Raw genomic sequence first — 72089 nt, 5'->3', positions numbered from 1 at the left:
ATATTCAATCTCGAATGAATTTTTCATTCCGAGATATCATTTTGTTTTCTTCACATTACTGAGAGTGCTTTTGATAATTCGGCAGCTGTACCAAAAGCTGTGATGAATAACCTCAAATTTACGTATCGAATGATAAACAAGCGGACTTTGTTACTATAAAAGAGTTGGTCAGCAAATTTTTGTTGCATACACAGCTTTTTTCATGAATCCCAGAACCTTCAGATTTCTATGGGTTCATTTGAGTGTTGAACTAGTTCTGTGAGCTACTTCTATGTTCAGTTGTTTTCCAAATTCCATTCAACATCTTATAGTATTTCACTCATCCATAATGTACATTTCTGAATGGATGAGTCCGTGAACAAACAAAATTGTTGATAATTGGGATGATATCAATTCATATGAGATCCAAGAGCGTCCAATGCATCCCTGAAACCTCAATGTTTGGTGTGGATGTTGAGCTGGTGGCTTTATCGGTCCATATTTCTTCGATAACGACGTTAGCCAGGCAAACACTGTCAACGGCGAGCACTATCGGTCGACGAATACCTACTCTTTTGGCCTGAATTAGATGATCTGGATACCAACAGCGCTACGTACCACAAAACTCATTCCACATTGGATATTCTGTACAAGGACTTGGGGGCATGGTCATCTCACGTAGAGGTGAGGTGAACTTGTTACCGAGATCGTGCGATTTGACCCCGTTAGACTTTTTCTTGCAGGGTCGCAGATGTATGCGAATAAGCTACAAACCACAGTGGTTATTCTGATTTATTTTCTTACAAGCAAGTATGTCGACTTGCCGCACACTTGACTACACTTGACCTGCCTCAAACCTAACAATTTCAATTTTTTCTATTGTATGCTTTCATAAATACATGTAATTTAGTGAATAATAAACTACTACCAAAACTAAAAAACTACTTCCAAACTATGAAAGTGGCAGTGTTACCAACCCATGTCACCAACAACCATGGAGTATGTAAAGTATGTAAAATTCAGTATGATTTATGCTCCAGAGTCATGAAAAATTGGACGTTTCGGTTGCCCTTCACTCAGAGAAGCCATGCCGGGAATTTTAACGATGTTATATTTCACACAAAATGTTTTCAATAGGTCTTTTCAATAGGTCTTTCAAACGAATGAAAAAATTTGATGGTATCTCACACACACTCTGTTTAATTTAAATTTAAAAATAGTAAGGGCTTAATGAAAGACCCTACATAAGCCATTCTGTTACATACAGACCTGAGTGAACTGACTGTATTCTACGACTTTTTCACTATTGATTCTCATAAGTTTCCACAAGCTTTCAGTAATTTTTGAGATAAGAATACATATGTATTCAATTTAACATTTAAACTGTTGTAACGAAACCATTCGTATTCACAGGAATGGGCTCATTCAGGCTAATTTAGTTTTTTATTGAAAATTATATATTATAAAAGTAAATCATCTGCCAAGTATTCCACAAAATTTTTCGGTTCATATGTCAATTAACAACTGAGCAAGAGCAATTGAAAATGTGAGATCGTCCGCAGTACATCTTGACGTTACACCAGGCAAACGAGCTTCGAGCGGTGACAACCGGGACTGTACTTGGAGATTATGAATCGCTGCTATCGTCAATTCAATTTGATTTTCTTCAAAGTAATGTATATATCAATTCTGGGTAACTGGCATTTTTGAGACAAAAATTCTATAATAAATAAAGAGTACCTTGGGATTCCAAGAAAGACATGATTTCGGATTTTTCTCTATGACGTTAATACATCTTCGCTCAATATTGTTTTTCGAATTCCAGTTTTCAACTAATATTCCAGACAAAGTAGAATCTGATGATGTATCAACAGAAGTCATGTCTGACGTAGGTACTCAAACTCTAACAGTTCTCGGGGGAACTCAGTAGTAATTTTTTTCAATACTTTCTGTATTTTCTAGTTCTTTCGAACGATTTCTTTTCGGTGGTATACAATATTCATGGTCTGTTTAGCTTTTGATCTTCGAAAAACTTGAATTCCAACATCAAAGGTCTCTTCCTGTATACCTGCTTAATCAGACATGGTTTGATTTTCAGAGATATCTTCGTTACAAGTATTCAACAAAATTAGTGTTTTCTTTTTTTGATCAAACGGTGGAGCTTTAGATGTATGGGTCGTCGGTCTATCAATCTGGCAATCAAATATATGCGGAATTACGCCTGGTTTCAATATAATTTTTCCCACTTTCATAGTAGTGCTCAGAGTAAACTATATTTTTTTTTAATAATCATTATCATCCATACTTACATTAAAATGATCTTCGCAACATAAATGCGTCCCCTTGGCAGATACAAAGTCGGCCCCCCGCTTAGCGTGCTGCCATATCTTTCGTAAGAGTGAAATAAAAATTTTGTCTAGTGCAGTTACTGAAGAATTCTTACATTTAGGTGCGATGCAATACTTGTAATGTCATTTTTTACCATTATTCATATTCACGCAGTTGACACACTGCAGTAAACAACACACAACTTGCTTTCTACCGCTTCACCACCGTATTTCGCTTATCCGCCAGCACTCCCTTGTCGCTGAGTCGACTGATGTGACGTCAAGCTTGACCACGCCCCGTTTCGGTGAACGCCACATTCAAAATCAATTTGAGGGGGAAGATAAAGAGTGAAAATTCAAATTTTTTACGGATGTACTATTTGAAACATAAACTTTCAAATTATGAAATAAAAAAGTTTGTTAAATGAGCCCATTATTTGTTGTGCTATAAATGTCTTTTTTTTGTCGGTTGGAGCGCCATTCTTGTTATGCATTCAATATTTTATTTTGTGCTACCAGTAATAAGCAATAGGCAATTTGCATTCAGTCCATGGGGTATTGTTGGCTGCATACTCAAAAAGTCAGCATTGGCAAAATAACTACGTTTGACGTGGATCAGAGAATTCCACTAGAAGGACTTTAAAAACTCTATTTATCCTTTTTTTAATATCGTTTATTATACTGAGGTTTGAGTGGGAACAAGTTGTTGCCAATAGGTTTTTCTGGTTCCAACATAAAAAACTGTTTGGAAACTGCGCAAGACATGATGCTTACAAAAAAAATCTCAAACAGTTCGAAATAGTCTCAGACTCTTGGTTAAACCAGAACGCATTTTGAGGAGACCACTGTGCCACCTATAGTACCTATATATGAAGAGATGAAGACGAGACAATACTGTTGATCATGTCCATTTTGTTATGTAGCGTATCCTTGTAGTCAGTTCAAATGTTATCTAACCCCAATCATCAACTATTTGAATCAAAAAAATAAAATAAATAAAAAAAAAAAAAGAGCAAGAACGATTCGGGACGGTTCAAAACAGTTTAGGATCATTTCGCAGTCGAAACCAGAACGGTGGCTTCATCAATCCGAACTTATCCTGAATAAATGAGAACGCACTATATCACCTATGTATGATCCGGACGTCCTAGAACATGAATTTCGTAGAACCAGAACAAACCTATTGAAACTTTTCCGATCATTACATTTCGTAACGGCTAACGTTATTTTGAATGTCTTTGGGAGTAATCCAGTAACATAACGTAGCTTATATTTCCTATGGTGTGCTTGCATTTATACAGGCTGATTCACGGTGGATGGCACATTAGACGTTTCTGGTGAACCAGACAACGGATCACTTTGAAAATTTATTGGAGGGCATACTCAGACATTCTCTAGCCAACTAAAATATTTTCGACAATACGGTGTTGCCGCTTCTATTAGAAAGCAGTAGCAACTTTGATTTTTCAAATGGAACACTCTGTATATAATATTATTTTTGGAATTTCCAACAATTGCCCGACAACTTTTCTTGATATTTCCCTATACCTATCTGTTACCGTTTTCGAAATAAAATTTAATTTCAATTTTTTTCTTCGAAAATCATGACTTCTAAAAATGCCGATATCTTTTAGTTAAGAAGTACTATGATATCGAAATTTGGTTTGGAGTTAGGTGATACTTGGATACTTCCCACACGTCAGCCTAATCTCCGTTACTTCAATACAGGGTGGTAAAAAAATACAGTTTTTTCGTTTGCTTGAAAAAGTTGCTGAAATTTGATTATTTTAAATGGAACACCCTGTATATTATTGAAAATTCGGAAAGCTGCTGAAATTTGCTTTCTTTCTATGTATATCATACCTATACCTAACTAGTCAAGTTTCGGACTTATGAACATTTATTTGTGAAAATGTCCCTTCAGAATGGTATTTCCATTCGGTAAGTATTTGGTAAGCAGGCCATGATTACTATTTGACAGTAGCGTTGTGACATTCTCCTAATAATATCGACATTTTCGTCACATCAGAAGTTGCAAATACCTTCAAAACGATGGAACAAAACTATTCAAACGAAGTTCTTATGAATTTGTTTATTATTTTTGGACAGTGTGACAAAATCTTGATCCAAAATTATAGAGATCAGAGAAAGGCAATAGACAATCTGGCACCAATAAGGGAAGTTTTTGACGAATTTGTGACCAAATGCTTGAACAACTACCAGGTGGGTCAGAACACGACAATTGACGAAATGCTACCGGCATTCCGCGGACGATGCAAATTTCGTCAATATATATCCAACAAGCCGTCAAAGTACGGCATAAAAATTTGCGCTTTAGTAGATTCTACAATGGTTTATGTCTTAAACTTGGAAATCTACAGTTTCAATGATAAAGCAGAAAGTGTAGTCAAAAGATTAGCTGATCACATTTTGAACACAGATAGAAACATAGCAATGGATAATTATTTTACTTCTATTCCGTTAGCGTTAGATTTGCTAGAAAAAAGAACAACTCTATTTGGAACTGTAAGAAAAAACAAAAAGGAAATTTCTCCAATTTTTTGTTCAAACGAAGGAACGTCGGTCATGCAGTAGTATGTTTGCATTTCTAAAAAAGGGAGTTTTTATGTCGTATGTACCCAAAAAAATAAAAATGTGCTATTTTTTTCAACTCAACATTCTGGCGACAAAGTTGATGAAGACACTCTTGGCAAATGTAAACCAGAAATAATAACATTTTATAACGCAACAAAAGGTGACGTTGATGTTGTGGATGAAATGATATCCCAGTATACTGTTTCCAGAAACTCCTGCAGATGGCCATTGACAGGTTTTTATTGTTTATTGAATATTTGTGGAATCAATAGCCAGATTATCTAGACAGGTAACACAGAAAACAAAGTCGTGCGTCGAATGTTTCTGAGAGAATTAGCTTTGCAACTTATGCAGCCACAGGCACAAAGTAGACTATCTAGCCCAAATTCACCTCCAAAGTTGCGGGAATCAATAAGGCATCTTGCAGGCGTTCACGAAGTTCCGGTACCAACTGTTAGTGTCAGCGGCATGTGCTCATTGTGTCCACGTCGTAAGAACAGAACAACCAAAAAAATATGTTCTAAGTGCTCTGTTTACTTATGCAATGAACATTCCATAGTGATATGTCAAAGATGTATTCAGAGCCAAGAACTCCCAACAACCCCCTAGCGGTGTGTTATTAGGCTAAAATGATTTACATTTATAATGTTTTATTAATATATTATTAAGTGACACTTGCTTGCTGAATTATTTTGGCTAAAATACCCATACAATCGGTGAAATCCTCAATGTGAGCAAAATATTCACGCGCGACAAACTACGTTTGACTGTAGGTAGCGACAAATGACGGGTTAAAAAGATTAGCTATAAAAACAATTAAATTAAGCAAAAAAACTGAAATCACAATGAGATAAAATACAAGCAACAACCAAAAAATTTTAAAATATTGAACTAATAACACGAGATAAAAATTGAAAGTTGAAAGCTAAGTTACTTAACGATATTTCGATTGTTAGTATCCTCAATCATCTTCGGGTGAATCAATTTGAATTGATAAAAAGGGTTTCTTGTGTTCTTGTGCCTCGTAAACTGTAAAAAATAAAAAGTGGAAAAACGGAATGTTACTCTTTCATTTTAACGTTTATTGGTCCCCATAAAAATATAATGTTTTTAGAGAAACAATAACAAAATATGATTACAAGATGCAATATTTTCGTTGATTATCTATACCTTTTCAGAAACACTGAGGAAATGGCCAAACGCCATAGCTGGTGACAGGGTGTGCACAAAACCTTACATCATAGAACCCATGTGCCCTGAGGAACAGCCACTCCATATGGACAAAAACTCTCTAGTAATGATACCAATAATTGGAATACTTCGCGATCCTGTATATTATCCGGACCCTATGCTTTTTGACCCAGAAAGATTCAGCGATGAAAATAGACGAAATATTCATCCTTTCACCTACTTGCCATTTGGCTCAGGACCACGGAGTTGTATAGGATCTAGATTCGCTTTTTTAAAACTAAGGTTTTATTTATTCATCTTTTATACTATTTTGAAATAGTTTCAGTAGAAAAAACACCAATTCCATTGAAAATTTCCAAGAAATCTTTCAATTTAGTTGTTGAAGGAGGCGTCGTGTTGGGCTTGAAACGACTGAAAAAGTGATTCATCAAAACAATTATAAATGTCTACAAGGACAATCTACACGGACATCCAGATATACAACTGAATATTTGCGTTTTTGATTTTCCACAAAACTTTGAACTACTAAGGAAAATGTGAAATGAAGCCTGCCTCTGAAAGAAGAACTATGGACACCACCAATAAACTAAAGTTCATGGTCCATTCTGAAATAAACAAAGGAGAAAAAACTGAAATGGAAAAGGCTGTTCGAAAGGTTTTCAGTCAAAATAACAATCAGTACCATCTCATAGATGACTAGTTGTTGCCCATGGCTTGACCCGCATAGGATGTGGTTAGTCACATCAAGTTTCATGACAGATTTTTCAATAACCTAGGAATTTCAGGTTTCCAACTTCAAAACCGACGGAATTCAACCTCTATTTATTTCCTTGAAGGTGTAATTCCTGGTTCCCTTCCCTGATGCTTATTTATGCTATACAAAAAACCTATTTGCATATTTTAGGATTCACGGCTATATCGTTAATATAAGAGCGGGCAACAACTACTAATTTATATTTCCACATGAAAATACAGTAACTAAAAAAATATGCCAACTGCACTGTTTAATTAATATCTTCGAGGATCGAATTATGTTACCTATGAATAAATTCGCAAAACTAAGAAAGATTTCAATGAGTACATTTTAAATCTCGAGGCAGACGTAGTAAATATTCCCAAACATTTTTGGATTTTATCATCAATTAAAAAGCACTTGGACAGCAAGATTCTCCACAAAATGCAATTGAATAATCATGAAGCAAAAAATGGTCATTTATTTTCAAATTTTCAACAGCTTTTGTGTTGACAAACAAAACACATTTTCTCAGGACCAATATAAGTTAATGTTTAAGTAAATGTTTGCATCAACCATTTGGATTCCACAATATAATATATATCCATTGATTAGAACGTATTCATAATATATTTTTCAAACTCATTGCTTTTAAACAAGGTATTCGAATCACTGACAACGATGATATTCTGCGAATCAGACGAGACCTCCAGTTTGTGTCGTTGGAGTATAGGCCTAAGCGTAACATATCAGATATTTTATTTTTTCAAAAAGAATAACGAATAAAATAAATTGCACATCGTTATTATTAATGATTTGCTTTATTGTTCGGAATAGAACAATAAGTGCCCAAGAATTATTCATATTACCCTGTTCCCATTACCCAACATTGAAAACGCGGTGAGCGTTTTTGTACCTTTGTTGCTGATAGATGTCATTAATTATTTCGTCCGTAGTTTTATGTTCTTGGTTTTACCGATGTTTATACATGTGATCATTGTGTGATTAATAAAACATAGTTCAATGTTTTTAGGTTTATGTTAAAACCTTGTTGCAACTCGATACCGACATAACATTGGCGACGAGTAAATTGGAACTGTGTCATCCTCGTCGGATTGCAGTTTTGGGACACGTCGTTCCTTATGTGGCGTCTCTTGAACCGTTTCAAAACTACGTCGACAGGCTTGAGGCGTTTTTCGACTTAAATGACACTGGTGAGTCGGATAAAGTTAACTCCCTTGTGGTGCTTATCAGTCCCGAAATGTACCGGGTCCTCAAGAACTTATTATCGCCTGCGAAAACTAAGGACAAGACGTTTGACCAATTCTGATCTACTCTGAGAAATCATTACGCACCAGAAGGCATTGAAGTAGCCCAACGTTATAAATTTCATTGTCGAAACCAGGGGATAAATGAATCGATTCGTGACTTTGTGGTCGCAATTAAGAAATTGTCCACGACATGTAATTATGGCAATTTTCTCAATGAAGCCCTTCGAGACCAGTTAGTTTTTGGAATCCGAGACTCCGTGGTTGAAAAAAGGTTGCTGTCTGAAAAAACCTGACCTTTGAATCAGCAGTAAAAATCGTTTTGGAGATGGATCTCGTATTGGAACAAGCCAGGGTGATGGATGGGGAGCCGGGATTCGATGACGTCAATCAACTTCGTCCAGGAATCCACTCGCATCAACATGCTCTTGAAGCCGCAAAACCAAGAAGGTTTTCTGCTCAGTCGAAAGATGTTACTTCAGGGACATCGTCAACATCAGATAAGAAATATGATTCAAAACGTGAGAAACGTTTTTCTAAATGCAAAAATTGTGGTAAGTTCCACAGTAGTGATAAGAATGCATGTCCAGTTAGAGATTGGGAATGTTTCAACTGTAACAAGAAAGGTCATGTTGCAAAATTCTTTACAAAGCCAAAAAACACTAATTGTATACAGGCCGCAAACATGGTGGAAATTGATAATTGTGAGTCACTTCGTTTGCCTCTTGTACAAAAATTCCTTGTTAATAACATAGAGATTGATTTCGAAGTAGATTTTTCAGGGATCTTAAAATCGAGAAAAGTAACCTGCAGCTCAAAGTTGCTAATAGCAAGTCGTTATCGGTGTTTGGCAAGGTTTATGTTTCATTTTGTATTGAATTAAAAAAATTCGACAAAATACCCTTGATCATTACAGGTAAAGAATTGAGTCGCCCCTTGTTGTGTCGCGATTGGCTCTCTTCATTCAACCAGATTGGAGGTCTTCTGTACTTATCAACCCGAATCAATCGTTGGAACCATTGACTGTAGACCTTGTTGAACCTGGACCGGAGGTGGTAGGCTTTAGTAATAGTTTTGGAAAAAGTTCAGGCGTTCTTTCTATTGGATGCAATTGGATGAGAGATTATAAAGTTCGTTTCTCCAAAGTTTTCGATGAATCGAATAACGAGCCTATTGAAAATTTTGAAGCGTCTGTTGTGTTGAAAGAAGGTGCAGTACCCATCTTTTATAGACCCTATAATTTGCCTTATGCGCAAGGAGCAGCAGTGGCTGAGGAACTAGCATCACTTGAAAGTGAAGGTATTATCAGTATGATAGCACATACTGATGTGCGCCAAAGATGTGTGTCAAGAAGCCAAACGGTAAAATTTGCTTGTTCGTGGATTTTAAAGTAACCTTGAACAAATATGTTGATTTGGATCTCTATCTCCCTAAGTCAAAAGACATTTTTCAGTCATTGGTGGGAATCAAAGTTTTTTGTGAGTTGGACTTGTCAAATGCTTATTTGCAGTTGAAGTTGAATGAAAACTGCAAACATTTTTTTACTATCAATACCCATTTAGGTTTGTATAGATTTCACCGTTTAATGTTTGGGTTGTCAAGTGCCCCAACATTGTTTCAGTCTACAATTGATTCTATACTGAGTCAAATTCCCAATACTAGAGCGTTCCTAGATAATATTATTATTGGGACGAAAGGTTTTCAGTGGAGCAAGTGCTCAACCGTTTGAATAAGTACAATGTCAAGTTAAACGTAGATAAATGTGAATGGTTCAAGACTTCAATCGAATTGCATGGTTTCTGTCTGGATGGCAAGGTTTGCGTCTTTCCCCTCCCAAAATTTCAGCTATCCAAAACGCGCCGGTACCAAAAAATATATCCGAGCTAAAATCTTTCATTGGATTGATGAATTTTTATCACTAGTTTGTCAATACGTCAGTTGATTTACTGGGACCATTGTATGAATTGGGAAAAAAAGATGTACCATGGTTCTGGTCTCAGGAATGTGATAAGGCTTTTGACAAGGCTAAGTCGTCGATTTGTGAGAAATGTTTTCTATTATCGTATGATACTGAGAAACCCCTGATATTGACCACCGATAGTAGTAGTTACGGTGTTGGAGCAACGTTGGCTCACCTTATAAACGGTGTGGAGCAGCCAATTGCATTCGCCTCCACAACACTGAAGGAAACTATTCTTAAACTGACCGTGAAGCCTTTTCGTTGGTGTTTGGTGTCAAACACTTCCACAAATTTTTGGCAGGATGTCACTTTACTTTGGTAACAGACCACCAACCACTTCGCTCTATTTTTGGAGAGCGAAAGGGTATTCTGTTTGTTGCCAACGCTCGTCTTCAGCGTTGGGCTATCATCTTGTCATCCTACAATTATCAGATCAGGTACAAAAAGGGTTCAGAAATTTCATATGCCGACGCCTTGTCCCGCCTACCTCTTAAAGGTTCAACAAACGTGCCTGAGTGTTTTTTTATTTCCGACGATTTTGAGAATGAATTTGTTACGTTCAGAGAAGTCTCGCAGGCTACCTCTCAGGATGATGTTCTCTCCAAAATGTGCCAGTGGGTCAGAGAGGGTTGGCCTTCCGAAGTAGAAAGCCAATATTCAGCTTTTTTCAAAAACAAATTGTGTCTGTCAGTCAAAGAAGGTTGTTTATTATTTGGTGCTAGGGTTGTCATTCCTTTGTCGCTACAATCAGCTATTTCAAACCTATTGTACAAGGAATATATTGGTATTGTAAGGACGAAATTACTTGCCAGATCATATGTCTGGTGGTCTGGTATGGACCGAGACATAGAACAAAAAGTGACGACGTGTGTAACGTGTCGAGTCACTCAGAACGATTCGATTCCACGTATCTATGATCCCTTGCCAAGTAGCCAACGACCACGGAGACGACTGCATTTGGATTTCCTAGACGCATTTAAGTGTAAAATCCGTCTGTTGGTCGATGAGTTCAGCAACTGGCTTGAAGCTTGGATTTGACCCAAACGTCAGCCCCAATGGTATGCGAAAAATTGCAAGAATGCCTTTCTAGGTTTGGTCTTCCTCAATATGTGATGTCCGATAATGGGCCCCCATTTGCATCCAATGAACTGAAGTCATTTTTCAAAAAACATAACATCGAACATGTGCTAAGTCCACCGTACCATCCTGCTTCCAATGGGGGAAGCAGAACGTAGTGTACAAACTATAAAAAAAATACTATTGAGATCAGTAGTAGCCAAAAGTTCAGCGACTGATTTACCGGGAAAGTTATAGGATTGCTTATTATCTTACAGATATACTCCCTCATCGGTTACAAAGAAATCCCCTTCAGACATGATATTGGGATTTAAAGCTCGAAACCCTTTCAGTATGTTGTCTCCGGCTGATGAGGTGTTATCAAGGGATGAGTTAAGCGAAATTCAGACTAGAAGTTTGACAGTTAGAAATTTCAAAATCAATGACAAGGTTCTTGTCAAAAATCATAAGAAAGGTATATTGAAATGGATTAGAGCTCGGATGATGGAGCAAATAAGTTCGGTCGTATACCTTGTGAAGTTAGAAAATGAATCCATCAGAAAGGTGCACCTGAACCAGTTACGTAAAAGTAAACTTCCTGATGCCAGCCATCCTTCGGCAAGGCAATGGTACCCTGAGCCAGTTCAAGGCTCTCTAGAAGTCCTAGTAGATTCAGAAAGCGTTCATGAATCGCCTGATGCACCTTCCCTTTCAGGATCAAATTCTCCACAACAGTCAATGGTACAAAGAGCTAGAGGACTGAGATCTCCTTCGGTACGGAGACCTCCAGTTCGGTTCTCACCTTCAAGGTACCAATGATTTTACTATTTAAATGGAGTTCAGTCATGCCTGAAAAATCTGTTTAGCCTTAATACATTTCTCACCATGAGTATATATGCTAAACAAAATTGTAATCATTCATTTCACGTTTTTTATATTTTTTTTTATGATATACCAATATCAGTATTACTGTCTGAGGTTGTTATATTATTGTAAAGTCTAACACTGCTATTGTCTTTGTAGTTACTATGAGTATATGTATTACTGTTTGATTACTCTGTACTATTGTAGTTCTAATTATTTCATATGCTGCATTATTTTAATGTGTAATTATTCCGTATTTTGTTTCCTTGCATTGACTAATATTTTTTTTTTGCCAAACTCATGAACCAATATTCTCAAAAAGGAGGGAGAATTGTTATGATGACAACATTGGAAACGCGGTGAGCGTTTTTGTACCTTTGTTGCTGACAGATGTCAATGATTATTTCGTCCGTAGTTTTCATGTTCTTGGTTTTACCGATGTTTTTACATGTGATCATTGTGTGATCAATAAAACATCGTTCAATATGTTTTTAGGTTTATGTTAAAACCTTGTTTCAACTCGATACCGACATAACATATGTCAATGCATTAAATAATACTCTTGCAAAACACTTCGATATTTTTAATACATTGTTGCTTACGGTCAAAAAATATTGAAAACCTACTTCAATTAGTTATATTTCATTCATATATTCAGTCAATAACTGTTAATCAGTTTTTTTGTTTGTGTATTAAATTCTACTCTATCCTTTATTTTAGGCACTATGTTCATGTGTATTGTAGGTTCCTTTTAATTTAATATTAACTCAATTATGTGAATACTGTAGTAGATTTTTCTGTTTGTATTTCGAATACATAAATCAATAAATGAATTATTTTCATTCATTCAAGTATTGAAAAAAATGGGCCTTACAAGGCGCACGTATCTCAAATTATTTTACCATTTTGGTACATTATTATCGCACTTAGATTTAAATATACCTCGCAACCTTTCCATATCACACATGACATTTCATGTCAATGTACCAAATGAATCCCTCTGCAACTCCTACTTTGCCATAATCTATATTAACAATATAGATATTTCTTTCTTAGTATAAATGAACTCAAGGGTCACCTTTGTAAAATTATGCTGAATATTCATTATAATTTACTCCAAATACATTGATTCCACCTACGACTTGTTCTCGGACAAATGAATAAAATAAATAAAATAAAAGTATGAATTGAATGTATTTTCTAATGATATCAATCACACTATGAGGTTATAGCTATTCATTTCTGAAGATTGTTGACCCTACTTCCAATATTTGAATAACATCGAGTGTGTTGGGACTCGCAGAAAAATAAATATTTGTTTGTTATCATTCGTTTGATAAAATCCCCAATTCATATTATGATAAGAGGAAAAATATTCTTTGCAAAATAAACTGTTGTCCTTCATGAAATGTTGAGGTATTGCATGCAAACACATCGTTGGTATATATATGGAAAATTACGCATAAGAAACTCTTGGAAATTCAACGATACATTAATGAAATATTCAAAGCTTCTCGATTTCTCAATAGGTAATATACTCATTGAATGAAATAACTAGCTCTAGTCACAGGTATTGTAAAAAGTTAAATGTAGTACACGCTTCAGAAAACGTGCATGACATAAAATGATTCTTTATCATTGATAAATCGGCAAGTTACTTTTCTATTTCATCTTTAAAGGTGAACTGAAAACTGAGAATTTCCTCGGCAAATGATTCAGATGTCTTTTTTATATATTTCAACAAAATCTAGTGCTTTATTCAATAGATCAGTATAATTTGAAGTTAACAAGGTGACAATGAAATTGAAAACAATTTCATTCATTGGAAGGAAACGAGATTTCAGTTCTTTTTTTTAATTTTCAAATTCGATAACTTTTCGAATTTTCAAAAGTATTAAGGCAATTGAAAGATCGGTGGCTTTAGACTGAGGTACTTTAGAGGCTAAATCGATAGTTTATAAAATTTTGCAGTGAAAACCCAATAACATAATAAAATTGTAGTATTCAATCTTCTTTTTAGGTGAAATAGCTTCATTTTTTAAATCTAATTTGTAATTTAACAGAATCGTTTTCTTTATCGCTTCTCAGGCTTCAACGAACCGAACTTATGAAGCAAAAATAGCATCGTAATATCCTGTCCATCTAGTAGGGTTCAATGTTTCTACTGTTATCGAAGTTGAAGAATCCCCTTCTTCATCAGGTATAAAACTTGACGAGATACTCAACCTTTTAATACCATGGTCAAAAAAATTATAAATTTGATGAACCGTTTTTAAAAATGTGGCATATTAATAACTTCTCTTGTATTTTTGTCATTTATCAACTTATTAATTTGGTTTTCTTCTTTCTGGACCATGCAATAAGTTCGCACATTTGATTTGGTTTTGAAATATATTGATAGTCTGGAACATTGAAGAAAGGTTAGAGACATCTCTCTGCCATAGATACTTCCATGGGAAGTGTTCAAGTGACTTGGCACATTGGCGGTACCTATTAGAAATACGCGACGGACTGTACACCTGGATATCTACTGTTCAAGAACTTTGTCATTTGGAGAATGGCGTTTTTTGTGGAATAAACTTCCTGAGAAGCTTTTTCCAAATGGATTTATTCTCCAGCGATTCAAATCCAATGTGAATCACTACTTTCGCACAGGCACCGCTTCAAGAGCGCCTTAAGGATTTTCCTGTGGTGCTTGTGTTTTGTCCTTAAAAAAAGGCAGGTTGATATCTAACACACACACACGTCTAATCACAATTGACTTTACTTTGCCTTTATTTGCAGGTTCAATGAAAATGAAACTATTGAAAATCAAATACATAAATGACCCATTGTCACAACAATCAAACGAAAAATGCATAAAACAGCCCTCCGTACTTGAAAAACACAAATCAGCGATTCCCCTGACACCATGCGTGGCTAAATCGCCGGGGCCATAAAAAAAGTACTTTCATCTAAGTTCCACGACAAAATATAAAAAAATCATGCGTTGAATTTTCATTATTTATTTGAATTTGTGTATGGTCTTAGGTTGTTTGGAACTTAGATCGTTACGCCACTGTTTCAATGTAATATGTACCAGAAGTGACAGAGATTTACTAATCACGTATCTTGTTGCAAGAATTTTCTAAACATTTTCGAATTTAGGAACCATAACAAACGTTAAAATTCGTAGAAATATTTGAGAATTGACGAACCCATCGATTACCTGCAAAAAAGGTTGGAGTCTACATTATTCTCGGGGTAGGTTCTGACACCGTTGGTTCTGACGATATTATACCAAATAACCATAAATATAATATTCTTTGGCTGCAGTATCCATCCACCATCCCTCACTGATGGACTCTAACCCCTCCCTCAGTTCTGAAAGTGCAGCGTTCGAGTGAGGACGAGCAAGATTCGAAATGTGTATAATGGCCAAATTAGAACTCTACATTTATTTGATGTCCTTCTTGATATATGGGTGAGTACGAGGATGAATTGACTCACCACATTTGCATTTTCCCTAAAATAAGATTATGTATTTCATATCAAAGGAGCTAACCTTGTTTAGGCCTGATTGACACAAAATAACGTTATTTTCATTTCATTTCAAGAATGCAAAAAGGCCAACCATTTTGATTTTTTGTGAATTGATTTACAAATTATGTACGATATTTGATTGATTTCATCCTTTCATGAAATATTGATTGAATTTGTGAGATAATGGCTTTAATTTTAGAACCAGGGGTGATTTGTTTGAAGGTGGTTGACAATGTTTCGTGGTGCATTTCATCAGTTCGGACTTCCATTGTCTAATATGATATAATTTGATTTGAAATCTCTAATTTTTTATAGATTCTTTCAGGGATTTCGAATCAATTCATATCATATTAGACAATGAAAGTCCGAACTAATGAAATGCAGGGGTGTATTATTTTTCAGACTATAAATTGATGATATCAGTTCTGGCTTTATTATAGGATGAAAGGATGATTCAGTAATTTTTAAATTCCACTTTTCGACTCGATATATCTAATCGATGTTTCATACCATCTCACTGCCAATGCTGGCGATAAATTGATAGTTTCAAGTGATATTGCTGCAATGACTCAAAATACTATGTCTTATATTTGAAAGTTCCCTAGAAATATTTTTAAATATATTTTTTAATTGAAAAATAGAAGGGAAATGAATTTTTATATGTTAAGTGTTCCAGCTCTTCAAATCAATTCCTTAACTTGAGCAATTTTCATGTATAGGTACTAAAATTGAATCACTTGTGAAGCTACTGGCGATGCTTTGGGTACGCCGGAATTTGATCACAAATTCTCATTTTACGAGATCGGTGGCAATACTGATTCATCTTTCTTATATATTCCTTTGTTTTGCAGATACGCTACTCTCCAATCATTACTGTTGCTTTCTATGGTAGTTACTTTTGGATGTTTCTGTTACTGTTTCGTAAAACGAATACTTCACTGGCAATGGCTTGGTGTCAGGCAAACTTTTCCCATATATATTTCGGGAAACAACCGGGAATTCCAAATTGAGAAACAAAATTATTCGGACCTAATTATCAGAAGCTACAGCCAATGTAGGGACGCAAGGTGAGTTTTTTTTATGTAACAGTAACCCTGAAACTAGTTCATCTCGAATATACTCGTTCAATTCATATATAATCGTTATTATGAAATAATAACAGTTGACAAAGTGATAAACTTGAATGTTTAGTACGACTGGTCAAATCCAATAATAGAATACTCACAACCTGTGCGTACCTAGGATGAAAATTAGCACTCGCCAAGAAGTACAATTTCCGACGAGTGGCAATAAACCGCCCAGTCCGTACCAACGTTGCCAAGTGTACCCAGTTCGTATTTCGTGGGAAATTCAAAATGTAACTAAGGAACTACGCTAATAAAAATGACTTCATAAAAATAAGAGTTTACCCCCAAACAAAAAACATACATATCGAAATGGTAATAATCAACGATATTGGTGGTCGGTCACTTATAGGTTGAACTGATTTGTAAAAAACTACATTTTCAGGGGCGTGTAATAGGTTTTTTGAATTGTTTCAGTTCTTGTGGGGAGGCCCGTTGAATTGTTTTTTTTCTGAACGCGTTTTTTTTATTGATGTGAACTTAATTTGTGGATCAATGTATCTTTCGGAAGATTTATTTTTGAGTTTGAATTCATTATCCTTTTCTATCAATTTAGCTAAGTTATTTTTCTGATTGATTCGGCCGTTACTTCATGAAGATCCATAGTAATTTCAAAAACATGTTTTGCTAGCACAGTACCTTTCTCAAGTGTATGAATTCATACATGTTGAGATTATATTTTTTCAAATGAAGTTTGTGTAGATCAAATCGTGAGGTGTAGTTTTTAAAATTAGCTAAGTTATTTATTATGGATAAATGCTGATGTATTTTATTGATTGTGTCGTTATCAAACTGATGGAAATCTAATCCTAATCCTAATCCTAATTTCATTATTAATTATTTTGTTTGGTCTATCCTGCGTCCTATGTTTGATTCTTGATGTTTTTTTCCCATAGCTGATAACCATTCAGATATTGAAATGTCTCTATTAGTCGAATTAAAATGTTTTTTGATTTTGTAGATTTTTTTATCGTCATATGGATATGTTTGCACATAATGTTTCTTTCTGTATAGAACTTGCACTCGCATGAAAATATATGATTACACACCTCACAGAACAAACATAATTGTTCACAGCATTCCGATTCTAATATCTGGTGAACATTATATGAACTATTTCCCTATTATTAATTGCCTCCTTGTGATTTTGAGATATCAGTCTTGTTTGTTTGGTATGTTCACCTTTGCTCAAAGTAATAATTCGTTCGCTCTTGTCTCTCACATATTTCAATACCATGTTCAAACCCTTGTTAAGGCGTTTTACTGTCTTTCTTTCCAAGTAGAAATACGTAATTACAGTAAGTCCATTTATTCAAATTATGACTGTAGGTATTGGAAAAATACTCTTCAAAATGTCTTGTGACTTCATTGTTGCACATATAACTCAAAGCATTATCCAAAGCTGAAAATGAGTTTTATTCAAAAGTTTTTTGTTGCAATATTTTGCAGTATTTTGTAAATTCATGAACGCTTGTCCTTAGTGGAAAATTTATTCAAATTTCTCTGCCAAGATCTGTCAACATGCCAGTAGCAAAATAAGTGTTGTGGATGAGGCGGACCCATCACCCCATTCCATGCATTAAAAAACACCTCAGCCATATCTCACATGAAAAATTTACAATGAGTAACTCCTGAAATAAAATATCTATAAATACCAATCGCCACCAAGACAAATTAATGTAAGATTGTACATAAACTATGATGTCCTTGATTGCTGAAAAAAATACACTCTGCTCTATGGTATCTTTTCTATTTGTGTAAATTTCAGCTTCTGGAAAACCATGGTGATATTCATCTAAGACCATATTGATTGTCATTTCAAATTCATAGTCATTTAGGCGATGGTAATTGCAGATGAAAACTGTTTGTCTTTGTCTTTTCTTGAAATACTATGGTCCTTTTCTTGCTCTTTATACAACAAAATATGATTTTCTTTGAGATTTTCACATTTCTTCACCCAAAGAGCCACAGAAAAGGCATCATTCGAATTTCGCTTTCCATCTTTCAATTCAAGACCATAGCTTATTTTTATATTCCTCAGATCCTCATTAGTTAACAAATCTACTCTTTTCAAATGTTCACCAATATTATCACGAGTGGATTTTAAGATTCTGTGAAGAAAATTGGTTAGGTTAATGCTCTGGAAGAAGGTGAATAATTCAAAATTGATAAGTGAATATTTAGATGCTATTTTACATCTAAATCACAGAATTCTGCAGAAATTGGAATGAGAATTGTTAACTAATAAGTCTCTGATAATAACATAAGTATAAAATATGATCACCATTTGTTATCTTTGTAGCAACATTTTGTTTTTCTGTTTTTGGCAATCTAATATGTTGTATATCTAGCTTATGACCATAATGTACTTTTTGCCACTCTGCCAGAATTTTGTTGTTTTCTTTAACAAATTTGATTCCGCTTGTGCAAGAACTATATATCTTACAAGATCCCTGGCTCTTCAACAATATATGTCTTCGATCACTGTTGTTATTGAGGATATAACCTACGACAGAGTGTATAAAAATTCAATTAGCCCTTTTTGAAATATAAACGGTTTGATTGTTTTATTCTATCTCACCCTTTATCAAATTACACTTATATGGGGTTGATATTTATTTTGATTTTTGAAATGTAGCTACCCTTTCTCAGAAGTACCATATCCATGTAGCATCTCTGTACCCAATATCTATACCTTTACGCTCAATAATCAAATTAGTACTAACTTGTTGTACTCCTATTGCACTTGTAATACAATATTTCACCAATAGTACTAGGATTCCTACTTTTCGAAACATAAGAGCAATTGTTAATTGTTTTAATATTTGATTTTCAAATTTCAAAATCTGAAATAAATAAAAATAATTCTCAAAATAGTGTTATTCTGATTTTAGAATTAACAAACCATTTATATTTTTGATAACATGGCACCCTGTTTCAAACTTCAGCAGATGAACTCTCTGCAAATGGTACACTAAATTCGTATGGGTTTTGAATGCAGCATCACAATCTGCTTCAAGGCAACGGCTACTAAAAGTTGCAAGGCATCCCTTCTGAGATGAATAAGATACAGGCTCTGGATTTTTTTTGGTGCACTTCTCGTTTATGTCTGTTATGAGATGATTGTGTGGCACATACTTTCTCACATATACTACATATAACTACAAATACTTATACATATACTACATATACTACATATAACTGGCATTTTCTGAATTCAAATTTCTTTATAGGTAGGTAAAAAAAAGAAACCACAGTATAAAAAAAAGCAAGTTCTGGCACATAACCTGATATTTAAAGTATACTTTGTAATTTCCCACTAAATACAAACTGGGTATACCTACTTGGCAACTTTGGTATGGACTGGGCGGTATAGCCTTTCGTCAATATCCGTACACTGTAGGTACTGCCGATAAATTTACTACGAAATTATTAATGAAAGTAGGCGCTCTGAGTTTTACTACGGGTGTCGTATTACGATAAAAAAGTTCCAATACACAATTAATGATGTTTTGGGAATTGTGACTTCCATAGAATTTTGAAGAAAGTAGGTTTCAGATGGAGGACTGAAAATAATAGAAACATTTCATTAGAGAAAATATACATCAGAGCATTGAGGTTCAAGTATTTACAAAACTCAAAATTTTCGTAGGCAACAACAACCAATTGTGTTTCTTGATGAAACACACCTTCATAGTGGATATAGTTATTTTAAAATATTGCGAAGGGACCAAGAGTCAGTTTTATCCATGCAGGAGGTGACGGGAGCTTTATACCTAATTGTCGCCTCATATTCAAATCAGGCACAACATCAGGGGTTTATCATTCAGAAATGAATTCTAAAAATTATAGTGAATGAATACAAGAAAAGTTCATTCCAAATTTACTTGTGAATTCGCTAGTCGTGACGGATAATGCTCCACACCATAATATTCAAATGTATGCTTCCAGATTCATTTTTACAAAGTATCATTCATCTAGAGACACAATTTCCTTATCATTTCTATAACTTATGTGCCATATTATTGCATAGACAACCAGCTCAAAACAATGTTTTCAAAAATCAACATTTCTTACCCTTGTGTCAATTTTCCTTTGGATTATTTATTTTCTCTTTTCACAAGGGTAGGAATTTATTATACTTTGAAATTTGCCAATAGAAATTTGAAAACAAATGTTGAAAAAAAATCAAAAACTCATCATTCTCAATAACCTTTAAAATATATTAGCATAAGTTTTTGACCAGAATTGTATAATCTTACTATATAAAATATATGTTTATTCCACCACCTTGTCTTATTTTTCATCAATTCCTAAACAGTTCACAAACATATGGGATATTTATTGTGAGCTCCTCGTAGCAATGATGAAGTCAGATCAGGGTCACATATTTTTTGATCGAACCTTATGCAAAGGTGCACGATAGCTCTCAGCCTACACCCTCCTGCCCCGCCACATGCCAGCAAAAAATTAAGTCTCGACCAGAAACATCAAAGAGGCCTACGGGAGTGAATTTACTTGTGTTTACTTCTCTACGGTGGCACAGGTAATCTGGGCCAACACAGGTAGTAAAAGCAACCCAGGCGAATGGTACCAAACATTCCTATAAATTAGGAAACTGATTTCGTAAATAATTCCACGATGAACAATAACGTTAATAACTATTGTTGACATAGCTTCATAGTTTCAAAATTATTTAAATTCTTGAATAACACAGTTACTCAAGAAGTAGCTGTGAATTTAGTTTTCGATGAGTTTATGCAATGTTTTCTACTTGTATCCAAAAACAAATACCTTTTCCAGTCACCAGAACTTCAATAGTATTCTTGATGTGCGTTTCATCGATCAAGAATAGAAGAGCTTTGGGAAATTGTATTTTATTTCATCTCATGAAGACGCTTACTTGGTTGGTGAAACGCGCGTGAGAAGACTATTGAAGATCTGGTGATTGGAAAAGATGCTTGTTTTAATATTTATTGTACGCTTGAGCATTCATTTCTACCTCAAAATTACCATTGCCAAATCACAAGTAATTTCATACAAGTTACTATTTCAAAACTGAGAAGTTTTATAAGAATATTCTAACCCCCTTCGGATCTACAATTCTTGATGGCACTCACAACATTTCTATAGGAAGTGATTATTTGTTCACAAACTTTTTTCATAATGAAATATTTCATTTCCAGATACATTGGTGTATGCCAATTCTCAAAGCCCACTCTCATGATAAGAGATCCAAAGCTAATAGAACTGGTCACTGTCAAAGACAGCGGTAAATTTAAGAACCACCAGTGTTCAATTCCTGAAGTGGACTCGTTATGGGCAATGGGTTGTCCTTTCTCGACAGGTAAGACTGTAAACTTTAGAAATAATTCACTAGAAATCAGATTGCAGTATAAGACAGGGCTATTTACATTCGAATCAATGCATAGGGGTCTCGTAAACGGTAAGAGATAGTCCCTTTCAAGGGCCTATCAGAAAATCATTATAGAATTGTTATGCAGTGAGATTTGAAGCACTCTCAACTCCAATATTTTCAATACAGTTCTGTACAGCAATTTTTCGATTGTTAATATTAACGTTTTTTTGATATTTTCTCAATCATGATCATCAAATAAATTATGATTTTTGTATTGTGACCCTGATCATCGTCATGGACGCAATCCTTACTCCCTCTAAATAATGCAACGAATTTTCGAAAACTTTAACAAGTATCTGAAATGTGATATTACAAACCTCTAATATTTCCAGTAAGGTTTTCCAATGTTTGAAGGTGGTTGACAATGTTTCATGGTGTATTTAATCAGTTCGGACTCCAATTGTCTAATATAATATAAATTGATTTGAAATCCCTGAAAAAAAATTAAGAAGATCAACTGAAGAAATAAAATACAAGCTACAACCAGAAAAATACAAAATTAAAATATTATTAAAAGCTGAAAATTGAAAATATTATTAACAAAACATGAAAAATCAAAATTAAAAGATTCCAAACCAAGTTACGTCACAACGTTTCGATTGTTAGTATCCACAATCGTCTTCGGGTGATAACTCTTTCTTGTGGAGCTCTTGCTGTCTTCTAGCTAAAGCCTGTTCTATCATCACTCTGGAGTAACCATTCCATTGAAGGTCATTTTTGATGAGAAGCCGCCACAACCAGTACTTGTACTTCCCTACATCAGAGGATTATCGAAAAGGATGAGAAGGATTGGGTTCAAGTATAACATCAGGACCTGCTTCAGATCTGGGAACACTATCCGTAGCAGCCTCACAAAAAGCAGGCCACCAAACGCGGACTGCGATTCCAAGAACTGCATTTACCGGATACGATTCGAGTGCGGAGAATCATACATCGGTGAAACTAAGAGGAAATTGAAAGTTCGCATTGCTGAGCACAAGAAACATACACATCGAGGAGAAATCAGCAAATCCGGAATAGCAGAGCATGTTTGGTCTCATCAACATAATATCAAGTGGGCTCAAGCTGAAATCATCCACAAAGGGGAACACTGGTTTAGGAGAAAATTCAAAGAAGCCGCGTGTATGTTTTCCAACAATGCATTTAGTCAAGCCAGCGTAGAGATACGTAACATATGGAAAACTCTAATCAAGCGAAAAACGACCAACTCCGCCAAACGGTCATCTCCCGCTAAAACCAGTGAAGCGAAAAGAGAGAAGAGGGGATAGGTGAATGCACTCGAATGACCTATAAATAGTCAGATCTCGGGGGAATGTGTCCAGTTATCACCCGAAGACGATTGTGGATACTAACAATCGAGACGTCGTGACGTAACTTGGTTTGGAATCTTTTAATTTTCATTTTTCATTTTATGTTAATATTATTTTTAATTTTCAGCCTTTATCAATATTTCAATTTTTTATTTTTTTGGTTGTAGCTTGTATGTTATTTCTTTGTAATTTCAGTTTTTTGTTTAATAAAATTGTTATTTTCGGTTAATATTTTTAATTATTTTTTCCAGTGATTTCAAATCAATTCATATTATATTAGACAATATAAGTCTGAGCTGATGGAATACACGAGGTTTTCCAATGTACTACAACTTCCAGAAGTTCAGAAAAAACATAAATTTGTATATCCTGTCCCCAATTCAGTTCTCAAGGTATTCAAATGGGAATCAATCAGTAAATCGAGTTATTGTTTACTAGATAAAGAAATGTTAATGACCTCAAACTGAGCTAATAGAGAGCTCATATTATAATTATTCATTGGTTACAGTAGCTATGGGAATGAACACTGATTCAATAAGTTCTCTGAACCGATAAAAGAAATGATTTTTGAGTTTTCCAATAACCAGCCCAACACAAAACTAACAAGTTGCTTTGTCTGATGTGAATTTCAGTAAAGGATTGAAACAGATTACTACCAGCAATAATGGGAAATGTTCCTCAATTTGGGTTATAACAGTAAATGCAAGTTTGAACAAAATAAAGTTGAGTTTAATTCATGAGTTTTCTAATTCACTTCGAAAAGTATTCAAATTGATGTTTCAAATATTGGGTTTTCATTTTCAAAAGGATTTGTTTCTAATTCACATATTGGCAACAGCGCCTATATCAAGTTGAAATAATTTATACGTACCTAGATATTCTACATTTAAAAAAAGAAAATTATCTTTTCAAATCAACAATTAAGGCAAAATATAAGTTATAGTTCAATACCACCTCCACAAGCCACATGAACAACAGTTGTTTTGTTATTTATTCATATAGAGAAAGATAGGTTAGGTGCACAAATTGTCATATGTCACAGAATGTCTCCGAACTCGGAACATAAGTAAACAGAACAACACGCCTCTGAAATATGTCATCTTTGTTTGTCTCATACAGGTAACAGATTCATTGTCCTTTATTAGCTATAACTGATGTTGCTAAATGGTGAAATAGAAACGAATCCCTTTAAATGTTGAATGCATTGTTTCATTTTTTTTTCAAGTATTTAAATAAATTTTTAAAGAAAAAGGTTGAAATAATAAGTTTAAATGCGTTGTTTTAGAGCTCTTTTATGGAAACTACTTGATTTTCGTCAGGAGAAACAATCCCCATTATGATGGCAGTTAATGGATACCTGATTATCAAAAAATACAGACAAGCATTATCGGATTCTAAATGACTGGGAGGAAAATCACATAAGTCAAATTGAAAAAAACTTTTGAGCTCGCATAAAGTAACATTGAAATTGAATAGGGATGGGTTTCTTTCTAGGAGATATTATTTTAAAAAAAAGGTTGTGGCTTTCTACTTCTCTATCTTTATGAGAAAAATGTGAGAACCTTGCGAAGGAAGAAAGAACACATCTAATTTCGAAAAATATGCTAATATGGTAATTTATGTATTAAAGACACAAACTGGATGAGAAAGTCCTCTCGAAACAGCCAGTTCCATATAAACATGGATTATAGGGAAACAAATACTTTTATATGAACACTGGATTAAACAAAAGATGTTTCCCTATTCGGTTTGTTCTCCAAACATTCTGTATGGAATTGAATCAGGTATCATTCACAGGATTGCATAATTGTATAGGTTCATAACTATTCACATTTAGTCAGTGGGCATACTTGAAGACTTGCTATAAATCAAATCATCTAAAGGAACAATTCGTTCAGGCCAGTCTCAACTCCCTACACTGTAGGTTATTGGACTGACACCTATCAGACACCACGAAGGTACCGCGAAAGTACAGCCTAGTTCGAGGAATGGTACCCTGAAGAAATTTGGTTTTCAATTATCGGAAATTGACTTTATGTTGATGATAGACACTACCTCTCACTGACGAGTGGCCAAACAGCCCGAAACCGGTCTGCAAAAGTGTTCCAATAATTGAAAATCTATTGCGGCAGTTGTACCGCCAACATCATATGCAGGAATAACTTCAGTGAAGAATCCTGCACTGACACCTGTCGGATATAATCCAACGCTCTTCGTGGTATTAGGTAGGGGAGTAGTTGTTTTCTGATAGGTGTCATTTCATTAACCTACAGTGTAGGGAGTTGAGACTGGCCTGAACGAATTGTTCCTTCAGATAATTTGGTCCATTACTAGTCAGAAATGGGATGAAAATAAAGGAATCTTTTTGAAAAGAAAATGTAAATAGTACAAAAATTGTTTCACAAATTGCCCGAAAACTATTAATCGACTATTTATCAACATAGAACAAATTGAATTCGAAACTGGAAATATTGAAGAAATGTAAACAACTTTTTGTCGTCCACAAGACGAAAAACGAAACAATCAAAAGTAGACAGTGTAAATTTCATCGGTCTTATTTTTCTGTTTTTTTTTATGGTGTCTACAAGTTTTCGTGCCCAACTTTTCGTCTGACATAACCAAAGGATTTGTTTCAAGGTGGTTGACAATGTTTCGTAATGCATTTCATCAGTTCGGACTTCCATTGCCTAATATGATATGAATTGATTTGAAAGCCCTGAAAGAATATCTAAAAAATTGAAAATATTAGCTGAAAAAACAATTTTATTAAGCAAAAAACTAAAATTACAATGAAATAACATACAAGCAACAACCAAAATAAAAACAAAAAAAGAACTATTAACACGAGCTGAAAAATGAAATTAAAAAAAAATTATCAACAAAAACTGAAAATTGAAATTGAAAGATTCCAAACCAATGATCGGTAGGCCGTGAGTTTGATTCCCGCCCCGACCAGATATTTTTCTCGAGAGAATTTATCTGGTTGAAGCTGGGATGATTCTGCAACCGTGTTAGGAATCACACGTTAAAAGGTAAGACCTCGTTAGTCCTTAGCTCGCACAAGTTTCTCAACTTCTGAGAGTTGTCGTTCGTATGGGGGCGACAGCTGATTAACAGAACAGGAACATACAGGTTTTGATTGTTAGTATACACAATCGTCTTATCACCGGAAGACGATTGTGGATACTAACAATCGAAACGTCGTGAAGTAACTTGGTTTGGAATCTTTCAATATCATATTTAATTTTCATTTCATGTTAATAATTTTTATTTTTTTTTTAAATATTTCAGATCGTGTTAATAGTCCAATTTTTTTGTTTATTTTTTGGTTGTTGCTTGTATGTCATTTCATTGTTATTTAAGTTTTTTCTTAATAAAATTGTTTTTTCAGCTAATTACCAAAGGACCTGTTGTGGACGAAACGTCGGGCATGGAAACATCATTTTGAAAAGCATGCGGTCATCGTGCGGCCGTGGTATTCACATACTTGTCAACTAATTTCACTTCAAGATAATTTCAGATTTATTTGAAAATAATACCATTCGGTTCATGTTTGATCTTAGAATTTACAGGCAGAAAGTATCACCTGTTTCGTTAAACCCATAAGTAGTGACTTGTTGATCTATAATATAAACTTTTGATGTTACAGATGAGGACAGGTCTCATATGAGATCAATTCTCACTCCATTCTTTACCAACAATTCATTGAAAATAATGTTCAGAGTGATGTCAGAAAGTTCTGAAAATTTCGTGAACCATTTTCTGAACAAAAATCAGGATTTGATCGAATTGGAAATGTTTGATACTGTCACTCGTTATGTGAACGATGTGATGGCAACATCAGTATTTGGTACTGAAGTAGACTCTCTGAAAAAACCAGATAACGAAATGTACTTCATGGGGAGGAAAGCAACAGACTCCACTGGAATTCTGAGAAAGATAAAACTCTATTGTTACTCCACATTACCCACTATTTTCAAGGTGAGTTGGATATGACTTGAATATTACATTACCCAGTTGAGCCTTTTGAACATTTATCGCGGTTGGTAATTTTAATTATCATTTCTGATTCATGAAGGGATTGAGATATAGTGTCAGAGTCATATTTATAGGTAAATTACCAATTTCTTGTGTAGTTTTACTACGACTTCGTTTTGTGTGAAATGAATGTATCTTAAAATTATAAGTGTGATCATCAAGCAATCATTCGTACAAAGTACTACATAGGTGAAAAGTAACATTTGAAATTTCATCTCATGGTTTAGATTTACTCAGAGAAGGCATAATTTCACCTAGTACTCCAATTATCAGAACAACCATTTTGACAGAGTGGTCTGGATAGAGTTTGCGGAGTTCAAGGAGTGAATATCGATATTTTATCCGTTGCTCCTCTTTTCCCGACAATATTCGTCTCGCAAGGAGCTAAAAATTCCACGACAAATATCGTCTTGCTCTGGTTGTCGAGAAGGACTACATCAGGCTTATTAGCTTGTTATGTCGATAGATATGCGACGAGACCGCATATTCTGGACATGCTGATAGCAAGTGCGGCAGGTTCTACACCTTGTGTCAGGAACCTCTATACCCATTACTCGACTGTGGTAGACTAATGTGTTGAAGACACCATCCTGTCAAGCCATGATGAACCCTCAGTTTCCGACTTCAGCCCACTCGACCTGAGGAAAGCGAAAGTCAGGCGCATTGATGAGCTAGGGTCTTCAATGTTATTGAAGAAGACCCCATGCATTGGCTTATCCTTATTTTTCTGCAGAAGTGAAGTGATCTCTGCGACTTCTATATGACAATATTGCTGAATGGGTTCCAACTCGGTGACAGAGTTGTGAACAACTCGTTCAGTGTCGAAAACTAAACCGAGTTCATCAGCTGCTCGGGCAGTTGCCCTAAAGAGGAATCTGTTTAAAAATCTGTTTAAAATCTCTTTTTCCGTTAATCAGCTGCCGCCCCCATACGAACGACAACTCTCAGAAGTTGAGAAACTTGTGCGAGCTAAGGACTAACGAGTTCTTACCTTTCAACGTGTGATTCCTAACACGGTTGCAGAATCATTCCAGCTTCAACCAGATACATTCTCTCTAGAAAAATATCTGGTCGAGGCGAGAATCGAACACACGACCTTCCGATCGTGAGTCGGACGCACTACCACCGCGGCCAATTCCATGCTCCAATTCCTGATCTCTCATGGTCGCGAACCATGCAAAGAAGAGGATCCGAACTCCTGACAACTTTACAAGCTCCATCCATTACCATACTGTAATGTAGACACTCCAAACTCAAAAGTCCACGACCTCCCTATTGTCGGGGGAAGTACCTACAACCGTGGAACGAACGTTTTGGGATGCAAACTCCTGTAAAGATGCATAATTTTTCGGGTCTTTACGTCGAGTTGATACAGCTCCTCCCGAGTCCACTTCACTACTCCAAACGTGTAAAGTAAGATTGGAACGGCAAGCATATTTGTTGCAGCAACTTTGTTCTTCCCCGACAGTTTCGATGACCAGATCTGTCAAAGTTAGTGCTGATACTTGCCATAGAGAGAGTTCTTCACTGTTGTTACCTCTTGTGAGTGGCGCTGTTCCACCCCAAGGTAAGTATACGTCTCTCCGGCATCCAAATGGTGTAGGATGCTTCCATCTACGAGCTGCAGATCCTCTCCGTAGTCCCTGCACCGTACTCTTTTGAGATGGACCATTGCACATTTGTCTATCCCGAATTTCATACCGATAGCATGCGTGTACTCTTTCACCGCCCTTGAAAGCTGATGGAGATCCTTTTCTTCAGAGGCACAAAGTTTAAGAGCATCTATATAAAACAAATAGGTGACCTTGTGCCTCCGGTTTCCGGAGGTGCCACAGTTATACCCTCGAGTATTTCTGAGCGCAACGGATAATGGAAATAGTGAGATGCAGAAGAGAAGGAAACTGAGAGAATCGCCCTAAAATATATCCCTTCTGAAAGAGACCCACCCTGTTTGGACTCTGGCTTGACCAGATGTTATGGTGAAGCGAGTTCATCAGAGTGGTATAAATTGTTCAATGCATATCACTATTTTGTCGGGTATCGCAAGGCATCTGAGCAAATGCAAGATAAGCTCATACGATATTGTATCAAATGCCTTACGGTAATCGATCCAGAACATCCAGGCCTGTATCGATTATTATTTTGATCAAATGCAGTGTAATCAATGACCGCCAGTGAAAAAACTTACATCATTGGTAATGCAATGCAATACAGTATGAATGTGATGGAATTAGCCGATACTTGCTGAAAATTGATAATGATTTCTGGAAAAAAATCATTGCGGGATTTTCACTCAAAAGTTTCACAAAAAAAACATACTTAATACGTGTTTTGCTTTACAAAAGCTGCTTCAGCTAAGTATAGTCACGCCTGAAGAAGTTATTGTATAGCGAAATACGTGTTGAGTTTTCTTGAAACTGTTCAGTGAAAATCTCCCAATAAAGTGTTTTTTGAATAAAATAATAATTGAAAGGGTTATATTTTTAGGAATGATTAATCTTTGGGAAAGAAAGTTTTTGGCTTTCCACTAATCCATCTTGAATTGATTGCTTTCTTCCTTTCTTTGCAAGATTCCCACATTTATTCGTATCAAGTTGGAGCAGTAGAAAGTCAAACACTTTCTTTCCCAAAACACAATATAAATGAAAAGAAAGCATTAAAAAAATATGAATATTCTTTAAAAATATATTTTAAGAATCATATACGAGTATAAAAAGTGATAACTAGATTTTCATCTGACAAACTGAAAAATTAGGATAAGTCAAAGGACGATAACGCAAGCGCTAAACGTGATGGCGAGCCCGACCCCATGCGCACAAACTCATTTTCAATGTAACCCCTACTACAGCTCTACAGATCTTGTAAGTCATACAAATGCTCTGTACAGAGGCGTACCATTACTTGTTGTCCAATTCTGTTGGCGTTTGGCGTTGTCTGAATAATTTGTGTTGTTTCTGAAAAAATTTCAGTCAAGAGTATATCTTTTTATGACATTCAAATGAACTGTACTGGTACCTATAATACTGAATAAAATATAAAAAGAAATTACAAAGAAGTCATGTTTCATTTGCTACCCTGAATACCCTCATAGGTACGACACTGGCCGGCAAGAGACTTATCGTAATACAATAGTAATTAAATTGGGAGAGTCTATACCTGCGTGATCCATTGCCATCACCTTTGGCGCTTGCTGTAGTTATATTGAGAGAAATTACTTAGGTAACCATTTTTACTATTATAATATCAGGCTTGCGCAATACGATTCACAATGCAGCACATCAAATTCAGGAAATGACATTCAACAGTCCGTTCTTCTATATTATAATATAATGACGTACCACAATATTCACAAAACAGACAAATCAAATACATAACCTGTTCAAAAGCATAAAAAAGAAATTTTGATATGCAAAACAGATGAAGAATTATAGATGGATTGGAATCTTCACAACTATGAAGCCAATTTATTGCTAGTACATTTATATACAATGATCGTATAATCTAAATCAAACACTTCTGTAGTGGTGACAAATATGTTCATTTGAATAAATTGTTGATCTATTATTGTCATTATAATGAGTGAATTTTTTGGCTGGTACCTGGAGAACGCGTGAATCCTGTCTTGTGTCATTGTCAAACTTGTTCAGTATGGTCTATAATTCAACCATGAATCGACTTACGAATGAACAACGCTTGCAAATTATTGAATTTTATTATCAAAATTCATGCTCGGCGAAGAAAGTGTATCGTGCACTTCTTCCAATTTATGGGTTTCGTCGGCCTACTGAGGGAGCTATTCGGAAGCTTGTGACTAAATTTCGAACCCAGTTTACATTATTGGACATTAAACTACCAACTCGCATACGTAGAGTGAGAACCGAAAAAAATATCGCGGCTGTATTCGCCAGTGTTCGTGAAATGTCGATTCGCCGCCGTTTGCAGCAATTGGGCCACTGTTACTCCACTACGTGGAAAATTTTGCGAAAGGATTTGGGTGTGAAACCTTATAAGATACAGCTGGTACAAGAATCGAAGCCACACGACCTCCCACAACGTCTAACATTTGGTGAATGGGCGCTGGCAAAATTGGGGGAAGGTCCACATTTTTATCGGAAAATTGTGTTCAGCGACGATGATCATTTCTGGTTGAATGGATACGTTAATACGCAAAATTGCCGCATCTGTAGTGAAAACCAGTCACAAGCGTTGCAAGAGCTACCGGTGCATCTCGAAAAAGTCACGGTTTGGTGTGGATTAGGGGTCGGTGGCATCATCGGGCAGTATTTATTCAAAGACGACAATGGCCGGAACGTTACTTAGAATGGCAAGCGCTACCATGTGATGATTGACAACTTTTTGTTGCCCAAAATGGAAGAATTGGATATGCCTGACTTGTGGTTCAAACAAGACGGTGCCACATGCTACACGGCACGCGAAACAATGGCCCAATTAAGAGCCGATTTTGGTGAATAGTTTATCTCACATTTAGGCCTCGTCAAGTGGCCGCCTGAATCGTTTGATTTAACGCCTTCGGATTATTTCTGACGTTCTGGAAGCCAATATTGAAGCATTTATACGTGAAATACCCGTCGATATGTTAGAGAGAGTGTGCTAAAATTAGACCTTGCCCATGGGCCATCTAAAGCGGAGCCGCAGACAACATTTGCATGAAATCATCTTCAAATATTAAATTATATTGATCGTTCTATCGATTCCGATAAAGATTTTATCAATTTTTTTCAAATTTTCTGTGTTGTTTTGAAAATCAAATCCTATACTTGAAAAATCACCGGATGTATATTTCATCAAATGAACATCAAAATGGAACTGGGTTTCAAAACTGAAATAAAACGTGTAGCAGGTTGTTTATATTTCCATTTATGATTTCTGAAACGGTCTTCAATGTCATCATTTGTCATTTCAGATTTTGATTTTTTTCAGTTTTTGGAGATGTCACTCATAAGCAGAGAAGTGACACGATTTTTCGATCGCATGATTGGCAACGTTATTCGTGAGAGATTCGTCAATCGAAACATACGTTACGATATGATCCAACTGGCAATGGAAGCAATAGAGAAAAATGAGCGAACCGAAGAAGAATCATTCGAAAAAGTCACTATAGGTAAGTACATGAGTTCAGATACAAATATACTCGTTTCGAAGAATTGAAAATGATATTCCGAATGGAATTGATTTTATTAGAGTGAAGTGAACAATTTTTATGCTCTACTAACAGACTGAGAATTGAAAAGAATTGCCATAAAGGTTTCTCAAAAACATGGATGCATTTCATTCTTGGGCTAATGATAATAATGGAGAAGCTTGATGAAATTACTAAAATCCATATCCGTATAAGATTACATGCTGGACTCTGCAAAACTGGACCTCATATATTGCTTCTTTTCGATGAATCCATCTGCCAGGATATCTACCGTTTAGCCACTGTACAACTGAAAGATAGTGAAGTGGTTGATGAAGTAGATGAGGTCGTTTTGCAAAATCAGCTGCAACATTTAGATTTTCCAAAACATTTGGTAGAAGTGAGTGGGTCTATTCGATCCTCCACCGCAACATGCAAGATTTTATTGTGTCTCACACCTATTCATATCCGACCAAATAAACCCCGCTTTTTGACGAAGCCGATTAGTTTATATGGTGACTGATCTTTCAGGTCAGATAGTGATAGTGTGGTTCTACGTAACTTCGAAAACCTGATTCGGGCAAGCACAAAGTATATGCTCTGCTGTTCCATCATTTTCTAAACAGAGGCGACACACACTGTCTTTCGAACGTCCGAGTATCTGCATATGATGATTCAGACGACTGTGACCTGTGAAGAGGTCTGTTAGACATCGTAGTTCAACCCTACTGTAGTCCAACAACTATTTGGTTTCAAGCTTCGAAGTGTGAATGAACGCCTTGGAGTGAGCCAATCCTGGAAGATTTTGCCAGAAGTTTTTAAATCTTCTCGCCATCCAGGTGTTCAATGTTTGTTTGGCAAAGCTTAAAGCAATGCCAAAGACACGTTCTGGTCTGATGGAGCTACTTGCAGCACCCTCCTTCAAAAAGAAGTCAGCAGCGTCATTGCTTTCCAGGCCAGTGTGGCCAGGAATCCAGAACACAGAAAATTTGTTATGTCTTCCTATTGAGCAAAGTCGTTTTTGGCAATTTGCTTTATAAGGCAGTTCGTATTTGACAGGTGGAGGCTAATGTCAGAGGTCATTCCCAGATTGCTGTGACTTCCAGTGTCAGCCAGTGCACGAGTCTATATGAAGTCCTTCTAGCCTCTCTCTTCCGAAAAATGTAGAGAGGAGGTGGTTCTAGAAAAATTTCCATGGCCGCTGATGATGTGGTATATACTGATGGCACCACAGATAGCCAGGCAAGCCTGTCTCTGTAAGCCAGAGAGCTTCGCCTAAGCCGTTTTCTGTAATGCCATCGTCCACCAGGCAATTGTACCATGAGTGACCAAGTTGTTATTAAGCGGTTCTTTATTTTCGCAAGCATATTTGAGTTGTTAGATTTCCTGAATAAATGAAAGTCCAATACAAATATTTCCAATAATACCTGTTCAAACGTTTCCTTTCTCTGGACACTGTGTACAACCTTTCTTCAGAATTTCACAGTTCGCTTCATTGGTGAACATGCCCATGTTTGTCAACATGCGCATTGAGAAAAAATGTACACTAATCAGGGAAGGAAATATTGTTCAAAATACTTTAGTTTTTTCATTCATAAAATCCATAATTGTTTCACAAAATTCAATTTTTTATCGAAATCGTCGTCATAAAGAATTTTCGTTTCACACTGAGTAGCATTTATTCAACCTCACTGATTTCCTTGCTTGGCGTGCCACAATGTGAAGGGACGGTTTATGCTGTAAAGGTGCCCAAAACTTCAATATATCGCTGCTTCATCGAAACATGTTGAATATTTCTTTTTTTTTGTTACAAAACTAGTTTCAGTAAGCTTCTCATTGAACGTTATTAAAAATGATACTGAAGGCTTCATTGAACCTTTTCAGTAATTTGTAGATGTCCATCGATTTTTGGGAGAGTGTAAGGTAGTGGGTATTTCCATAAAAAAATGTAGATTGAATGTTTCATCGAGATGGATAGTGTAAACTTTGTAATCAAACCACTTTTTCATAACCCTTAAATCATTTTGAGGGCTTTTGCGCTATTACCTCATGAATAATATTTGAGCCAAAATCATCCCAGTGAAAACATGTCGAAAATTAAACATCTCGCCAAAAAAATGTCAATACAAAAATATGCCAATAAAGCGCTTAATTATAGAATGAAGATAGTGTACAATTTTAATATTATATTTGAAAAATTATACTCTGAATCAATCTCAATTCTTACTACTTCTGCATCGACTTTTCAGCTCAAACTAAGTAACCAATGCAGATGGTATTCAAATAAAAACAAATAACTCGAATAAATATAATATAATAATATTATTATATAAAGAACATGGCAATTTCACGTGAATAATCCAAAATACTTTAATTTCTTCTTAATCTTCAACGTTATTATCAAAAAGCTCGTCATGATAACGATATTGGTTTTTGGAACATTACCATTGTTTCCCGCAATCATACGTCCAAACTCAGCGCTTGCTCCTCAATCAAGATGCTGATAGAATTTCGAACTTCAGTAAGATTATTGAAACCATTGTGCCATTCCTCGAGTTTATTGTTCATGTTGGTAATGGTAATAGTTTCATGAACCATCCAAAAACAATAAAGACGTACCTTTTTTCCTACGATTTGATGACCTTATCTAAGTACGGTCTAATTACGTTACCAAACAGCCTGAAGCTTTAGATTTATCGATGAGAAACGATGATTAATAATAGTACCAAATACTCCAACAACATCGTCGACTGGAACAAATGCGATGACATATAACTTACGAAGATTTAACGCATGCTTGTGACCGGTAGATAGATGTCATTAAATCACCTCAATAATAACAAAATCCATAATATTTAGACCTATGTTAACCCTAATTCAACCAACAAAAAACGTCACCTTCACGATGATAACTGAATACAAATTTCTCGGAAACCAGGTTATATCCATTCTTTGATTTTTGAAAAATGTTAACGGCATGTCTTGAATAATGATAGAAATTGAACGAAACAATCAGTTTTTGTATATTTTATTTGCCGAAATCTTTTTGTCACGAGAATTTTTCGTCCTAAGATTTTTTTTTACCAAGACCTTACTACTGGGATATTATTGGCTGAGGTATTTGTACGTGAAGTGTTTTCACGTGATAGTTTCTATATTCTTTTTTTTTACAATCATTCGTGATGGAATCGATTCAGATATCATTCACAAGATTCCTGCACAATATAATTAATGAAAGAAGTAAAATGTCACACGAAACACTGTCATCCTCCCTGCTAGACATCCGATATTTCCCGTTAGACACTCGCCTTATCGGCTCTTCAGTAGCGAATACGGATAACATTATAAGAAGAAACACTCAATTCGTTCATAATCACGACTTTCTGTTGCGGAATGGGTAGAAACCACCCATGTCATCGATGACAACATTCATTCCCTTATTTGATTAAATCCCAGCTATAGGAATCTTGTTTAAATTGAAAGGCTATTTTTAGGAGAGATTGATTTTTGGGAAAGAAGTTTTCAGCCTTCTTCTCCATCTTGATACAAAAAATGTGGAAATCCTCCAAAGAAATGAAGGAAGCAATTAATTTGAAAAAATCAACATTACAGAGACTTGTAGATCATGCAAAAAGTAACTTTCGGACACAATTTGGAAGAAAAAGCCTTTTCGAAACAGCTATTTTATAATAAACATTGAATTACACTAAAGAAAAATACTAAAAAACAAATATTTTTATATGAACGCTGAATTATACGAAAACACTTTTCTCTATTCCGTTTGTATCAGGATAGAGAAGTAGAAGGCCAAACACTTTCTTTCCCAAAAATGAATCTCTCCTGAAATTATACCCTTTCAATTGAAATTACTTTCATTTTGAGTATCCAAGTTCAAAAATTAGAAAGTGCTTTATTGCTGATTTGCATATTTTCTGAGTGCTCCCTCCAGAAATCCTTCCGTTAACCGTGTTTTTAGGTGATCTCATTATTGCGATATTGAAAACGGTAAGACCTACAAGGTCGGTTACATATTTCCTATTTTGGAAACTAGAATAATCATTTTCCAGATAAAGAATATCAGTGATTGTTTTCTAAATTTTCGCCAAAAAGTAAAATTGCCGATTTTCTTTTTGTGGCTTCGACGTCTCCATTTCGGATGACATAAAAAGGCATAGAAACTTGTAATACTGTTCCATCTTTGTCATAATCTGATGTTACCCAACTTGCAAGGCGACGTTTCATTCATTACTCTTCATCATCAAATTCACTTTTTTAAATATATAACTCTAGTTTCCTTTATCGAGTTTTTTTCTTTGATAACTAGCTGAGTCGATGAAAATAACAAGAAGTTTGTATAAAAAATTGAATTGATAATGAAATCTAATGAACGAAATATTGTACTGCAAATTGGTTCATACCAGATTAGAACGAATTCGAAACATTTTTCAAAATTCCCCTGCCTTTTTTTCATCATTGGAAATTCAGGTGGTAGATTAAAAAATCGAAATTCAACAAATCTAGTTTTTGGCGAATATTTCAAAAACAATCACTGGTATTCTCGATCTGAAAAGAGATCATTCTAATTCCTCGAAACAGAAAACTTCTCTGCAATTCACCAACCTTGTAGGTGTTACCGTTTTCGACATAGCAATGGTGGGATCAGCTAAAAAACGGCCTATATATATTATTTTCCAGAATATGATGTGATTGAAATTATATGAAAGTTTTTTTCTAGGTGATATAACCAATTCAAAAATGACCTACCATGATATCGCAGCACAGTTGATGACTATCTTGTTTGCTGGATATAATTCAACGTCAGCAGCCTTGTGTTTCACATCACATGAACTTGCTGTGAATCCAGATATTCAGAAGAAATTGAGGAAGGAAATTGAAGAAACCCTTGAGGAATGTGGTGGAAAGTTGACTTACGAATCACTTATGAAGATGAAATATCTGGATATGATTGTTTCAGGTGAGAAGAATGAAATGAAGTGGGTATATTTGAAGACTGGTTGTAAATTAAATTATCTAAAAAAACAATTCGTTCAGGCCAGTCTAGATTACGTTGGTTCCAAAGTAAGTGGGTCTATTCGACCTCCACCACAACCCGCAACGGTTTATTGTGACTCACACTTATTCACACTCGACCAAATAAATCCATATTCCCAACGGATCCCATTAGTTTGTATGGTGAGTGGTCTTTCAGGTCAGATGGTAAGACTACGGCTCTGCCAAAGTGTAAAAACCTGATTAGGTCCCCAGCGGGGCAGGCACAAAGTATGTGCTCTGCTGTTTCATCATTTTCCAAACGGAGGCGACTCACACTGTCTTCCGACAGTCTGAGTCTCTGCATGATATGATGATTCAAATGACAGTGACCTGTAAGAATGCCTGTTAGACATCGTAGTTCATCCCTGTATCTGTAGAGTAGGGAGGGTGAGTGTAAGCCCACGCACTTAGGCCACATGTGACCCATTGTACATCCTCCCGAGGAGTTGTCCTCCTAGGTCGTCGTCCATCCTGTCCTTTCCAGGAAGGTGGACAGGTCGCTGGGAGACATCTCCTTTATATCGGCAGGTGTAGGCCAAGACTCGCCGAACACACACTCTCTTATTGACGATAACTCCGGGCACTCGCACAGGACATGCCTGACAGTCTCATCTTCCTGTTCACACATCCTGCATAGAGGTGTGTCCACTAGCCCCATATTATGTAGGTGTTTCCTTAGCTGACAGTGGCCAGTCAGAAATCCTACTGTAAGGCGTAGATTTTTCCTGGTCATCGCCAGATATTTCTTCGGCGCCAGCTTCCCAGGGTCGCCCAAGGTGATCCTGGCAAGATTACATCCTTTGATTTCATCCCATCTCTTTAGAGATTGAGCATGGGTGTAACTTTTGACTAGTTCCGCAATTGTCGAAGTCATCAGGCCGTGGGTGCCACTTGGTCCTAAAATTCTTAGTCCAGCCGCTTCCTTGGCTAAAGAGTCGGCAATGCGATTACCTTTACTCCTGTTGTGCCCTTTAACCCACCTCAGGATAATGTTATTATCTATCGAGGCTTTGGCTAAATCTTCGTGGCACTCTAGTGCTAGCCCTGAAGTAACACGGTGTCTGTTCAAGGCTAATAGTGCTTGTCTGCTATCAGTGCAGATTGTAATGTTTTTGCCAGAAATTCTTTTCTTGGTTATTTCTTTTGTGGCGATTGAGATACCAGCCAGTTCTGTTTGGACCACGCTGGTATTTCTTCCCATTCCCCACTTAATCCTTAGGCTTAGTGATCTGGAGTACACTCCACATCCTGAGCCTTCTTTGGTTTTTGAGCCATCTGTATAAATCCGTATTGCATTTGTAACATCTGACTCTGTGTTCTGCTTGATTTGTATTTTGTAGGGTTTATTAAACACAAACCTGGGTTCAATTGCATCACTTGTTGCCTGCAGCAGAGGTTGCGCAGTAAGCGCTTTCTGCCACAGGCCCAACCTCAATCGACCCATTCCTACTTCTAGGTTTACACCAGCCGTGTGCAATCGTACCATGGCCATTAACGCAACCTCCTTAACGTACAGGTCCAGAGGGGTCAGACCCGTGATTAATTCCATTGCCGCGGTTGGTGTTGTTCTCATGGCTCCTGTGATGTTTAAACAAGCCAGTCGCTGTATTTGGTATAATTTTTGGATGGCCGTTGCTTGTAGAACTTTAGGTCCCCATGCAATGGCTCCATACGTTAACATAGGTCTTATTATTGCAGTGTAGATCCAGGCGACTACACGGGGTGAAAGACCCCATGCGCGTCCCACTGTCCTCCGACATTGCTCATAAGCCACGTATGCTCTTTTTGCTCTACTCTGTAGATGAGAGTTCCATGTTAGCTTCTTGTCGAGGATAATACCAAGGTATTTCACCTCTTCAGAGAAGTTTAGTTGGCTTTGAAGATTTCAGGAGGTTTTAAGCTCGTTAAACTTCTTTTCCTGGTGAAAAGGACCATCTCAGTCTTCTTGGGATTGATCGACAGTGAGTGTTCCTTACACCATGTTTCTATCAATTTGAGCCCATCCTGCGCTCTATCGCACAGTGTGTTTACAAATTTGCCGGTCTGCAAGATAACTATGTCATCTGCGTATGCAATTGTGTAGAATCCATTTTTGTTAAGGTGATTAATTAGGGTATCCAGAACTATGTTCCAGAGAAGGGGTGATAAGACCCCTCCCTGTGGACATCCCCTCATGACCAGTCCTTTTACTGTGATGTCTTCTACATTAATACCTATTGCTCTGCTAGAGAGCATCTGGAGTATCCATTCTCCTACTACCAGGGGTACATTCCTGGAGTGTAGTTGCTGGGTAATTGTTGGAAAGGTTGTTTTATCAAACGCTCCCTCAATATCTATGAATATACCTAGGGTGGATTCTTTGTTATCCAATGATCTCTCGATTCTGCCAACCACATGGTGAAGGGCCGAATCAGTAGACCTTCCCGGGGTATATGCATGCTGATTTGGATGAAGTGGGTTGTTAACAAGTACTTCATCTCTTATATACCGCTCACATAGTCTCTCCATGGTTTTTAAGAAAAACGATGTGAGACTAATTGGTCGGAATGCTTTTGGTAGGGTGTAGTCCATCCTACCTGGTTTGGGTATAAATACTACTCTTACTTCTCTCCACTTACTGGGAATATACCTCAGAGCTAGAGAGGCTCTGAATATTCCAACCAGGTGTGGCATAAGAGTGTCCAGTCCCCACTGAAGTAGGGCTGGTCTTATACCGTCAGGCCCTGGTGACTTGAAGGGGGAAAAGCTCGATATAGCCCATCTTATTTTGTCCTCATCAATTACTGTACTAGCATATTGCCAGTCATATTGTGAGGGTGTTATTGGTACATCCGTCCAGTTCGCCGTTCCAGGAAAGACAGAACCTGGGAAGTGAGTTTCCATAAGAATCTCAGCACTCTCCCGGAGGTTTGCGGCTTTGTCGCCATTTTCCCTCGTCAGGATGCCGATAGTTTTATGGTGGTCATTTGAGAGTGCCTTCTGTAGCCTAGAAGCTAGTGGAAAGTCTTCGACTGCCTCACAATAGGCTCTCCAGGCTTCTCTTTGTTTTCGTCTGCAGACTTTTTTGAACTCTCTGAGGTTGGCTTGATATATAACCCAGTCCTCTTCGAGTCTTGTACGTTTTGCCTTGTTAAAGGTCGTTCTCGCTATCTTCCTGAGGTGTTCCAATTCAGGGCACCACCATGTGTTGGTTGTGCCATGCGTTTGAACCATCCTCATTGGACAGGATTCCTTATAGGCAGTGTCTATTTTGTTGTGGATAGATACTGTGTACCTTTCCAGTTCCTCATTGTTGCCAGGAGTCAGGACCTCTGTTTCCCGCAGAGCTCCTCTTAAGAGTCGATTGTAGAGATCTACATCCGTCCTCTTCGGGTCACGGGATTTTACAGTAGTCCTGAGATCCTGGCTTACCGTATAGGTCAGCCAGCGGTGGTCTGACATAGAGATATGGTCCGAGACTTGCCAGTCTTGGATTTTGTTTGATATTTCGGCTGTCGTGAGCGTGATATCTATTAACGTTTGGCTACGGGCATTAATAAATGTTGGCTCCGTGCCTCTGTTCAAGATAGTTAGATCTTTCTGTATTATATATTCATATAGTGACTTACCTCGGGCGTTGATATCCTTGCTGCCCCAGCTCACGTGGTGAGAGTTTGAGTCGCAACCCAATATGAGCTCCACTCTCTGGTTGAGGCAGTGGTCCACTAGTACCTCCATTTCTCTGGTCGGTGGTAGGGTGGCTGCATCTGAAGGGAGGTACACCGATGCGATTATCAACGCCATATATTTGCCTTTCCCAACTGGACATTCAACTTTGACCGCAGTTGTTCATCCCTACTGTAGTCCAACAACTGTTTGGTATAAAGCTTCGAAGGATGAATAAACACCTTGGAGTGATCCAATCCTGGAATCCTGCTAGAAGTCCATAAATCTTCTTGCCATCCAGGTGTTCAATGTTTGTTGGGAAAGGCCTAACGCGATGCCAATGATAGATTCTGGTTCGATGACCAATTTAGACGTTGCTCATTAGGAGCCAATAGCTTCCAACGCCACTTGACTGTCCGAGAAGAATATTTTTATCGGGTTGTATTCTTCCAATCTCTCCACACACAATTCAATAACGTAAATTTCCGCTTGAAATACAGTCGCAGAGGTTCCTAGGCAGGTAGACTTACCCACACTGTAGGTTAATGGACTGAAACCTATCAGAAAACAACTATTCCCTGGCTAATAATATAAACGGCGTTAGATTATATCCAACAGGTGTCAGTACAGGAATCTCCACAAAAGTATTTCCTGCATATGCATATTGAAAATCGATTCCAGCAATTGTATCGCCAACGGCATATGCAGGAAATACTTCTGTGAAGTTCCTGCACCGACCCCTTAGATATAATTCAACGCCTTTCATGGTATCCGCCAAGTGAATAGTTGTTTTCTTATAGGTGTCACTCCATTAACCTACATTGTAGGGAGTTGAGACTGACCTGAACGAATTGTTCCTTTAGATGATTTGATTTATAGCCAGTCCATTAACCCACATTGTAGGTAAGTCGAGACTAGCCTGAACAAATTGTCAATTTGCTCCAAAAATAATTCATCGATATTCACCGGTAATGTTGATTGAAGTTTTGTTTTCTTAGTCATTCATTCCTCAGCAAATTAGCAGCAATGTGACCAAACCATGAATGCTTGCTTGACCAAAAGTTTTCAATAATATATATATATATTCTTGGATTTTATGTTCGGACAGAGTGTACACCCATTTTTCCAAAGATTTCAGAACAATGTGAATGTATAGAAAGGATTATATTTCTAGAAGAAATTAATTTTTGGGAAAAAAGTTTTTGGTTTTCTGCTACTCGTTCTTTATACAAAGAAAGGAAGGAAGGGCCTTTTATTCCAGTTTGTATCTGAAAGTTACTTCTTTGCATGATCTACACACACACACATATATATATATATATATATATATATATATATATATATATATATATATATATATATATATATATATATATATATATATATGTATAATCATAAATAATGTAAGTGAACTGCATATGCCATCTGAATACAATTACATAAGACATACAATTGTACGAATGACATTCTGATTTAGACATCACAAAACAGGCTATAATAGCCTAGCGTGAGTCTAATTCAGTGAGTCATTAAAAAAAATATTGAACTGACCTATGTTAGTAAACTTGAGAATTCAATGAAAAACTTGAGATCGGTTTTTTATGGCTAGAAGCTACATGGAAATGATTTTTTGAAATTTTTATCTGATATTCTTCGAAAAATTGTTATAAACAAATGGTTTGTGTGTGTATAGATGTTGAATTCTGCCATTTGTTAGGATAGGTTAGTATGTCTTGTACTGAGAATAGTTGTACTGAGAATAGTTATTATATTCAATGATACACTAAGTCACTACAGTAAACTTCCAAATAAAGCGATTTTCCCGAATATAATGAATTCAATTATCTAGGTTTCATTAACTACACCTCACGATTTGATCTCCACAAAGTTTGTAGAGATCAAATCGTGAGGTGTAGTTTTTAAAATTAATATGGATCTTCATCAAGTAATGGCCAAATCAATCAGAAAATTATCTAGGTTGTCCAAGAAAATTTCAGCTAGAAATGAACTCCAGAGTTCTGCTATATTAGCCCTCCGCCATTAGAGTAAAACTGTCATTGGAATGAAAATAATTTTGAGATATGCAAATCGTTAGCAAATCAAACATTTTCTGTTTAACTAACGAATTAAAATGTTTTCTGGCCAAGAACTTTCTGCCATTTCATTGCAGTGCCTGCAGCTTACTGCATTTGTCAAGGGTCTTCCAAATTGATGATATCTATCGCTAGCTCTGTAATTAGCTTCATCGAAGCAATTTATATTGAGCTTTCGAATTTTTTTCTCACGAAAAATGGTTGGCTTCAAAGACATCCCGATTGAATGAATATTGAAGAGTCGTTTCAGAATGTAATTTATTCAAGTTTGATTTTTGCAGTAGCAGCTGAATAAAATAATTGAGGTCAACGAAGAAAAACATAAAATTCAAGCATGAAATGACTGCACAGAGCCGAAAGATGAAATGTATTGGAAGAAAATCAATAATATACCTAATAATGCTAGTGAACTTTAAATAATAATGATATTTTTTGTTCAAAATTTTCCAATGATTTGTTATTCTGGTGTTTTGCTGATATGTTTTTGTAATATAGTATTGATGTTCTGAAAATTAAATAGAACTCGTGTTAGGAATCACACGTTAGAAGGTAAGACCTCGTTAATTCTTAGCTCGCACAAGTTTCGAGGGTTATCGTTCGTAGGGGTGCGACAGCTGGTTAACGGAAAAATAGATTTTAAACAGATTTCAAACTGGAACCTTAACGTAGTAATAATCAACACTCCTCACGAGAACTGCAACATTCTTTGGCGTTATCAGGTAGATGAACTATATTGACCAGAATAGTTACAGCTTGTCAAATCTAGGAAGCGACTTGTAACATATCACCATCTGCGTACACTACTGACAAAGAACATTAGACAAAGAACATTAGAATAGAACAGGATGAAATCTACTGTGCAACTTGGTGCGCCTATTTGGGTTTTAGAGTGAACTGAGAGTACAGTCCTCGCCGCAAGTAGCAATAAGGGTTGATGTTTTTTAATTGGTGGTCAATATGATAATGCAGGTATGATAATGCAGTATTTACGTTATTTAATTTAAATGAGTTTGTTTTTCAGCAGTCTGTATTGCATTCAATTCCGAATTAATTAAGAAAAGCTAAGAAGGCTCATTCTGAAAATGTAATTTATTTGGGTTGAAGATTGAACTTCAAAATGAAAATTTTTTAGGGAACACTATATTTATTAAGATGAATGACTCCAAACAAAAATATAATTGAAGACTCCAGACAACTCGGGATCGCTTGTAGAGCTATCACTTTTCTCACTGGTACTATCGTTGTCACTATCATCTTGAAAATTAATAATAATTTTATCTATTGCGAAATCAAGAGCAAGTTACTTCGAAGCATAAAATTCTTCGAAAAGTTCAGCGTGTTCGCAACGCTTTTTCCAATGCTCTTCAGAAACCGAAGTGATGAATTAATTACATAAACTTTTAACGGATTTGAAATTGAAGTCCATATCTTTATCAGCCACATATTGTTCCAGTGATGTCCATAACAGTTCTTTTGGGTTCAAATCTGGATGATAAGGAGGCAATTGGAGTACGGTGTGTCCATGATTTTCCATAATCATATCAATTTCATACAACTTGAACCGTGGTTTATATATTCTTATAATAAAATAAAGATCAATTTTCAGCATCCGTAAAATTAATGTTTCGTCGTCTCAACTATTCTCTCATCTCATCTTTCCTCGAGGACATATTTGGGAACTTTCCATACTGAATATTGCGGTATGGGACATTGTCTATAACCAAAACGCTTTTTTCTGGAGAATTGGAAATTAACATCTCTTGCAACCACTTTTTGTAATTGTCGTAATTCATTTCGCTATAATAGTCGCCCGATTTTGTGTTGGATTTGAATTTTAGATATGAATTTTTCACAATTCCATTTTCTTCTCTTGCTTTCACAATTATGAGTCTCTGCCCTATTGAAATTGGTGCAGGCAACCCTTCATTAGAATCATCATTCCAACTATTATAATGTGTATGTGGGGTATGGATAGGTATAAGTTTCATCCATATAAATCATTGTTCGACCTTCTTCACGGTATTTTTTCATGTTTCTGAGAAAATTTCTAGGCAACTACCGAATCGCCGGTTTTTTCATGAGCAAATTTCTATCTATTTTCGTTTTCCTCCATCTGAACCTTATTTCTCCATCACTATCCTGAGAGACCAGTAGTAAGATCCCTTGTAACCATTTTCATCAACAAATTTTTTATATATGCGGCGAAAAGTGGAAATTTTTTTCTCAATAATGTAATCATTCATTATATATCGACGAAGAAGGCCCTTGTCATAATCATCAAAATCTATTTATGATGCTTTTCTGTGTCTTTTTTCATTAGGCGTTGAAAAAGATTTTGACTCACGAGATATACCTTCAATGCTACCAAAACTGACACCTGCCACTTTTGCACAACGCTCTTTAACTTTTTTCAGGTACATGCTCATGTCATTATCAGCTTCTCGTTTCATGAAAAAAAGTACATTAGCAATCACTTCTCTCGCTTGACCACACAAAACTTTTCGTTTCAATTTCGATTCAAATGCTATTTTTTTTAAAGCACAGACTCTTGTCGCGTACTATCACCGAAGTGGACAATACAATACAAGATTGTCGTTAAGACTGAGCTCCCATTGTCTTTAAGGGTTTTCTACCACACGCATCTTAGGGGAGGTCCTAAGCAGATACTTTGGAAGTCGCTTCTTAGATTTGACAAGCTGTATATGTCATATTCAAAAAGGGGTTGCAGCAATTTTAGTGTGTGGGAGGAAAGTTTGTGCTGGCTAATGTCATTCACATGGATATCAATTGGATAGTTAATTGATGGTATCCACTGAATATCTCAGTAACTCATGAAACTTCTACTTTCTACATACCTATATGCCCGGAAACTAAATATGTTGAATGGCACGAACTTGACACTATTTGAAATTATTATGTGTTTTATAATAATTCCGCATTCAGATTCGTTACAAGGTAGGTATATTTCACTTCGTAGGAGTGAACAAAATGTCTTAAATTTTGTTCGGAGGTTGGTCGGGTTGAACTGAATAGCCAGAAAACTATATAGAACGCACTAGTTATAGTTCCCAAGAAGTGATTATAATACAATGTAACCAGTCATTATTCCGACTGATTCGACTGACATTGAAGAATGAAACATCAATTTTGAATGATTTATACGTCAATAGAGGTTGCTATAAGAGAATTGCTTCAATTATTGAAATGTAATATAACTGTCAATCGATATCATACTGACATGAAAACAGAATATAAAAATGAGGTGCAGAAAACAAAATTTACTGAATTTCAGCGTCGATTTCAAATAACGATCGTGTTCGAGATATCATCTCATGAGGTGTTTGTAAACATGATACTAACAAATTTGTTAGAAATGGATTCTGGAATAATGGATCTGATATAATATAAATTGATTTGATAACGTTGAAAAAAATCAAAAAAAATAACCGAAAATAACAATTTCATTAAACAAAAAACTGAAATTACAAAAAAATAACATACAACAACAACCAAACAAAAAAATTTAAATATCAATAAAAGCTGAAAAATTGAAAAATTAGAAATATTATTAACAAAAAATGAAAAAATGAAAATTAAAAGATTTCAAACCAAGTTATGTCCCAACGTTTCGACTGTTAGTATCCACAATCGTCTTCGGGTGATAACTTATTCCTTCAAGATCTGACTATTTATAGGTCATTCGAGTGCTTCCACCTATCCCCTCTTCCCTCTTTCCGCTTCATTGGTTTTGGCGGGAGATGACCGTTTGGCGAGAGTTGGTCGTTTTTCGCTTGATTAGAGTATCTCTACGCTTGCTTGACTAAATGCGTTGTTGGACAACATATACGCGGCTTCTTTGAATTTTCTCCTAAACCAGTGATCCTCTTTGTGGATGATTCCAGCTTGAGCCCACTTGATGTTGTGTTGATGAGTCCAAACATGCTGTGCTATTCCGGATTTGCTGGTTTCTCCTCGCTGAGTGTGTTTCTTGTGTTCAGCAATGCGAACTTTTAATGGCCTCTTAGTTTCACCGATGTATGATTATCCGCACTCGCAAGGTATCCGGTAAGGATCCGATGTATGATTCTCCGCACTCGCAAGGTATCCGGTAAATGCAATTCTTGGAATCGCAGTCCGCGTTTGATGGCCTGGTTTTCGTGAGGCTGCTACGGATAGTGTGTCCAGATCTGAAGCAGGTCCTGATGTTATACTTGGACCCAATCCGTCCTATCCTTTCCGATAATCCTCTGATGTAGGGAAGTACAAGTACTGGTTGAGGCGGCTTCTCTTCCTTGTGGAGTTCTTGCTGTCTTCTAGCTAAAGCCTGTTCTATATCATCACTTTGGAGTAATCATTCCGTTGAAGGTTATTTTTGATGATGCCTAGTTCCTTTTCGAAACGTTTCTTTGTATTACAGAGCCCAAAACCACGGTCCGGTAGAGTCTTGATGATTCGTCTCTTAGTCGATTGATGGTGGTTGGATTTCTGGTTCAGATACTGTTCTGTGTGAGTGGGTTTTCAATATACAGATTTCCATTTAGTGTCGGTCCTCTTCACCAATACATCTAAGAAAGGCAATTTTTTGTGGATGTTCCTCTCCATTGTGCATTCCCATGGTTCCATGGAATATTGAGTTCAGGTCGATGATGTCACTATCTTGCACTGACGAGTGGCTAAGGAGCCCAAAACCGGTCTGCAAGTGTGCCCGTTCCAAAATTGAAGGTAGACTCTTCCAGTTGTATTGCCAATTGCATATGCAGGAAATTTTCTGTGAAGATTCCTGCACTGACGCCTTTCGGATATAACTCAACGTCGTTCGTGGTATTAGCCAGTGAATTAGTTGTTTTCTGATAGGCGTACGTCCATTCAACCTACTGTGTAGGTATAACCGAGACTGGCTTGAACATCTGAAGTTCATTTCTTTACATTTGTTTACTGCCTGTCTTCAGGCATAACTCACTGACTAATAAGAAAATTTAGGTTTGTCACTAACCCCTTGGAAAACGTTCATGCAAAAACTAAGTTGAAAATTTTTTCGAGTCACGGGGGATCCGTCAACTGCCCTAACTAGTTTTCCCATGAACTAAACGCGATCAAGCTTGCGTCGTTCACAAAGGATATCAAGAGTTTCATAAATCAGTCCGTGCTAACTGACTGACTTGGTCAATGCATTCGATAGAGTTAACCACAAGGTTTTGATCCTGAAATTAAAAGCATTCGATTTCACAAACAACACACTCAATTTCTTTCACTGCTATCTATCCAACAGAATAAAGTTCATACAATTCAACAACGTATCTTCGTTCGAATTCACCGCTACTTCGGGAGTTCCGCAAAGCTCGATTTTGGGACCTCTCCTTTTTATGTTATTAGTTAATGACGTTTCTCGGTACATCGGGCATTCTCAAGAACACTCTTCTTCAGAAAACACAATGTCTGGCCTTTAATTATATCGTATTCCAGTCAGAAAGACATTGGAAGACCATCGTGAGTCCTAGGAAGTGATTGTTGTTTTTAACATGCTTAGAAAACTGAAAATGAAAATAGTAAGCAACTGTGAACTGGATATACTCAGTATTACAGAGGGACAACTCCCTCGAATGCTCATATGTGTCTGAATTTTTTATCTTCCTTTTTTTATTTATTGTTTTATATTGTTATATTTCATTTCGATTTCAACTGTATCAATGGTACTCAATCAATAATATGTGTGAGGAACTTTAAAAAAAACTGTGCATCATATGAGTGGACACTATTCTGTTTGTTGTTCAGTATAAATGAATTTCTATTCTAAAGAGGCTCATTGTGATAACTTCTGATCGCCGTGACGTCCCTCGTTAGCGGGCTTTTCGATAGAAAGAACTTAAAGAATTTTTGAGACAGCTTTCTGATATCAGTGACTGTCTTATCTTCTGTCAGATCTAACAGATCACTGATCAATATTCAATATTCATGATTTGAACACAAGACGATCTTCACGTTCCATATGCGTGACTCAATATTACATACTGGACCTAGGATACACATTCAACTTTCCGAAAATGTTGAAACAACAAAGGCATTATTTGATTCTGAAAACTATCCATGATAATAATCATCCAATTTTCAGAAACATTTAAATTTCTAGACGCGTTTCGCTAACACTGTAGATTTCTTGGAAAAACTTTTTTTTGGAAAAGAGTTTTCAGTCTCGAAATGACTATTTTGAAAAAAGTTTCAATACAAATTTTTTATGTGAAACATATATAGCCACACGTAAAACCGATTGCTGGCGTGGCGATGCATGTCATGGCGACGGGACGAGCAATTGTGTCACAAATCATTCTGAATCATATTCCTGATAAATAGGCGAGAAGTCCAATTCTGAGAATATAACCTAGAATTCTGAACCAAGGATATGAGGATATGTGGTTTCTGAGCAATAACTTTGCAGAAGAATGCCCAGATCTTTACCAACCACAATGTGATTCAAACACGAGTCATTTATGTGCTGATCAAAGGTATTGAGAAAAAAACGAGTAAACGACATAGTAGCACATTTGTGGAAACTCAGATCTATTTAATTTGTTCGACACTATTGGGCGATTCAATTTAAATGACTTGGTGAAAAAGCAATTTGTTGCCCAATTGATAACGCCATTATCAGCGCAAACTGAGCACTTTGATTCAGTTAATCGGTTCCTGAGTCCTTTCATTACTTTCACAATAGAGAAGGAAGTCCACAACTAACTGCCATTCTTAGATGTATTGGTGAAGAGGATCGACACTAAATGGGAAACATCTGTATACCGAAAATTCATTCACAAGGGATAGTATCTGAACCAGGAATCCAACTACTATCAATCGACTAAGAGAGGAATCAAGAAGACTCTAGTAGAACGAGCTTTCGGGCTCTGTAATACAAAGGAAAGTGTCGAAAATGAACTTGGCATCATCAAAAATGGCCTTCAACGAAATTGTTACTCTAAAGTGATGGTGTAACAGACTTTGGCTAGAAGACAGCAAGAGCCTGGTAAGGAAGAGAAGCCGCCACAACCAGTACTTGTACTTCCCTACATCAGAGGATTGTCGGAAAGGATAAGAAGAATTGGGTCCAAGTATAACATCAGAACATGCTTCAGATTTAAGAACACTATCCTGCAGCAGCTTCATGAAAACCAGGCCACCAAACGTGAACTGCGATTCCAAAAATTACATTTACCGGATACGCTGCGAGTGCGGAGAATCATACATCGGTGAAACTAAGAGGCCATTGGAAGTTCGCATTGACGAGCACAAAAAGACACACAGCGAGGAAAAACAGCAGATCAGGAATAGCAGGAAATGCTCAAGGAGAAACACTCGTTAAGAAGAAAATTCAAAGAAGCTGAATATATGTTGTCCAACAACGCATTTAGCCATGCTAGCGTAGAGATACGCAACATATGGAAACTTATAATCAAGCGGAACACGATCAACTCCTGCAGAACGGTCAGCTCCCGCTAAAACCGATGAAGCGAAGAGAGGGAAGAAGGGATTGGTGAAAGTACTCGAATGATCTATAAATAGTCATAACTCAGAGGAATAATTCCAGTTATCATGTAACATGGCTTGGAATCTTTGAATTTTTTATTTTTTCATTTTTTTGTTGATAATTTTCAATTTTTATCTCGTGTTGATAGTTCAATTATTTGTTTTTTTGATTGTTGCTTGTATTTTATTTCATTGTAATTTAAGTTTTTTTGCTTGATGTAATTATTATTTTTCAGATAATCTTTTTGATTTTCTATAATAGTTATAGAAATGAAGGTAGATAGAATGGATCTAACACCGACTCTTTAAAGTAGCATAAAACTTCCCTTACAGCTTAACAAATTCCATCTTCATTCATATTTTTCTACACCATTTTATTTTTGACATGATCATGTCGTTCAAAGCGAGCATTTTTCATGAACACCAAATCTGCAATACTCTTCTCGACGCGCATTTGCTCTTCTGAAGATGGAGTAAACTTTCTTCTTCATCTATCATCTCTGAGTGCAGTGACCGTCCAAATCTATTGAAACATTTTCTGTTCATGACAGCCTCTTAGATGACTTGTGTACCAGTTTTCTTGAAATATCAACGTAGTTATTCACATCCAAAGTCGCTTCAATAATTTGAGAAAATCCCCCTGTTTTTATCAAATGACACATTGATACATGTTTGTTGATTGGTTCAGATAATTTGTGATGTTTCTTCCTGTCAAATATTCTGAAGCACCAGTGATAAAATTTTCATTGTTTTAGTTGACTATTTATAACATCTCATCAAAAAACTGTTTTTTTTTTGGTAAACAATAAGACTCATACTTTCGCAGAACTGGCAAGTTCTGCGAAAGTATGGAAAATTACCGGGTTAACGGTAATACAGTATTTAAATCAGATTTTAGTTATAAATCAATCGGCTTGTTTGATTACGCAGTTAACATATTCTACATATTCTTATCATTACATATCATTACAGATATAACAATAAAATAATGAATGAAATTATTGTAATGGAAATGTACAGTGTTGACTAGCTAAATGGAGTGAAATCATGATGTCAATATTATTGATAGTGTTTCTTCAATGATTATTCAAGAATTCGTTTGTTGTCGAATTTGATATAAAAATTAACATTTGTGAAAAAAAATCATTTCATTTAAAAAAGTTTACACAACAGTCTTAAGTCGAGCACGACCTGTTCTTACATACCCTTCCAGAAGGGCGATTCCCTCAGGGCGATTCCCTCAGCCTCCTCATCTCCTGCATCTCACTATTGCAATTATCCGTTGTGCTCAGAAATAAACTTAGCCATGAAATCACCCATTTTCTTCAAATAGTTGATCCTGAACCTTATGCCTCTGGAGAAAATGACCTCAATCAGTCTTTAAGGGTAGTGAAAGAGTACACACATGTTATTATGGATGCCGGAGAGACGTATACTCACTTCTGGGTAGAACAACACCCCTCATAAGAAGCCCTATCAGGCTAGCAAGGCGAATCCAGCAAAATACTAATTAGTTGTCAAAACAACGATTTTGTTGCTCGTGCCGATCCCTAGAAATCGCAAATAATGCTATCGTGATATCAAGGTAGCAAGGTAACTCAATAAATTATATACTTACCACCTTAAGTATCAGCAACAAAATAGTTGAAAGCGATCGGCCGATTTTTGAATTTTTTTCTTTTTCCTCGTTTTTGCTGTCTTGAAACTGGTTTTCTTTAGAATAAAAAATTTTCAAATTTGTTGCTTACTAGGTGTTTACTGAAATACACCTTGAGTATCAGCAACGAAGTAGTTGAAACCGATCGGCAGATTTTTAAAAATTTTGAATCGGCCGATTTTATATTTTTTTTTCCATTTTCCACGTTTTTGCTATCTTGAAACTGGTTCTCCTCAGAACAGATTTTATTTCAAACAGTTGAAACCGATCGGCCGATTTTAATTTTTTTTTTCATTTTCCTCGTTCTTGCTATCTTGAAACTTGTTTTCCTTGAAATAAAAAGTGTTTCAAATGTTTTGCTCATCAGGAGTATACTCGAAAACACCCTGAGTATCAGCAACAAAATAGTTGGAACCGATCAGCCGATTTTTATTTATTTTTTTAATTTCCCCCGTTCTTACTATCCAGTTTCACTATCCAGTTTAACCAGTTTCAAGATAGCAAGAACGAGGAAAATGAAAAAAAAAAACTTCAAAATCGGCCGATCGGTTTCAACTATTTTGTTGCTGATACTCAAAGTGTATTTGAGAATACTCCTGGTGAGCAACAAATTTGAAACACTTTTTATCCTAAGGAAAACCAGTTTCAAAATAGTAAGAACGAGGAAATTTAAAAAAAAAATTAAAAATTTACCGATTGGTTTCAACTATTTTGTTGCTAATACTCAAAGTATATTTGAGTATAATCCTGGCGAACAACAAATTTGAATCACTTTTGATTCTAAAGAAACCCAGTTTCGAAATAGCAAGAACGAGTGAAATGAAAAAAATAAAAAAATTAAACCGGGCGATCGGTTTCAACTATTTTGTTGCTGATACTCAAGATGTATTTGAGTACCCTCCGGATGAGCAACAAATTCAAAACACTTTTCATTCCAAAGAAAAGCAGTTTCAAGGTAGCAACAATGAGGGAAATGAAAAAAAAAAAAAATAAAAATCGGCCGTTCGATTTCAACTATTTTGTTGCTGATACTCAAGGTGTATTCGAGTACCCTCCTGATGAGCAACAAATTTAAAACACTTTTTATTCCAAAGAAAAACAGTTTCAAGGTAGCAAGAATGAGAAAACTGAAAAAAAAATTGAAATCGGCCGATCGGTTTCAAATATTTGTTGCTGATACTCAAGGTATATTCGAGTATACTGCTGGTGAGCAACAAATTTGAAACATTTTTTATTCTGAGAAAAACCAGTTTCAAGATAGCAAGAACGTGGAAAATAAAAAATATTTAAAATCGGCCGATCGGTTTCAACTATTTTGTTGCTGTTACTCAAGGTATATTTAAGTTTACTCTTGGTGAGCAACAAATTTAGAATATCTTCAATTCCAGGAAAAAACAGTTTCAAAATAGCAAGATCATAAAAAATTGAAAAAAAAATTATTTAAAAATTTTTCGCTATATCCAAGGTTTAGCAACAAAATAGCAACCAAATATTCTGTAAAGATCAAAGGGAAAGTATATAATTTATTGAGTTACCTTGCTACCTTGATATCACGATAGCATTATTCGCGATTTCTAAGGATAGGCACGAACAACAAAATCGTTGTTTTGGCAACTAATTAGCTACAAATTGATATATATTTTTTTTGCAATTTTGCTGGATTCGCCTTTCTAGCCTGATAGAGCTCTCATAAGAGGTAATAGCAGTGAAGAACTCTCCACAGGGTCATCGGAACTCTAAGGAGAAATCCTGCTATGAATATGCTTCCGTTCCAAACTCACTCTACTTGGTTTGGGTAGTGAAATGGACATAAGAGAAGCTGTATCAACTCGACGTTGTATCAAAAACAAATGAAATATCAAGATTTTCCCTCTGAACTTCGCTGACTACTCTGTTGAAATGGTTGTTTCATTCATTGGAGTCCCTTATGGATTGAGCCCCTTTCTACTCTTGAAAATACCGACTTGCTGCTCAAAGACAAAAATCTTCGTTGGTCAAATGAAGAAGCCTGTCATTTTTGGTCTATCGTATGAGTTTAGGGTACATGATTCGCGGCCCTGAAAGGGGGCCCTGAGATTGCTTTATCAGTGACAGTGTTGCTCAATGCTCCGGGGGATAGTGAATCCGTTGTGAGGAATGATAATTGCCGAGTTCATTGGAACTATTCATTTCTCACCTCAGGGTTATACAAGCTGTTCGAGCTAGATAGTATTCATCGTGGAGTTTTTCGCTCCAGATGAAAAATCGTCCGAAAAGAAAAGAATAACGAATTCAAAATCAAGATTTCCTCTTCGAGCTCCGCAGACTATCCAGAGCACTCTGTTGAAGTGATTGCTCTGATCAATGGAGACCTTGGTGGAATGATACCCATTTTACTTTTGAAATCTTGGTTAGATTAATGCAAACAGCTGTTATTGTTGATTCATAACGTCTGCTGAGGACATAATTCTCGTACCCAATGATCATTTACCTCAAGTTATGGGTAATGGTCATTGGTTAGTAACTCCGGGTGTTTCCTGAAAATGTTGGAGCTTTGGGGGCAGAGCTCTGATGAAACAAATGGCAATGATGATAATAATTCAGCTGACTTCAAAACAATAATGATGCTTGCAATCAATTCGGTAGTTCCATATATTTTGAATAACGTTCTGAGTGTTTGAAAGGTAATCCTAATGTTTAGTTGGTATTGCAATAATCACTGATAAATTGAATAGTTTTCTAATTCATGAGAATGACTGATACTAGCTGGTTTCAGTTTTGAGAGGTTAACTCACTCATTTGCTGTTTTAGTTGCCTTGTATTTTGAGAGAAAGGTTTATATGTATAATTTATTGTTTTTTTTTCTGATCGATTCGGCCGTTACTTGATGGAGATCCATAGTAATTTCAAAAACTACACCTCATGATTTGATCTCCACAAACTTCATTTGAAAAATATATCACAATATGTTTCGCTAGCACAGTAGCTTTCTCAAGTGATTCGAATACTTCAACTTGTTCTTACGTTAATATTTGTATACTACAGGTAACCATAATTGAGACTACCTCCAAAAAATTACCTTAACCTCTACCTGAGGTTCCTGTTCAATTCTGAACACCTGAAGCATATTACGTAACATCTACATCAATAATAATTCTTTCTCGGATTTTAAGAAAACAAGTTCAATAATGGTGATCTATTCAAATCTAATTGGTTATTCATTAGAATGTTTGAAATTCAAAGTTTATCAATTTCCATTGCTTCCAGATTATTCAGTTTCAAACCTTTTTTTTCTATGTGCAAAATTTCGAACTCTTCGTTAAAAATATGATTTTCTTCTAGAAGATGATATGAATATTTTTAATTTGTTTTCTTATTTACATAGCTCGTATGATGGACCTGGATTCGATTCCTAAAAGTTCTGCCCGTTTGACCAATGGAACTGTGGAACGTTCCCTCAGGTATATCTGAGGGAACGTTCCACACTTTAATTTATATGCTCCGGATTTCTCGAACTTTCCCAACATATTACTTGTTCTATATGCAATTTTAATATCTCGTTTCCCCAAATATGGAGACACTTTTTTCGTTGGTTGTCCAAAATACGTTAAAGCTATATAATTTTGATTATCTACCTTATTATTATCTACCAGTTGCAAGTCTGTACATTTTAAAAACATTGACATATGTACATGAAAATAAATAACTTTTCCAAACAGAAACAGCATAGCATAGCTACAATATAAGGAGAAAAGATATATCTCATCAGTTCGGACTTTCATTGTCTAATATAATATAAATTGATTTGAAATCCCTGAAAAAAAAAATAAAAGATTAATCGAAATTAACAATTTTATTGAAACAAAAAACTGAAATTACAAGGAAATAACATACAAGCTACAACCAGAAAATAAAAAATTGAAATAATAATGAAAGCTGAAAATTAAAAAATATTATTAACAAAAATGAAAATGAAAGTTGAAAGATTCCAAACCAAGTTACGTTACGACGTTACGATTGTTAGTATCCACAATCGTACACGATTCTGAGGGCTGCCCACAAGGCACAGGATTGGTTTTGTGATTAGGGATTTTACAGACTAAGAATCAGCAGTAGACCGATTACTAGGAGCTGTTATCTCCCATCGTCAACCAGAGATGAAACAGAAGAGATAAATAATGAAATGAAGATTTGACACGGATGAAACAACAAACCTTCAGAAGGACAAGGAAATCAGGTAGCTGGTATCAATGTTCACAGAAAACTAAAAGCTCTGAAAAATCTAGGAGATACTCATGGAAAAGGTGATGCTAGGAGATCGAACAGATCCATATTTGGGCTAGACTTTGTGAATTACTCTCTGAAGTATATCAGGTCTCAATAAAAGATCTTGAAATGAATACCGAGAAGTACACAAAAACAGAAGAAGAAAGCTTTCTCGGGGGCACTTCTTTGGGTTAGAAATTACAAATGTAACACTGGACTACAGGCATTCATAAGGCTCTTGAAAGAGCGTCTAGAAAGCATTTGTTGTTGGCAAAGGAAGTGGTAGGTTTTCGAGGAGATCCAGACTTTTTGAGTAGTTGTCCATTTTTTCATCCCTTGGTGCTAAATGTATACGATAGTCATTCATTTTCTTGATCCCCAAATAGGAGCCACTTCGTCTCTTGGTGACACAATATATCTAATCAAAATCTCATCATGTGTCTTACCCTTTCTTTATTTGAACGCTGGCAATCAGATAGAGTGAAATTACACAAATCAGGAGGAGAAACTATAAGAGAGCTCTCTCGGGTGCACTTCTTCGGGTCAGAAATCACAAAACTGATACTGCAGTCCTATTGGACAAACTCAGAACTGTCGTCCAGGACTGGGTGGATGGTGGCGAAAAAAGTGGTAGATTTGGAGAAAATTAAATGAGCCATTAACTCATTCCAACCTTATAAGTCACCGGAAATGGATGGTATTCACCCAGAAAATGCTGATCCAGATTCACTGAACGTTTGTTGGCGCTTTGAAGCCTCATTTTATAGAGTTATCTTATATTAATAAAATGTCAATCCGGTATTATTTCTCATACAGTCTGAACCATGCCAAAAAATTTTACACAGGTGTATGGAAATAATTACTGTCAGACTTTGTCTCCTGTGTGTTTATTGGTGTTTTCATAGCAGTCGTAAAATAATATCATAAGTACTTCTGATATTTCCAAAAATGAAAGAAGTAACTGCAGTTTTCAATTCCCAGTATAATCGTGATCAAGTTTCAGAATTTATTCTGATAGTTCTGAAAGTGTCATTTGTCTTTTTTGATCTATTTGTATCTGTATGTGTAGAGTGGGGACGGTGAGTGTAGGCCCACATAACTTAGGCGACATCTGACCCATTGTACATTCTCCCAAGGAGTTGTCTTTCTAGATCATCGTCCATCCTGTCCTTTTCAGGAAGGTGGAGAGGTCTCTGGGAGACATCTCCTTTATATCAGCAGGTGTAGGGCAAGACTTGCCGGAAACATACTCTCTTATTGAAAATAAGTCCGGACATGCCTGACAGTTTCATCTTCCAGTTCACACATCCTGCATAGAGGTGTATCCACTAGCCCCATATTGTGGAGGTGTTGACTTAGTTGACAGTGGCCAGTCAGAAATCCTACTGTTAAGCATATATTTTTCCTGGTCATCGCCAGATATTTCTTCGGCGCCAGCTTTCCAGGTTCGCCGAGGCTGATCGTGGCAAGTCCTGGATTCCAAGATCCTTTGATTTCATCTAATCTCTTTATGGATAGAGCATGAGTGTGACTTTTCGCTAATTCCGTAATTGTCGAAGTCATCAAGCCGTAGGTGCCACTGGGTCCTAAAATTTTTAGTACAGCCGCTTCCTTGGCTAAAGAGTCGGCAATGAGAGTACCTTTACTACTGTCCTGCCCTTTAATCCACTTCAGGATATTGTTAGCTATTATCTACCGAGATTTTGGCTAAATCTTGGTAGCACTCTAGTACTAGCCCTGAGGTATTATCGATGGTTGTTTTCACAGACCCTCAATTGTCTTGATATTACACTGATATTACTCTTCTCACAAGAACAAAGTTCATAAATTATGTAAACCATATCTTTCATTAATTCATACTTTTCATTTCAAGTCGATATGTCAAATAATTCACAAGCCCTCCTTTTTGAATATCTCTCGGTTGTTCGTCGTATAAATATAACAGTTTCTGCGAGCAGGTTACAATAACTTGTTTACCTGAGTAGTATGTAAATGAAATTCATAAACTGTTGTTTGTTGGAATTTTATAGTGATGCAATAAAAATACCGAATTCCAAGGTTGATTGAAAGGGATTTTCACTACGGATATGAATTTTGGAACCAAGTCGAAATGCAGTTTTGTTTGTTCAATATGATATAATGACAATACATGCTCAGAAGTATCTGCAATGAATTCCAGGATATCCGCCCAATCAAATTCAACAACTTCATACATTCACTCATATTACAACTCAAAATAATAATTTTCCACTTATTCACTATCTCTTCCAACGTCTTTGTTTTTTCAAATCGCTGCCTGAGCTAATCTAATCAAAGTGCCATTTAATCGCCTTATTAAAAATGGAAATCGTTCTGAGATCAAGAACTATAAACAGTTTTCTCTACTATGCTCGCTCTCGAAATTGTAAGAGAAAATTGTAGCTTCCAGAATAATGAAGTATGTAGAAATGAACCTGTTATGTTATCAGCATGGCTTCAGGAAGAATCGTTACAAAGAAACAACTTCATATAACTTTTTCATATCACTTTTTCAACAATATATATTCCAACTTGGATGCTGATGAGTTCTTTGATTTGTCTAAGTCATCCGACACCTTGTCACGGAATTTCTATCAAATAAGTTGATCAGCCTTGGTCACCCAAACAGTGTATTGCGATGGCTGAGCTCTTACATTGAGGAGCGCTGTATGTCAGTCAAATATGGAGCACATTGCCAAATAAAAATGCCTTTTAACTGGGTGTTCCTCAGGGCTCGGGTTTAGGACCTTTATTATTTATTATATTCATCAATGATTTGACATAACAAAGGTTGCAGATGACACCACTGTTACAGTCATTGGACATATGACATGGTAGACAAAAGTAGAAGAATTTTTGATGAATTCTCATCTTTGTATGAACGCAATCGACTAGTCTTGGACGCCCCAAAATCAGTGACAATGAAATTTCATAACAGAAAAAGTAATAATCCAGATACATTGTTCTCTATTGATTGAATAGATATGTCATTTGAAGTAAAAATCTTGGGAACAATTGTGGATGAATCCTTGAATTGAAACTCTCATAATGATGGTGTATGCAAGAAACTCAATAGCGCATTCTTCTCAAGAAATCAAATGAAGAGCCAGAAAAGTCTGATGAGTATCTATTATGCAATGGCTTTCTCATGTATTTTCCTGAATATCATATCTCAGGGGTGCGGTTGGGATTTCAACAGGGTGTCCATAGGAAAGAAACGTATTGTGAGACTAATTTTTGACATGAAATATCTTGTAAACCAGTATTGATGAAAATGGAACTGTTGTCTGTCCCAGTACTGAATATTTCAAGTGTGTAGTGTTCGTCAGAAAAAATCTTACAACTCTCACAACTTACTAATCCTTTTACAATCTCCATACTCGTCATGTCAATCGATTGAGAATATCCCCTACAGGACAGTTGAATTCCAAAAATCATCCCACTCCAATGGAATCGTCCTGTATAATAAACTGCCAACTGGAATTGAATCTATGAAATCAGAAAATGTATTCTGTAATCGTGTTGAATCTTATTTTATTGATAAGTGTTACTATAGTGGTCAGGAATACCTGAACAATAATTCCATGTAGTTTTTTGTTCTTTCCCTCGTAAGTCTAATTAGTTTAATTGTCTGCTTTCTATTTTTAATCGACTTAGCATGTGTAGATACATATTATACCCAATTAGCGGCAATAAATTATTATCATAATTATTATTTTTATTTCTTGCCTGGCAATGCTCTTCCATAGCTTTTCAACGAATAATCATTTATTGGAACACTCTCATTTCACGCTTCGCTAATCTGAAGGCAACTCTTTGCCCACACCACGCTCATAGCAATGCTCCCTTTTTAAATTTCTTCAGTTATGATATTCGACAGCCCAATTCTGAAGTTACCACTCGATAAGATCGGTACAACCAGTCTTTCTGAGTAGTTCTGTATCTGTATCTGTTGTCACCTCACAAACCACAAGAGGAGACTAAATCATCTGTCGGTAACAAATAAGACAGATGGGTATCCGCGGCTAAGCTAAACAGTGGAGACGGGAGTGGGTTAAACAACTTAGCAAATTTCAAATAGATCTTAATGGGCGCCAGGTAAATTTAATCCTCCAGATACCCTAAGTAACTCACAATATCAATAACTTACCAATTAATATTGGAAATAAAAGATAAAGATCCCCAATATGATTTATTCAGTAATCCTAACTTACATGGATTAACCAACAACGCTTCTAAGACAACAATGCAATATTCACACTACTACGCGATGTTCAAATGTCCATACAAGAGCGCGGTGTATCTAACCACGAATTCAATCAGCCATAAATTACGGTAGTAACGACGCTCAAAAAAAACTACAATACGTCGAGTAAAACTACCACGAAAATTGAGTAGGTGAAATCGTAAATACTAGTATCGGATGGTAAGACAAACTCGTTTGCGTCGCGTGAGCTCAGGCGTAGGCGCATCGGTGTCAATCAGCAATCGTGAAAGGAAGAATATACCTCAATTTCCGTTTCACAAATATCTATATCAATCAGGTATCAATAAACAACTCTTAATCAATAAACGATAAACAACACTATATCAACAGGTATCAATAAACATAAGGGCAAACAATTATTTAAATATCTCAGTATTGCACAAATTTTCAAATAAATCAATTATAACTTGCGTGCTTCTTTTGGGCCACCCGGTATATGGTGTTAGGCTACCCTGTAGTATGGCGGAAGTGGATCACCCTGTAGTACTGCTGAGATGGATCACCCTGTAGTACGGCGGAGATGGATCACCCTGTAGCACCACCAAGATAGATCACCCTATAGGGCACGACAAGCTGGACCAGTAATGGATCACCAAATAAGATCCAGAAAGAAAATAGGGGAAAAAAAAAGACAGGAAAAGAAAAAGGAAACAGGAACGAAGACAAAAAAAAACAGGAAAAGAAAAGCAGGAAGAAAAAGCAGGAGGAAAAACAGGAAGAAAAGCAGGAAGGAAAAAACCCTACGGAAGAAAATTCTCAATCAGAATCAGATAAAAACAAGGTGAGATTCAACCCCCATTCAATAGGACTATTTGACTAATCAATACCCCTGGTATATTTTCATTTAAGCAAAGTAGCAAGATAACAAGAGTATATTTTTGGGTGCCCTGTATAACCATATGACCCGTAAAAATCAAGAAAATTGAATGAGTGTTGAAACCTCTCTTCAATACTAATATTCAGTTGAGATATAACGATGGAACCAGAAATTACTAAAATCATTTAAAACACATTTAATGGTAAAATTCTTACCCTGGCCAAGGGGTTTTCTATACGATTCTTCGTATGCGGTGTTCTGCACGGAAGTCCTGCTGGGACTTGATGAGTGACTGAGGGCCTTCTGTTTCTTATGAATCTAGAGACGAGAAACGAAGGTTGTAGAATTGAAGAAGTGATATCATAGCTAAGATCACATGAGAGATGCGACAGTGATTCAGACATACCTAATTTCGGAAATCCTTCCACCTGGCACGAGTTCGGTAACCACCACAAATCCTCAAAAGAGCTTAAGTTTCAGACTGCAAATATCCACACCAAAATGACCAATCAGTCTTCCACTATACAATCCTGACTTGTAGAAATAATCCCCGTGAAGGATGGAACAAATACAACCAAATATATCCTACAATCAGTCTGATGGTACCCTTTGAACTCCTGTCAAGCTCACCGAAGGCTAACTTCCAAATACTAAAAGACTGCCACATCTGACAGCTAACCAGTTGTTGCCACGGTGCGTCCAACCTACACTACAAGCACCAAGGGGGCGCTGTGCACAACATCATAAATCTAACAATTCCTCCACAGCCACTTGATACATCATCAACAAGTCCATGACCCATCAAAACTCCTTCTCAAAGCAATGCAACCCTAAAACAACCCTTGACAACTTGAGTAACCGATAAATCCTCCACCCGTGAACAACTATAGAACTAGTTCGGTGTAAGTCGACGGAACGATACTACGAAAGTTCGGCAGATGTCAACCAACAGCTGTCTCTTAACCTTGTTTACGAATATTTACAAAATATATTGTTCCAACCTATTTTCAACTATTTACCAATCCTTATTCATGCGATGGAATAGAAACATATAAGGTAAGTCGCCATAACCTTCCCTTTCAGTACAAATATTAGAGCATTCATATTATGCAGAATATTTACCGAAAATATCAAACAGTATTCAGAAACCAGAGCTAACTAATATTGTTTTTCAGGCGATATGGCTCTAATATGTCAGTAATCCTTCTGGAAGTAATGAATAACGATCTATGCAAGAAATATTCTTGGAAAGATATAGGGAATAAGGCAGACAACGGCAAAAAAAATGATAGGTGAAGAAAACTGAGAAACAAACAATAACAACTATTCCAACCTAGCGAGGAATTTCGGATCTCCAACGTCGATTGGCAATAGGAGAATGCGTAAGTACTGGTCAAAGCAGTTAGTCAGGGAGCATACATTTATTCTTATACATTTCAGGTATGGTTTTCTATGGAACGGAAGATTCCCATTACTATGATGTTAAATGAATAAAATCTACTTGTAACTTAATTACATTGTTAATATCCTTTGAATAAAGATCTTAAAAGGTAAGGTAGTGTTTTGAAAGGTCACATAAGAGCAGTTTGATCTAGTGCTAAATTGAAACGTAACACTGTAGAGTAGGGAAGGTGAGTGTAGACCCACATCACTTAGGCGTCATGTGACCCATTGTACATCCTCCCGAGGAGTTGTCCTCCTAGGTCATAGTCAAACCTGTCCTTCCCAGGAAAGTGGACAGGTCACTTTATATTGGCAGGTGTAGGCCAAGACGCGCCGAACACACACTCTCTTTGGCAACAACGCGATGGCCTCCGCGAAGGTTTTGGAAGGTGCAGCGACATTACTATCGTTGCACGTCTTCTTCAACTTTCTTGGGGTTCCCTCCGTGGAGATGCACAAGTGAGGGAGCTTTTCTGCAGAACACTTGGCGCTTGCCGCAGAAAGTGCCCTTGCTGTTGGAGATGGAGTAGGGGAGAAGGAGGGTACACTTATTGTTGCCGCCACTCCTGCCTTCTTCGCCCTCTTTCTACTTTTGGCCTTGGCGCCGCAAATGCGCTTACGCTTTGGCCTTTGTGTTACATCACGAAGTGATCTGCTTTGTCCAGCCTCATTCCAAGCGGTAGATTGGAGTGGACATCCCCAGCAAACGCCTCAGATTGAGGTGAGCATTTCTGTCCAGCCTCGGGATTGGTTCTCATTTTGTTATTTCTATTTTTGTGTTTGTTTCATTCATGTGTGTTCCCTCAGGTAGCAAGGGAAGAGTTGGTCACCTCTGGCAGAGCCCCGCATTATCAGAGGTAGGTTGATTATAATGAGGTTCCGCCCATTTCCCAAAGGGGAACGTTCGTAACCGCATATCACCCTGCGGCCATTTAGATGTCGGCATGATTCTTTACACCTTAGCTTGGGTAGGCTGGTCCACGATGACATGTTCTGCAAATGCTTTTGGAGAGTTTTAGTTCCCCTCACCCTACCTATTTCTGCCACCCCACCGTAAGGCCACATTGACTTCCTGAACAGGGCCTCCAGTCTCCTGGCCGTTCCTCTATCCGCTACCTGGAGATACGCCCGATAGGTAGCCCAACCCACTGGTTTCTGAGTGGTTATCCAATGGTTTATTTCTTGATGCTGAATGTATGTGTTAGTCATTCATTTCTCTTGTCACTAAATAGGAGCATCTAAATATTTTGGTAATTAGGTATATCATACCACGATCTCTTTTTTCTTTCCAAAGACAAAACACAAGTACTACAGGGACAACTTTTAGGTGCTCTAAGAGCGAAAATAGCAATTCATGTTGAATTTGATTCGCTGTAGATCAAAATCATTCGTAAAAACGTTTTCAGAAAATTTGTTTCACTTAAACGCAGTTCTCCAAATTGAAGAGTTCTTGAACAGTGAAGTTCTAGGTGAGCAGCCACAGTCCGTCGCGTATTTCTGATATGTACCGCTCTTGGTGGAATCAAATAGGTATGCCAAGTAACTCGAATACCTCCCGTGAAAGTATCTATGGAAGAGAGACAAATCTCCAACTTTTCTTTGATGTTGCAGGTGATGTTCGTGTCCCCAGTTAGGCGGATGTCTCTGTTTAGGATGGAATCCACCAGCATTAGGATATGCATTAGGGTATGCGGAGCTCCATGTATGAGAATAATACTCCAAAGAAGGTCTGATTGTCCGTATCTTTTTCTTCTAACCGTTCCTTCATTTGGACGCTGACAATCAATAGCAGTGGTTTCATGATGTCATGGACTTATTATACTTCCTATGAACGAAGATTGTTACAGGTTGAGTGGTTCAAATCGATATCTTCATAATTATATAAGTATAAAATACTTTATTGCAAACAGGTAGAAAAATAATACGGTGAAATTTAGATGGACATCCGAATAGAGAGTTTTTTCTCATAATGTTATCCGTATTTGGTACTGAAGAGCCGATAAGGCAAGTGCCTTACGACGAAACATCGAATGTCTACCAATGAGGAGGACAGTGTCCATGTAAGTGAAATTTTACTTCTTTCATTTAATATATTGTGTAGGGATTCTGAGAACGATATCTGATTCGATTCCATCACGAATGTTCGGAATACAATTCCGAACAATTCCGAATACAATTCCAAGTAATTTGTCGTCTAGTCGATAGATTGTCAAGTGAACCTCCTTGTAGTCTATGGAGTTGCCATGCGTTTTGTTCGCAAATGTCTAGACCATACGCAATTAAACAAAAATAACATTTTTTACCTCTTACTGACGTTCTGTAGAGGCTTACATTCTGGTCGCAACGATCTACTCCTCCCATGAACTTATTATAAATATGTAACGGGTGTGGCTGATCTACAGTGATCCTTTTCTTATCTTTTTGGGAAAACTGTGATACTTGGTGTAATGGCTCCACCGATGAAGTATTGGAAGCAACATTTACTGCATTGTTATCATGCCATTTGACAATAACTACTTTGTTCTGAGTAGATCTAAAATCGTATTCTCCTCTCTTCTTTTTCTTCATTTCGTTTTTGGATAATATTGGACACTTTGACATCCTGTTTTCCCGGATAGTTCCTGTAGCTCTTACATTGTCCTTTTGCAGTTGAACCAAGAGTGGGACCGTTGTAAAAAAATATCAAAAAATATATGGTAGGGAAAACTTCCAAGCATCTTGAGTATGTCGGCATATTCTAGAATAACGGATGGACCTAAACCAAACGATTTGTATCGTTCTTTTAGCTTTGTTTCGGCTCCTTGATAAGGCTCAATCCACACACAGTAGCCGCTACTTGTGGCACCCATCCAAACCTTGTAACCATACCGAATTGGTTTATTCTTGATGAATTGCTTACATCCATGTTTCACAAAATAGGGAACCATGGATTCATTCACACCGTGAGTCTCAGAATAAGGCGCGAATCTTTGGAAATTTTGATTCAGTCATCAAAAAATGGCCTAACTTTGGCATACTTGTCATTTGTATCCAAATTGTCGTTATCGCAGCAATGAAGATTTGACATGATAAACTCAAACCTATCTTTAGCTAATGAATTTGCTACTACTTCGTTCCTTGTATCGCCACTTTTTTTCCAAAACATACGCCTCCTTGGAAGAGGCACATATCCACTTAGCAACAATACTCCAAAAAATGCTTTCATTACTGAGTGTGTTATATTTCCGGGTTCATTTTTCTTTGCAGCATACATATTGCTATAGGTTACAAACATATTTATGATATCTTCATCAAACATTTGAAAAAATAGTTCCGTTGGAGAAAACTTTGCATTTGCCTTTTGCATTGGTTGCCACTCTATTGTAGATGGTTGCAGATCTTTTTTTCCCATACATATTTTTTACTAGAAGATGTTTGTAAAAGGCTAAGCGGGATGTTGTCTTCTTCATCCCATAAGTCTGCATCTTCTTCATTTTCCTCATTTTGAACCAATTCAGCTTCCGCCCTCAGTTGGGTACCAGGTAAGTTACTTACAGTCATAAATTCCTCATCCCCCGAGTCTTCATCTGTTAAACCAACAGTTGGTAGGTGGTAAAAGAGCAATTTGTATATCATTTCTATTGGATGTATCGTCTTTCTCCAAGCTATCTAGTAACTCGTGTGGCGTCAAGCCGCTGTAATCGGCATGGTGATATGCCGATTGTCCTTAAAAAGGACAGTGCTAGAAAAAGCATACTAGCCTCCTTGTAGAAACATAACCTCAAATAAAAAGTATAGTACATGATATATATATATATATCAATATTCTCCAAAAAGGATTTGAAGCTTTATATCTTCTATTAATTATCTGCGAGCGCTTTCGACAGTTGGTAGTACTGTCATCTTTTGGCATATATATATATATATATATATATATATATATATATATATATATATATATATATATATATATATATATATATATATATATATATATATATATATCATCTGAGATGGTCATGACTCCATCGAAAAATTTTGTTTTAGAACTCATCAAAACTTATAAGTTTGCACAAATACTTCAATCGAAATGTCCTCATTCTCAAATGAAGAAGAAATAGTACGAAAACAGCACAAATTTCTTCTAAATTATTTTCGGAAAGAAAACAGTAGGATAGAAAATTATTCGGGATTTTGGACAAACACTTGGCTGAGTACGGTGCGTTTCAAAAACCAAGACTGAATTCATGAGCTCGTTTGAAATGCACAGAAAGTATTAGAAAAAGTGTTCGAAATAATGGCCTTCCTCTTGAATACATAAGCGAGCTCGTCGTCTCAAATTAGGAACAGCCCTAACAATATACCTTCTTCTAATAGATCAGAATTGCGTGATATTTTCTCTAAGTTCACCCACTGTGTCATATTCTTGCTCTCCATAGATTTTGTTCTTCAAAGTTCCTCACAAAAAAGTATCCGAAACTGAGTGTTCAGATGACCTTGCCAGCAGCTGTTACAATCAACAAGGGTAAACATTTCCATATATTCTTCGAATTCGTTTCTTAAGAACCGTAGGTCCAAGTATTCGGTCGTTATAAATTCCAGCTCACACATTCAAACGAAACCGAACTTGTGGTCTGACTTCTCTGAAGTGTAGTGGAATATTTTGACTACGAATGTGCTCATTATCTCGAAAAAGTACTTTTGTTGCTGTAAATAATGTTTTTCAAGAAGCCATCAACAAAATTTCATCCTTCTCTCAGGATTACCTGAATGTAATTTTTGTGAAATATGTTTCTTATAACATTACTAACCACTTTTTTGATATCCCACCAAACGCCCATCTGTGGCACATCCATTACAGCCAAGACTTGATGCGTTGATTTGGAAAGATCTGCATTCATCTAAAAAAGTACAAAAAACAAATATACTTCTGCGGATATGGAAAGAACAATTAATTCACCTCGGCTAATAAGTTTTTTCTAGTATTTTTCTCCCATACTTCATTCTAGGTTTTTGAAACGCACCATACTCAGCTAAGTGTTTGTCCAAAATTCAGAATGATGTACTATCCGGCTGTTTTCTTTCCAGAAATAATTCAAAATGAATTTGTGCTGTTTTCCCACTATTCCTATCAGATTTATAATAAAGTTTCAACATATCTCGTTTTTCTTCATATGAGATTGAAGATATTTCGAATGAAGTATGTTTGAAGGTGATTGACAATATTTCATGATGAATTTCATCAACCAGTGCTTGCACTTCCCTACATCAGAGGATTATCGGAGAGGATAAGAAGAATTGGTTCCAAGTACAACATCAGAACCTGCTTCAGATCCGGTAACACTATCCGTAGCAGCGTCACGAAAACCAGGCCACCAAACGCGGACAGCGATTCCAAGAATTGCATTTACCGGATACCCTGTGAGTGTGGAGAATCCTATATTGGTGAAACTGAGAGGCCATTGAATGTTCGCATTGCCGAGCACAAGAAACACACACAGCGATGGAAAACCAGCAAATCAAGAATAGCAGACCATGTTTGGACCCATCAACACAACATCGAGTGGTCCCAAGCTGAAATCTTGCACAGAGAGGAACATTGGTTTAGGAGAAAATTCAAGGAAGCCGCATACATGTTGTCCAACAACGTATTCAGCCAAGCCATCGTAGAAATACGCAACATATGGAAACCCATCATCAAGGGAAAAATGGCCAACTTCCGCCAAAACGGTCATCTCCCACGGAACTAGTGAAGCGGAAAATGGAAAGCGGGGATAAGTGAAAGTACTCGAACGACCTATAAATAGTCATCTCTCGGAGGAATCAGTCCAGTCATCACCCGAAGACGATTGTAGATACTAACAATCGAAACGTCGGGAACTAACGTGACTTGGAATCTCTCCACTTTTTATTTTTTATTTTCTTTTTTCATTTCTTTATTTTAATTTATTCAATTGTTCTATTTTTACTTGTATTTTATTTCACTATGATTTCATTTCAGGTTCATTTTGGTTAATATAATTGTTATTTTCAGCTATTCATTTTCGATTCTTCTTTTTTAGCTGTTTCAGGGATTTCAAATCATTTTATATAATAGACAATGGAAGTCCGAACTAGTGAAATTCCTCGACTGAAGTATTTGTGCAAAGTTTTGATGTTTGATGATAATAATAATAATAATAATAATAATGTTAATCGTCTTTATTTTTTAAAAAAATATATATAAAAAAAAAGATTGAGGAAATACATTGACAGAAAATTTTTAAAAATGAAGGGCGAAGTTCAGTTTAGTTCCTGTATGAATTCAACAACTGAACTGTTCTTCCACTCAACCCTAAAAAATACCTCTCTATTGAATTTTCTTTAAATGATACAAAAACAAAGAAAAATATACAAATTTGTCCACACTACGACGAGTAAATTTACAGAAGAAGGAGCACAACGATGTGAAGTTCTGAAATCATATCACTGACGTGTATTGAATAAATGGCTGAATAGATTATGTGTACTTAAATTTTTGGAACCCAGCCGTACGTAATTCGAGGGGAAGGTCATTCATCACATGGCATATTTGATAACTGAAACACCTGCGGAAAAATTCAGTTTTAAAAGAAGGTGGAGTAAGTGTTCGCCTGAATCTGATATTGACGTTATGAACATCCGTTCGAAAAGAATTTTTTTTATAAAGATAGGTGGGCTTTCCGGTAAGAATAATTTTATGGAAAAGGTTGACGGCATGCAAGATTCTTCAGTTATTCATATTTAACCAGTAGGCATCTTTGAGCTTATGAGAGATTCTCTGAGAACGTCTCATTCCATAACAAAGTCTCAAGCACGAGTTTTGTACTTTTTGAATTTACGTTGATACTGCTTACTCAAATGTGGCCCATAGACAGTGTTAGCATAGCTGAAATGTGATAAAATTAGTGCTTCACATAATACTGCCTAACACCATATATATATATATATATATATATATATATATATATATATATATATATATATATATATAATAAATAGATAAGTACTATTTTGATCATTCCCATATTGATTTCAATTTAAGAGCCACCGGTATACAGCTGTTTCAGCCTATTGGGCATCGTCAGTACCGGGCAGGCGGTCCTCGATTGAAGACAAAATGAGAAAAAACCAAGAAAGTACTTGATAAAAATAGCTGCGTAAACGCAAGCGAAACATAAGTGGAACCACCTATTGGTGTGACACCCAAGTCAACTTGCCAAGTTTTTATGTCAGTGTTGGTGGTTTGACCAATCAACCGACAACTGCGGTAGCAGAAATTTGGGAAGCTAACCTGAAATGCCATCGGAAAACGAATCCACATGTTTCTAGAAATGATATGAAATCTAGAAAGGTTAATGCAGTCAAGCTGCTGGAAAATAATTCCATGAAAATCAAAAAATAAATAGATAAGTACTATTTTGATCATTCCCATATTGATTTCAATTTAAGAGCCACCGGTATACAGCTGTTTCAGCCTATTGGGCATCGTCAGTACCGGGCAGGCGGTCCTCGATTGAAGACAAAATGAGAAAAAACCAAGAAAGTACTTGATAAAAATAGCTGCGTAAACGCAAGCGAAACATAAGTGGAACCACCTATTGGTGTGACACCCAAGTCAACTTGCCAAGTTTTTGACAAGTTTGTGACACTTGGGTGTCACACCAATAGGTGGTTCCACTTATGTTTCGCTTGCGTTTACGCAGCTATTTTTATCAAGTACTTTCTTGGTTTTTTCTCATTTTGTCTTCAATCGAGGACCGCCTGCCCGGTACTGACGATGCCCAATAGGCTGAAACAGCTGTATACCGGTGGCTCTTAAATTGAAATCAATATGGGAATGATCAAAATAGTACTTATCTATTTATTTTTTTATTTTCATGGAATTATTTTCCAGCAGCTTGACTGCATTAACCTTTCTAGATTTCATATCATTTCTAGAAACATGTGATTCGTTTTCCGATGGCATTTCAGGTTAGCTTCCCAAATTTCTGCTACCGCAGTTGTCGGTTGATTGGTCAAACCACCAACACTGACATAAAAACTTGGCAAGTTGACTTGGGTGTCACACCAATAGGTGGTTCCACTTATGTTTCGCTTGCGTTTACGCAGCTATTTTTATCAAGTACTTTCTTGGTTTTTTCTCATTTTGTCTTCAATCGAGGACCGCCTGCCCAGTACTGACGATGCCCAATAGGCTGAAACAGCTGTATACCGGTGGCTCTTAAATTGAAATCAATATGGGAATGATCAAAATAGTACTTATCTATTTATTTTTTGATTTTCATGGAATTATTTTCCAGCAGCTTGACTGCATTAACCTTTCTAGATTATATATATATATATATATATATATATATATATATATATATATATATATATATATATATATATATATATATATATATATATATATTAATTTCAAAGAAGAATAAGCACGTCGTATCAAGTTATTCAAGTAGGTACTTTTCGAATCTGAGAGTGTGGAAAGTGTGGTCAAGGATGACTCCTATATTTTTCGCTTCTTCCACCAACTCGATATTCAGGAGTAAACAGTGTTCTGTTGCAGCCCTATAAAAAGTATCCAAGTCTCTATTAAGTATCATGCAAGAATCATTTACATCTAGATGGGGGAAACTATAATAAATTTGGGTGTCATCCGCATATTAGTGCACCTTGCAGTGATTAAAATTTTTCATCAGATTAAAGGAGTAAAGAGCAAACAGGATCGTCCCAAGTATAGAGCCTTGTGACACTCCGCGCTGAAGAGATAGGGGAGATGAAAAAGTTCCATCAAACGTAACTCTTTGATTTCTT

At 36.4% G+C, this 72089-nt stretch overlaps 1 protein-coding gene and 1 long non-coding RNA gene across 3 annotated transcripts; one reads left to right on the top strand and one right to left on the bottom strand.

Annotated features, from left to right (window-relative positions):
* The first annotated feature begins 13990 nt into the window (after positions 1 to 13990).
* Positions 13991 to 43838, top strand: LOC141487457 (cytochrome P450 9e2-like). 2 transcript variants are annotated; one of them, XM_074186546.1, is made up of 7 exons: positions 13991 to 15436; positions 16347 to 16562; positions 21806 to 21966; positions 26998 to 27329; positions 32328 to 32508; positions 37262 to 37501; positions 43601 to 43838. In XM_074186546.1, the coding sequence occupies exons 1-7, from the start codon at positions 15378 to 15380 to the stop codon at positions 43609 to 43611; spliced, it is 1200 nt and encodes a 399-aa protein (XP_074042647.1). In that variant the 5' UTR covers positions 13991 to 15377; the 3' UTR covers positions 43612 to 43838. The 2 variants fall into 2 exon arrangements, with proteins under 2 accessions (XP_074042647.1, XP_074042646.1); XM_074186545.1 differs by having other exon boundaries at positions 14301 to 15436; positions 43598 to 43838.
* Positions 43839 to 56302: 12464 nt separating this feature from the next.
* Positions 56303 to 63274, bottom strand: LOC141487464 (uncharacterized). The gene is made up of 3 exons (XR_012468402.1): positions 62239 to 63274; positions 62048 to 62150; positions 56303 to 61755 (listed from the first exon to the last, which is right to left on the bottom strand). It is a non-coding gene; the product is annotated as an uncharacterized lncRNA (long non-coding RNA).
* Between the last annotated feature and the right edge of the window lie 8815 nt (positions 63275 to 72089).

This window comes from Leptinotarsa decemlineata, unplaced genomic scaffold (genome assembly GCF_025532065.1).
Source record: "Leptinotarsa decemlineata unplaced genomic scaffold, Ldec_3_MD MMD2_P_RNA_scaffold_2, whole genome shotgun sequence".
Classification (NCBI taxonomy): domain Eukaryota; kingdom Metazoa; phylum Arthropoda; class Insecta; order Coleoptera; family Chrysomelidae; genus Leptinotarsa; species Leptinotarsa decemlineata.
The sequence above is the reverse complement of the archived record's forward strand: the minus strand, read 5'-3'. Positions and strand labels throughout refer to the sequence as shown.

Coding starts and splice junctions, on each gene's coding strand:
- LOC141487457 (XM_074186545.1), top strand. CDS start 15,378: ATGTGTATAATGGCCAAATTAGAACTCTACATTTATTTGATGTCCTTC. Junction 21,967..26,997: donor GGGTTGTCCTTTCTCGACAG/GTAAGACTGTAA, acceptor TTGATGTTACAG/ATGAGGACAGGTCTCATATG. Junction 27,330..32,327: donor CATTACCCACTATTTTCAAG/GTGAGTTGGATA, acceptor GATTTTTTTCAG/TTTTTGGAGATGTCACTCAT.